Genomic DNA, 72,089 nt, shown 5'->3' with positions numbered 1-72,089 from the left:
TTTGGGAAACAATAGACGGTATTTATAGCTAGCGGTTATGTTTTTTGTAATTACCAAAGACTCAATCCCGATACCTAAATTTAAATTGAACAAATATATTAAATGAACCAGTCATGCTTAAGACAGGAATCAACAAATTAATAAAAATACTATTAATATTTAAAAAAAACCGCTGAGTTTAAACTGAGGTATTCTGGTAAGAACATTTCAATTCAAACGTCAAGTCAAACCGATCGAAATGGAATTGTAAATAAAAGCCGTCAATTGCAGACCGTTAGCGTCTAAAATTAGCAATTGTTTGAAGTTAATGGAAGTCTTCCTGCAGCGGCAGGCAATGGCTAGGTGCACCTTGGTTCTACTTTACATAGTGCCGAGCGAGTCTGTGAGAATCGCAACAATTTTCCGGCACATTTCCGAGCGGGCTAACGAACGGAAACGCAGGGGACGCGGCCAATTGGCGGATAAATGCACCTCAATTACTATATTGCGGCAACATTTTTCCTCCTAATGTCCTTTTTGGCTTTAGCGACGAAACTTTTTATTTATTTGGCGCATCCTAAATGCAGACCGGACTGGTTGGAAATTAATGTCTGGCAAATATTTATTTTTGGTTGGTTTTTGAGGACTGTGCTTTTCATGTTCTCTTGACTGACCGCTATATCTGTGCTTTTTGCATATATGTTACGTCACTATCTATGTATCTGTCCGAAAATTTGATGATGAATATTCTTCCATGTAGAATATATTACACTTAAGGTTTCTTTTCCAATACTTTATAGCTAAATTCCAAAGCATTACAGATGTCCATAAGCTTTATTGATGTAAGTAGGCACGTATTATGCGCTCGGTTTACAGCAATACTTCACTAACAGAACCGTACGTTACCTAACTCGGAACTAAATGATCGCGCCATTTCAGCAGTCCAAAGCCAGTGGAAACATCTTATTTCTCTCAGTAGCTTGACTTGAAAAATACTCGAGGAATGTGCGCGCATTAGGTTCGGTCGTTACTTAGGTCTCGAGTAGTGCGGGTTCGAGCCCGGGTCGAGCGTGCGGTGACTAATGGCTGTGGTGCGGTAAAATATGTTCTAGGTAAGTGCGACATAACATACATGTTCGCAAACAAAACACGGTCGTAGACGTCGTGTTGCTTCTCATACGCTTGTCTTTGATGTGACAACTACGAGTACATGATGGGCATTTAGAAGGGGACTTAAACTTTTAACGAATCTCACGGTTTCACATTCATGCGATAGGATTTAGTCGTCATGGCAATATAATACAATGTTGTTAAAATCTCCTGAAAATTCGAACCCCGCTTTTCGGAAGTGGACCTTTGAATTTGTCAAACAGACTTTCATAAAAAGAACAAGGAAACACTTTTTGTAAACCTGATTCATTTTGTAACTAAATAATTTATTACGTTGAGATCAATCTAGACTAAAATTAAAATATTAATTATGTCCTATTTAAATATTTGATATTTGCTTATGCTATACCAAGAAGTATAGAAACTGCTGAATACAAATTTACTCCTCATTGACGTTCCTCTTATTATTTGAAAAGTTTTCCTTTAAAGGAACAAGTTTTCAAATAATGAACGTTTAAAGTGATAAAGATTCGCACATTCCCGGGGCTCTGCGAAAACGAATCTATATTAAGAGTACTGTAACGTTATGTAATTAGAATTATAATTTTTTTACGAGTTTTATTTTGTGATGTCTTGCATTTTTTTTATCTCCCAATCAGACTTGTAGGTCTATCTGCCTCCTGCTACTTGACATTTTAACGTTCAAATTTTCTACTGTGACATTTCGATTCGATAAGTCTTCTTTATACTTAAGTGTTTTCTGGTGACGCTTACGATTGTGCAATATCGCTGGGCTTCAGGGGCAGTACTCACTAATTCGACATAAAATACTGCATCAAAAAATAAGGACTTATTAGCCTTTTTGCGTGTTTAATGAAATTCCATCACTCATGTGCACCATCAATATCGACAATTACATTACTGAGTAATAGGTTTGCAGTTAGTTAGTCCTAATAGACAAATATACTTGGTTTACGTACTCCAAAAGCAATCGCTCCGCGTAAATCCAAAAACACGCTACATCTTGAATTAAAGTACTGGTTGTGTGCCCAATATCCAGCCGCGATCCAATTCCTGTAAGCAGAATATAACTTGGCGAGCGGCCAGGGAAACGCCACGATAAAGACGATCATTATAATTTCATTATAAATGTGAACATTTGTTACGTGTCAGGTACAAATTAATCTTTACATAATGACAATTTCGTCGGTTCTCATTGTTCAATAAGCTGTGGTACCTGAGTTTTATTTATCACTTCGTAAAAAGGAAATTACTTCATAAATTGCATTTCAGTACAATGGATAATAAATAACAACTTTCGAGCGGTCATTACTAACCGTCAATAAGGATCATAATGTGAGACGGAATGACCCCGGACCGTTACGTTACCTGTGGCTTTATCCCCGTTAGGTATTCCGTTTCATTTTTGTTTCAGGAAGGAAAATAAAAAAAGTCGGAATTACGCCTAATGTCCCATTAGAATGTTCATTCGGAGACAAATAAGTTGAAATAATCTCGGCGAGAATAGGTAAGTAACACAGGTCGCGGCGCTCGCGGCCCGCGGCCGGGACTCATTATTCTCTCGCCCGCCTTCGTCTAAGTGACTTCACTGTCGTTCTCACTTCCTTCCCTCCTCAGGAAACAATTTCAATTTAAGGCTTTCATTGAAAAAATATTCATACAACTTTTCCTTTAGTCCTACGGTTCACTGCTAAATACGAATGTTTACACGTAGCGACTACAGAACTGTGCTCTGTAGGTGTTTAAAAGTTACCCATTGTGCTCTGCTACAACAATAAAGATATAAGTACAGTGAAAATGTAGAGTGGGTACATTGCAAGCAAACTTTGGTAGGAATCGGGGACGCGCGAGATATTTATGACTTCCTCTGAGCTCCCAGAGGCTCTCGGGGTTCAAAAGCTAATAAAACGATGTCACATAATGCAAAATTTTATTTAAATCTGGGACAAATTTTGAGTTTGGGATAATCCTTCTAAATTGTACGGGACTAACGGATGTAAATTGAAATATTTTATAGTACAACTTTAATCTGTCAGATATTAATAAGAAGGGGAATAAACAATTTAGGCTATTTCAGTTTTCATTTATAGAGAACAGTATACGGTTATTACGCAGCATAATACACAGCCGAGCTGGTATGTTTTGAAGCCTTCTACCAAAATGATTTCATGGCAGTGGTCCAGTACCGAACGAGTGATGTGATGGAGGTTAAATCTGCGTTCAGCGGCAGGTACACCGAAATGTTACAAGATTTATTTACAATCCCCGGAGTTTTTAAAGGCTCTTTGTTGAAGTATGAATGGTTATATTTCAATAGCTGTGCAAGGCTTCCCAAGTATAAAATGTGTATAAATTGAATGGCATTTGTTTTCGGAAGCTAACATAGAGTAAGGTCAGTAAGGTGTGTGAGGAAGCGAGCGGCGGCGGTGACGCCACCTCGTTTAGATAAACCCACCGAGTATACCACGACCATTTTCACACGACTTCAAATGTAATTTAAAATGTTACTGGTTGCGGAACAACCTTTGCGTGGGGTGTATTAATGTGAGCTCGTTCTGTTTATTTAGCCGAGTGGATTTACTGTTACTACTATTGTTGTTTCTAGACGTGCCGTGTTTTATAAACTTTTAATCAAAACCATTCATCAGGAACGTTTTATTTTTTCTCTCTTTTATTTACTGCTTTTCAATTTCAGACCTACGCGTCGTATTTTAGGGCGAGTCTACTACCCAAAGTTAATTTATTTATGGTTTTGTTAAATCAACCTATTGTTTCGTGTCGTTGAAAATGTTAGTACGTAAGTCGCACTTCCGTAAAATGCTGTTTACTTTTATCCTTGAGTATGAATATGTGTCTAGAGCAACGAGAATCAATTGGTGTGAAGAAAACCGTGTAAAAATCCAGGTAAACATAATTAAATTATAAAGCAGTCGGGTCATCTACGATAGCCGTTGGTATTGAGCTGGCTCGTGCCGACCATTATCCAGCAAAGTCAATATTGGGTTCTAGATGTGAATATTAAATTACTGACGTGTTTCCGGACCCCGGCGGTTCCACACGGAATATCAACGTTCGAAGTCCAATATCAGCGTCGTGAAGGCTCAATAACGTTTTACATTCAGCCGTGGAGAGCGGTAAGTGCGCCAATACGTAGCGGGAGATAAGAAATGTTACCGACAATCGCACCGCCTCAGAGCCCATTGTACGTAATATTCGCGGTTTGTATGAAATTCATATCGAGGATACGACCCACCGCGAGGCGACGTCGATCGCTAGAATTATTCAAGGCCAAAAAAAGCAATAATTCATGTTTTTCTCGATTGCAAAGTATTGTGGCTCTCCACCGAACGGCAGCGAAGGTATAAAGCGTAAACCGATTTGGGTTTCCGACGGGTCCACCGTGGTCGGCGTTAGAAAAGATTAACTTTGTGTTTGTGAATGAATATTTATTGCGGATAACCGAAGCCTGGAATTTCCGGGGCTCAGGATATGACCCTGGTATCGAGAGGTGTGCTCCAGTTTTCATTTACGCTCGCTGTAATAGTTTTCATCTAAAATTTGGCTTCACTCTATCAACGATATAGGATTTCACTCAAGCTCTACGGAGTTAATATAACATAATTATAATTCGTAACGTATGTAGTTTAAAAAAGATTATTCTTAAGAGTAGAATATTCACACAGGTATATAACCCGGTGTGAATTAGTAAGAGGACAGGCCACTTCGGATGCTCTAAGACGAACTTTAACCTTGCGTGTGATTAAAGGATGACTTGCGGTTTGAGTTCCCTACTTATTTTGCAAGAGAGTTCGCCTACTTACGCAACCCGTATTAAGTAACTGAGATAAAGAGAGGGTTCATTTGTTTTATTATTTTGGGTATATAGGTAGTGCGCGCAAAAAGTTTTTAGCCTTTCGTAATGAATATTACAGTTTGGGCTACTATGGAGCTCTATCTTACCAGCATATTAGCCGGAACGGCGCTTGAAAAAAACCTTTTTAAAAAGTATATTTAAAGAATTCGTAAATAGCATTTCGTATAATGGAAAGGCATCGTCGTCATAGTTGAGTAAGCTCGTGACAGTTTCATGTGAACACCTCTGAAAAGAAATGACCAAAAAGGCCTTCCTTATTGATAACACACTCAGCTGAATTTCATTTTAAGGGACATTTATTATTGACATTGCTTGTAGAACAATTTGTGAAATCTGAGTCGTTTTCTTACACAGAATGTCGCTGTTAACAGATTGAAAGGTTTAGGTCTAGCGGGCTCGAGGCGGGATACTTAATCGTCTGTCAATCGTTGTGTGGTGAACACTTGACACTCGATGAATCAACGTCGCCTACATACTTTATGACCTACGAGATGGATAGAGTACCTGAGTCCTTGTTCAATCATGACATATATTACATAACTTTTTTATACAAAACCTGTAGAATATAAACTTTTTGTATCTTATATTTGTTCTAAACGCGATGTTGCCGACTGCATAGTATGTGGTATAAAAAAATTAAAATAAAAAATCAATTTCATGTATAAATCTTAAAATATTAATAATACTCGGGCACTAGAAAAGCATTGTTAGATCAATTATATTTTTTCTAAAGCGTCAGAATGTCGTAGTATTAAAGTAAAAAAGAGTTTTGCTTTAAAGTCGTGATACTCTCTCGTTACGCTTGGCAAACAGTTACAACTTGTAGCTACAGATTAAATGTAATATGGGGACGCACCAGGAATGACCCAAATTATTTTACGACCTTGTGTGACCGTTTTATCCTCACCCGCGAGAACTGTCACGGCGTAATTGTAAACACTTGTGCATGTTGTAAATTGACAACTGTATGATTGACAGGGGTGTTGATGTGGGATCACATAAGACAGGGGTAATAAAGCCTACATAATATCAATAGACTGCCTAACGGTTACTAAGTGACGTTCTTCCAAAGTATGGGCAATCTATAAAAAGATCGAATACTTCCTTGTATATTCAACAACCAATCTATCTCTAAGACAAATACAAGCGATATGATGGTAGTCTCAGTAAAACTGAAAACTACTGACATATTCTTTTCTATCTTTCACAACAACTGATGTATGGCTGCAATCCATAAAATGTAAATATGCACTACTGCTTTGTATGTATTTGCATTCATTGTCTCTATGCATGTATGAACAGCTATGGAAACATATAAAACCTTATATCTTTCTATGTCTGCGTATTAAAAAGTTTAGGGGTTAAATGTTTCACAACTGAAGCTTAAACATTTAAGCCGAATGCAATGCGTCTGTAATTGATGGATTAAGTTTTACTTTGTTTTGTTTTCGTTTCTAAAATACAATAAAAACAGAGACGAGATACTAATCCCACCTACATTAGGCTGCGGATAAAGGGCTTTTGCGAATAGCCTACGACTTGAGAGCATTTACGAAGGAGCAAGAAAAATACATAAACTTTTGAGTTCGACAATGCGCCGCGACAAAATTGTTTTCATCTTTACAGATCCAATAAACGATGCTTGCAGACCGGCTTTTTGCAAACATTTAAACAAGCTCTGAATAGTCTCGGATACTTTAGTTTTGATATCAATGTTTTACAAAATCTACAGCTATGTAAAATAACGATCTGCAAACTCTTCTTACAGTATCATCCCATTTAGCAAGCAGTCACAAGCGCCGACATAATCAAAGTTTATAACGAATAAAGTCATTAGGGATACGGAATTATAATTACACTTTTGTGTTAAAATGAGGTTCAGATAAAATGCATTTATTCATTTCGAGTTCGTGACCTAAAACCAAAAAGTTATCGGGATTAATGATGTTCGAAACTTTGTAATTAATGATTCGCTAATCTTTACGAAGACTGACATGCGGACAAAACTTTCCATGCTCTCGGAAACCTCTTAAATTTTTGTTAAGAACTTTCAAACTCGGTATACATGTAGCTAATACACGAGAAACTGAACATCGATGTTCATTTAAACTCATCAAGTACCTTGGGACTGCGTAGACCTCTGCGTTAATGACTCGATCCTTCGTCGAACTATCTAAATTAGAAATTCGATATTTTCAGAAGATAGTGTGTTAATTTGGTAACTGTTTGTATCGGGCTGAAATGCGGTCGTAGTTTGCAATAACTATCGAAACTATGAGAATGAGCAAGTAGCCGGCGCGACGGCAAGTGGAGGCAGTTCGACGTGAGACAAGGTAGAGACAGCCGACCAACTCCAACTACAAGTAAAGCGCTTTAGCGACAGATTAACATGTACAACTTGTAGATAAAGCGGTTGGTTCGATCAGATTACGAACTTGACAAATGACATCGAGATGAGATATTATCATCTGTGCCGAAATACATACTTCTTATGTAGAGCGTTCTACTTTTATTTACGAAACATTTTTATGACAAGGGAAAAGCGAGGATAATATTTTTTGGTCAATGTACCCTCAATTATTAATACCTATCGAAGTGGTGTACAAAAAGAATAAAAGTTTTAGTAAAGCAATGAGACCTTAATTATTCATATTTTTTGCAGTCCGCTGTCGCCTCAGCGAGGCTGGTACGGCGCGGCGCTAGGCGCAAGTCTCGCGCAGTTCTCCAAGTGTTTGAGATAACAAGTGCGCGGGTGACAAGAGTCCTCGCAACTTGCGCCCGATGCTCACAACTTTTCCCACAAATGCACCGTAACTAGTATTTTCTTAGGTAAAGGGAGCAATCTGTGTGTTTACACAGTAAATTGTGACGTGGATTTCTTTTGTTTTCCGTCTTTATTTTTTTAGAAAAACGAAGGCTCTAAACGACTGTTCTTGGAATATTGTTGAAATAATAAATCCTTGAAATTAATTCTCGACCGACACGACATTTGAAAGCAATTTTGGGTGTTTGTGGTAACAAGTTATGAACATAAATTGTGTCCGATATTTAGAAATTGAAATCGTATCTATTTGTAGGTCACAATTATCAAATTTTATCGTAATTAACTGACTTTTTATTTTTATATCATGTCTGATATAAAGATAAAAGGGTTGTAATAATATTTTTGTATTCCTACTACCTAATAACATTCAAACTGCTATAGTTTGAATGGTATGCCTTTATGGAATATGAAGCGTTCTGCAAGGTTGTTTCGTATTCCTGTAAGGGGCTTCACCTTATTATAGAAACACGTCGTTACATACTGCGCGTCCATTTCCCGACACTTCTTAGAAAACTGAGAACCTTTTGCGAGGTTGTTTGCAGGAGTTGCAGTGCTGGGCAACGGAGCACGTTTACTGAAGGAGCTTAGTTTTGAAGTCTGCACGATAACAGATGCGGGGCCGCGCCCCTCAAGCCGGCTGCGACTTGAGAACTGCCCCACGCTCGCTGCTTGAGAAATGCTTACCGACTATGCCAGCCCTACTTGAATTATCTGCACTCACTATTTCTCTTCGCCGAAGAATTATGTTTTAGGGTTGACATAAATAAACATAACTCACGAGACCGGAGGTTCATTTTTAGAACAAGTTTGTGCCTGATGTGGAGAGGCTTTTCCCTACAGACTCACAAAACAAAAGTTTGGTGTCAGTTTAGCGACATTTTACTTTAATGGGTGATTCAATTAAAGTGGACGTTTGTTTAGAATTAAGAAAGAGATATAACTATTATTAAAATTAATTTTCCTAAATTGCTAGCAAATCTATTTCTAGTAAAGAGTGTTGAATATACACGATATAGTTTGTAAACATTTCGAAGTAAAATCCAACCTACACAAAAAGTGTTACAAATGTCGAATCATTGATTTTGTCTTTCATAAGGTACGGTGAGAGGTCGTAAACGTATCTAATTAATAGGTCGCGTCCTACGTAGAATAGTTTTCGTTTGAACGTATGGCAATGATAGTCTCACGGCTGCCCTTTGTGAAAATGTACAGTCGGCACCCTCGTTAGCGGTAGCACTTCAAAGCCACGCACAAAGGCCTCCCACTACCCACCACCTGTACCTTTATTGTTCTTTATCTCTATTTAGCGATAGTCCTGACGTGACTTCACTGTAGTTATTTGAAACGAATCCCCATTTAACCTCTCCTTATTGTGATACTAACAATTTGTGATAGAGCTCTTTTATTTGCTGTAGATTATGTTTCTCTTGTCGAATGTTCGTTTAAAATGCTTGCACCTTTAAACACTAGTATAAAATTGTAGTATGAAATATGCAAATAATTAAAAGATTATAAAAAAGATTAGAAGATAAAATTCTACACCCATTATTAAAGTGAGTTTATATCATATTAACTTAACTGAGTTCAGTGAAAAAGCTGATTCTAACTCTGAATCTGAGAATATGTAATTTTGGTTTTTGAGAAAAATTATAGATAATTGTAATCAGGAATAAATTAAAAGGCGTTGGTTACTAAGATTGAAGTAAAAGGTATTAATCTAAATAAAGAATTCAAAGAATCTGATAATAGTTAATTACCGTGAGTTTATTGTTTTTCAACATTTTCATTCCGAATTGTTTTTTGTTTATTTTACCGTTGTTGTTTTATTTCGCGAGCTATTAACGTTATGTTTATTTCAAGTTTCAATCTCATTCAACATAAACGGGAAAGATATTTTTAAATTTTTGTTTGGAATGAAAAGTAAATATTTCTGTGTTCGTACTAAAACGTAATTCCATGAAATAATGAATGCGTGAATACCGTGTGACCGTACAGCTGGCATAGAATTTGATACTTTGATTGCTGGCACCTTGTTTGAACTTTTCAATGCACCTTTTGATTTGTCCTTGCACACAAAGCGATTATCGTTTTTATTTGCGTTTGCCGTTGAATATTTAACGATTGCTAAGAGCGTTTTCATCGAGCAGTTGTTGGCTCTGCTGTCATAAGTATCTATTATTTCCGAAGCAATTATGTTCAGGACTCGTTTTACTTACAGATAGGTTTATGAGTACCGGTCTGTGGGAAATGGCTTGATCAAGAATTAGCTTACAATTTATTACCATAGTTTTGTTTCATTAAGTAAACTATTAGTTATTCTATTGAGATTGGTTGCAATGTGTTTTGGTTAATTTTGTTTACACTTGTATCGTCACCAAAGAGATCCGTATAAGTTGATATCGTATAATTTTTATGATCTTAAAAGAATATGAAAGATCGTAAAATAATATAGCCCCTTTTAAGAGCCATATATTTTAATTTACGGTTCCTGTATTTGAATAAAGCTGTAATTTACTAGTTTAAGTTATTTTTTAATTGGATATATAAATTCTGGCGATGATGCATAGTGACGACCTGGATTGTATTTTATTGCCGCCTTAGGGCAATTTAAAATGCAGCACGTGTGAAATTCTATTAAGTCAGTAGCAAATTGACTGAAGTGGTAGTAAACCACGTCCGGACGGACATGTCAAAATCATAATAATAATGTTATTACCAAATTATAGTGTGTACAAACTCTAAAACGGAAATATTTTACGCAGCGAGGGTCGTTTATTACAACATTTTTGTCGCGCGCTCTGCCGCAATCAAACATTTCATTTACATAGAAAAACGAAGCTTTTATTCTGAAATGCGTTACAAGAGATGACGATTCATAAATTCGTGATATTAAAACATTTAAATTTATAAAAAAAACTCTTGTATTACTCGTAAATTTTTATGGCGATATAAAAATATCTTACGTTTTCGTTCTTCTTTTCTACATTTTCTGGAATGATACAATGGATTTAATTTCGTATAATGTACATTTTATTTATCACAAGATGTGTAACTAACACTGTTTGATGTCGAGACTCTTGGAATGAGTGTATTATGAGAAAGTACGTTGGTATTTGTTAAGGAATGTAATCTAGTTCAATCCTGTTCGCTAAAACAGATACAGCTGCTACCTAAGACCAGCAGAATAAGGTGTGAGTTGAAAAGGGATAGATGTGGAGTATGGGGCATGTGTGAAAGGGACGGAAAACAGTAATCCTCACCGACACAACTCACCGTCAGACTTAGGAAATGAAAGCCAACCGAACCCAAATTCATTAATGTTATCGTGTTTGCCATTCTAACACTTGCAGAGGTATGAGAGTTGCAGATAACTAGAACAAAACTAAAATAGTTTTCGAGCCAATTCCAACTCGGCGTTACGATTTAATTTGTTCCATTATTTTTTTGTGTGCAAACACTAAATGTAAATAAATGTTACCTTTGGGGAACAATTAGAGATGTATTTTAGCGAGTGTTTAAAAAAAAGTCTGCGAATTTTCGTTTTAAAACAGTCGTGTTTTTAAATAGTGTTAAGTAGAATTTGGTTCGAGTAAGAGCTTTAAGCTGCAATAATGAACGTTTCTTATTCGTTTTTGCTGGAACAGTCGTTGTGTACACGTTCATAATTAAGTAGCGAGCTGTGGCCAATCGTGTGTAAGTTCGAGTGACCTAAATTAATTAGCCCAATAGGGGATTAAGTAGAGGGATACTGTAAGTGCTTCTTTGCAAACACAACTGCAGAAGTATGTAAATTAAGTGGTTATAATATGGCTTAAGAATATCATATATCAGATATACTTATCTCGAGTTTGATATTGTGCTGTCAGTTCTAAAACTATGTAGACAACTAGATGTCCAATTAAATATAATTAGTTGAAAATAGTTGCCGATTATAATGTTGATAGAATTAAATTTCAATAACATTTTGAAGTATGAACTGATTAGCAAACTGATCAACTTGGTTACAATGATAAATCGAAATTTTAAATAACAGAATAATAATGATATGTATATAAAGGTGGATCAAAATATTTTGTTACAGATCACGACTGGGATTGGTTGATTACGTTCTGCAATTTGTTGACACAAGTTTTGCAAGCGTTCAAGCTTGTTTAATAGCTCCTCGGTAGCGTCTAAAAAAGCATGTAATGAGTATTTATCCCCAAACTTACACACCTATTTCTGATATCAATTTATAATCCAGATCTTTTGCCGTCAGTGGTGGTATCTTAGAAAAACTAAGGAAGTGTATCTCGAAATAATTTCGTCTTTGTGAAACTTTGTGACCATTCCGTGCAGGCTGTAACAGTTGAAAACCTAATGGAATAGTCCTTTGTGAACTCTTTTTTCCTAAACGTGACCGTTTTTTAGGAAGTCTTTAAATGGGTCAATGTTCAGGAGTTGACGTTAACGTTCTGTTTAGATGGTTCGGAGCGTACGTTTAAACAATTTCTTGGTGTTAGAATGGTTTTAAAGATAAAGTAGTCCTTAGCCTTTACTTGAGTAAAATGAGATTTAATAAAGATTTAGTACGGAGATAAATGGATGGATCAAAACAAGTAAAGCTCCAAATTTCCTGATGTTAATGAACTATTATCTGTATCACAAAGGAAAATCGGAAATTTGTTTTTGACTCTATATATAGCTAAATGTTTGTTCATTACATGAAGAACCCCTGAAGAGACACAATATATTCTATTTGGGTGTTCTATTAATGATCTTTCATAGTTTTTTGTATGTGATATAATGGTTACAGACCGCCCTGCAAAATAGAATAAAATATCTAAGCGCGAGGCTCATTTTTAGGGTCCCACACCTTAGGGATAAAAATCTATCCCAGTTAGGATTTGCTGACCGTCGGTCTGTCTGTTTGTTTGTCCATCTATCACCAGGTCTTTTTTTGCAGCCGATAGAACCTCAGGCAAAATTGTCAAAAAAAGAACAAGAAATTAACCGAATTCCATTGCTTTCAAGAAATTGAAACAATAGTCAAATCTTTCATTTGAAATGATTAAATATGGCAGTTTTTTTGCCACAAGACCATCATCATCATTTAATCATTGAGTCAATATTTTTGTTGCAATTGAATCTCTCCTTTCGCTGGAGATATATTATAACATTAAATTAATAATGCAAATTTTAACCTTTTAAACGATTTTATATTTAAAATCCGCTGTAGCATAAGTAGGTTGAACTTTAACTGAACGCAAGTGGAGTGCTTTATCAACATACATTAAAAACTTCTTTGGTCTCGGAACATTGAATTCTTAATATTCTCACTGAACACGGATGTCATATTTTTATAGGATTTTACTTAAAAGACTTCAGTCTTAAGCGGGTTTACTGAGCTTTGTGACTCGAACCTTAATGTAGTTTTTACGCTCAAATGTACCTCACAGAGAATAGTTTAGATAAAAGCTAAGACATAAACGACTGCACTATACAAAGTAAAAACAAATAGTGCATAAACGCGATACCTAATAAACTAAGCTGTAGTAATTGATGACGTCAAATCAATTATGAAAATTGGTTCAATATTATGGGATTGTGGTTTCCGATTATGGATGCAGGACAGAAATAGGCTGTATACAACGGTATTATAATTTTTGGTTGATGAATTCGTAGCCTGTCGTAGCATGCGTAGCTTACGCAGGCTTCGTAGCACATTCGGAATATTTTATAAAAACTTCAAATTCAAATTATTTGTATTCATAGAATATTTTAAAATATTTTGTAAACGAATAATAGTAAAACATTTAAACATTTTTGCCCCGAGTTTAATTAATTTTCGGCCACGCGATAGTTTACATACACTATCAACTTGTAAAAACCGATAAATGACACAGACTAAAAACGATTGTTTTTAAAATACAGAATACGTTTTAAATTCTGCTGAAGTTGTTGTGCTAACTGTATTTCCGATAAATAAATGTTTTTTATTGCTGCACCTTATATCGTATTATTATTTATTCGACATTATTGTATCGCATTCAGATACAGCTTATTGTAAAAATAACTCAAATGATTATGGAGAAATTTATTTTGACATTAGCAAGGATTCACGGACGCATGAAAGTTCTTTCTTCTCGTTTACAACTTCTTAAGTTTTTATTATCGGACATACGATACCCATTTAGTATGCATGTTACCTATGTAGTCTGCCTACGAGTTCTTCAACATCATAAGTATATGAACTTACTTTAATGCATACTTAACCTAGATTATACATGGTGAAAGCCTCCCCAACGATTTTACATAAATGTTTATCCACTACTTCGAACGTTAAAAGTTCTGAAACTATATTATATTTCAAACCTCGAAACCTGATTATAAAAATTACTTAAGTTATTTAACTCACAGAATTTTCTTGAACAGTTTTCGTCATCTGATATGAGTAGAAACTTTTTTCTTTGAAGCTATTTATATTTTCTAGAAAAACGTTCAAAGCCGATATACTTATCTTTAAAATAACAAGGTAACCTAACTATTCCTGTCCATATTTAAAACCATTTCTGTAAGTTCTTATTTTATTTTTATGGCTACAATTAGTGTTATTATTTCTTTACCACAATTACTTTAAATAGTCATCCAAAATATAACAATAAATATATTAATTATTATGAATTAATAGCTATTGTTTGAGTTTTGCAGCTAAAAATACCGTTTGACTCGGTCACCTTTAACAACCAAGTGACGGGCTCGATGAGCATTTTATAAGTTCTAACAAATCTATTTATTACCTAATGTAAAAATAAGACGAAATCTTTGTCTTAGAATCGTTACACTTGCTTCTTATAACAAACCAGAGAAGATTCAAATAACACGTGCACTACATTAAAACAGAACTTTAGTGATCAGAGCTTTAACACTTTACGATATTTGTCTCTGTCTCATGCTCCTTATACTAAATTTCGAATAACAATACACGGTGATATTTTAGTCGTCTTACAAAAGAAGCCCAGTTCATGTATCCGACGTAAAATACCCCTAGGCCCGATTTTTTTTTTATCATCAACTAAGATAATAAGTACGAAGAAAAATTTAACAAGAGAAACCTGACATATACTCTTAAAAATGATAAAAACGTCACCTCACCATTATTACAAGGCTCGGACCGCGCTCGCAACAGAGCTGTGTTTCTAAAAAACTACGAATTGCATCATAATATTGATTAAAAATTGCATTTTCAATTTATTCAAATCTCATAAATACCTATTTTTTTAACATGAACGTGTTCTAGTCATTGGATACATGAACTGGGCTGCTTTTGTAAGACGACAAAAAAATCACGGTGTACATTGCTTATAAAAAAAACGATCTTTTTATATATTTGTAAGGTACAGGAGGCTCGTCTTGTCTCGACCATAGAGAAAGAAGAAGTATTCAGGCGTCAGCTCTCCAGTTTTATCCGGAAAATTCCAGCACAACCCTTTGCCATGTGTATTTTAACTGACACAAAAAAAACTTTATCTATGAATATCTTTTTACTGCATTCTTTTGATTCACCCTTTTTCATATTCACCATACTAAATATACCCATATACCTCAGTATAATTATAAGCGTGGACGCTTTCATTTTACAAAGTTCATGGAGTAAAAATTGTTGTAAGTCGACGCTTCTTGAGATGCGAGTTAGCAAGGACTGAAGAACGTCACGTGGTTTTTCTATTCATATTTTTTTTCTTGCTGCCTTTCATTCAGGATTCATCGTTTTCCGTAGACCACTTATTCATTGCAAGACTTAATTTTTGCGCTTGTTTTACTGACTACATGTTTAAAAACACGGTTTCAATACATTCACTACATAAATAAAACTCAGCTCACAATATTTATTTTACTTCTAGTTTCGATTAAACAGCAATTCCATTACAACTTCGGTCCAACTAAATAAAAGTACAGCTATGTAATTTCATCAAAACGGATCAAACTCACTGGGGATACGCAATAGCAATCACTATCGGCTCCCATATTCGCATCATTCATGACAAGGCAATGTTTTATAAAATATTTTGTAGTCATTTATTTGATCTAGTTAGAAAGTACGAGCTGTAGAGAGGAAGTTTCATCGTTTTCAATTTACTCGGCGTGCATGCACAACCCTCGACGGATATAAACTTACTTATCTGGATAATGTTGAGATAAATTCTGCACTTTTCACACTCGTTTTATGATTCTGTACAAATTGAAAAGATGGATGTGAAACACCACAGTCGTTCTAAAATGTTTTTAGCGGAGAGTTATACTGGCTTATTGCCAAAGGCTTTTGTTAAAAGACTGGCCATCCGTTGTTTAGCAGGTATACTAATTCTTTTACCCGAGAAGCGGCCGTTTTCTTGTTACAATCATTTAATCCCGTATTTTTCGAGATACTCAGACTTTTCTGGGGATTTATAACGTCAGTCTGTTTTCCAACCTTTTTTCCTCTGATACTTGATACATACCACCAGAGCTAAAATATTGTTCTGTTAACATAATGAGACAAAGAACTTATTGGGTAATAAAATAGTAAAAGAATAATGTATTTTTTTGTGTTCTACAATAACACTTTTACGGTTAATTATACGCAATACCTACCTCTTTTCTAGTAAAAATATACCTTTATTAATAAACAGATGTAATAAAAATAAACCAAAAACGGTTAATCAAAGCGTGCCTTTTGTTTAACGCAAAAATATGTAAAAGTCATTAATCGTTTTAAATTTTGTGGGCTATTAAAAGTTTTCATGTTTTATAATTAAACTTTGGGAGATTAGAATTATCTTAATTAGATCATTTAACGTCAACGTAAAACAGAAAGGATATATGAATAGATTTTGTATATTATTCAGAAACTGTATTTCAACATCTAAATAAGGGATTATTATGAAATATTTTCTGCTTTTTAATATTCTTTCTACATCTCAAAATTAAAAGATAAATATACGAACTGGTTAATTTAATATTTATGTTTTAAAAAATTAGGGAAATGTTTTATGATCTTCGATCTTCTATTTATCATTTATACTCTACCTCGACGTCAACAAATATTTCAGAACCAAAATCCAACCGTCGTATCAGTCCAGCTGTTCGCCAATTCTAGCAAAAGTAACGAACAACAACTCATTTTCATATAAATACATAGTATCTAGAAGTGCAGTACTTACCCTAGAAGTATTAAGCGACTCTACAATATTCTCGTTTATTTACCAACAAACAACTTCACTTGGCGCGGAGTCCGGCGGACTTAAATGAATGCTTTATTTTGTGGAGCAAAATAAAAGGTGGTAACGGAATCAGTACGCGGCGGCATCGCTCGACGCCTGTTCGTTTGCACCTGGTACGCCTTAATTCATTATCTCGTAGCATTTTTGAATAGTTGTCCCATTTCATAAGACGAGCGTATAATTGAAAAATATTAAACCTATTTGTATATTACTGTGTTTTGAGAGATGAAATCTGTTTACACATTCGATCGTTTATATTCAAAATTCTGAGCTCTATCTGATCGATGATCCTGTTTTATTATCTACGCTTATAATTGAAAAACTACAAAATTGCCTTCAGCAAAACACCATAACTTCCTTAATACCTAGAAATAGTCGCATAATCAAACCCTGGATAACGTTAGGTGTTTTACGGTGTATTCAGAATAGAAATAACATGCAAAAGAAACTAAGACTTGACGCTCAAAACGAAATATTAAAAATTACTTACAGAAGATATCGCAACTATTGCAATAATTTAATTAAAAAGCTCAGAAGGCAATATGATAAGCAACAACTTATTAATGCGAACAAGAACACTAAACTAATTTGGAACACTATAAATAATATTACTAGTCGTAAACCTAAGAAAACGCCTAATTTAGAATTATTAGAGTTAAAATCAACCTGTCATGAATCAGTTAATCATGTGAATAATTATTTTTCTAATATCGGTAAGACCTTGGCTGAAGAAATCCCTACTTCTAACCATTTAGAACCCCACGATGATAGTCCAGAAAATTCATATGGCACTTCGTTTGTTCTTTTTGAAACAACTGACAGAGAAGTTTATGAAGCTGTGATGAGTCTTAAATCTGAAAGCTCTCCAGGTTGGGATAACATACCAACAACATTTTTAAAACTTGCCCACGAAGTAGTCGTACCTTTAGTATCACATCTGACTAATTTATGTTTTAGGAAAGGCATATTTCCGCCGGCTTTAAAACTAGCTGTTATTACTCCCGTGCACAAGGGTGGAGACAAAGATGATGTAAACAACTACAGACCTATCTCTGTACTACCTGGCATATCAAAAATTATAGAAAAACTAATCAACTCCAGACTAATTAACTTCACTAACAAATTTAGCATAATTTCTCCATCTCAATATGGCTTTAGGCATAAATTAAGTACAGAAGATGCAGTATTAACACTGACAAATCATATTGTAAATATAGTAGATGCCGGGAAAAAATGTTTAACAGTTTTCCTAGACTTAAAAAAAGCGTTTGATACCGTTTCTGTCCCCATGCTCGTGCAGAGTCTAGAGAAGATAGGTGTAAGAGGTGTTGCTCTGGATCTGTTATCAAATTACCTTCATAACCGTACGCAGAAAGTTAAAGTAGGTAATTATATTAGTGAGACTGCAAACGTAAGTTATGGTGTTCCACAGGGCAGCGTACTAGGGCCCACTTTATTCCTAATCTATATAAACCAACTTTGTAAAATGAAACCTGAAAATGGCCGCATTCTCTCATATGCAGATGATACGGCAGTCATTTTTGAAGGAGACTCATGGCAGTCTGTATGTGAATCGGCTGAAAAAGGTCTTTCGCAAATTGCTTCTTGGCTAAACTCCCATCTCTTAACACTCAATATATCTAAAACTAAATTTATAACCTTTACGAATTACAATAGAACCCAACCTAACAATCACCTAGCCCTTAAAATTCACACATGTGGCGCATATTTCACTAATCGAAACTGTTCTTGTCAAGGAATTGAGAGAGTCGCACACATCAAATACCTGGGTGTAATGGTTGACCAACGACTGTCTTGGCATGACCATACAGATATGGTTATGACCCGAATAAGAAAGCTTATCTGGTTATTTAAGATGCTTAGACACGTTACAACAAAGCGCCTTCTAAACATGATTTACCTTTCTCTGGCTCAATCTATCTTGGTTTACTGTATACCGGTATGGGGCGGTACCATAAAAACTAAATTCATTGAATTAGAGAGAGCACAAAGGGCTCTTATAAAAGTCATGTATTCCAAACCATACAGATTCCCTACAAATGAACTTTATTCTCTTAGTGGTCTACTTACAGTGAGAAAATTATATATCCTCAACACTCTACTAAAATTTCACAAATCACTTCCGTATAACCCTACAGCCCAGGAAAAGAGAAGAAAATACTTAGTAGCACCTGTAAAATATGTTAAAACCACCTATGCAAAAAGACAATACGTCCAACAATCAACAACTCTGTACAACAAAATAAATAAATTATTAAATATATACCCTATGACATCCCGAGACTGCAAAAAATCTTTGGTTTACTGGCTGAAATCTAAAAGTTACGATGATATAGAACTGTTTCTGCAAGCAGCAAGTATATGAGCTAGCACAAACACACACACACACACACACTAACACGCACACGCACACACACACACAAAACGCACATATTGATCTCAATTTGTTTATTAATGTTTTATAAGTAAGACTTGAGTTTAATTTTGTTTTTTTAATTTGTAATGTTTAATTTTTATCTACTATTAATTTGATACACAATGTTTATGATGTAATTAGGAAGAGCGAGGCCTCCTAGCACAGGTAAATACTTACTTAAAAGGAGGTCTCCATGTAAGATTTTATGATTATGTTTACTTGTGTCAAATAAATAATATTTTTTTTTTTTTTTTTTTTTGACTTTTCCAATTTTGTGAAACAAAATTGAGCTTTTTAGTTTTAATAATAATTCAGTACCTTTATTCCTTTCTTTTATTCGGTTATTTAAATATTGGTGGGTAAGGTAGTATTTTTTCTACTTAATTAATAACACAATATAAAAACAGGGATCTCCTTTATTTTAAAGTTCTTATTTTTAAATAACAGTTACGTACATAAGGTTCGTCGAAGCGAAACATCACTATCATCTTAAAAGTACTAGATACAAGACTAATTAATTATTTACAAGTATAAAATTCACTACGTTCAACTCACGTTGTCGATAAAATAATGTTACCTGCATCATTTTCATGTAATTTTTCAATCACTAAAGTCTAACACTGATTTTAGATGAGAAAATGACAAGTTCATATTTCCTTAGTCTTCTGATCATCGGACAGTCCTGTCAAAATAAAAATAATTGTATTATTTTATCAACACAATAATAGCTTACAACTTATGATTAAAGAATTATTCGCTAAATCAAAACTGAATACAGGATGTGAGTATACCACATAATTTACTTTGCTACATATTATTATGAATATTAAATGCGATTTAACCACCCTTCATATGGATATCTATTAAATGTTCAAGCATAAACATTTTAAGCTCTTCATTCAGTTCACGTAGATAATGTTACTGTTCAAAACAATGACAACAATGGCGTTTTGCATTCATATTTCGATGTGAATATGTCCACAACGCTGACCACGATGCGACATATTCAATCCATTCTCAATTACTCCGCGCATCGACAGGGCAACGTGAACGAGATTCATATTATAAAATAAATGATTTCGAATCGTAATTTGTATTGTGAACAACATTGTAAGCTGCAAACGAATAATAGTAAAAACTGTGACTGTGACTGAAATATACGAATTCCCAATTGAAATCGGTGAGCCTGAATATTTCATTCTTTTCGTTATATACCAAATCAAAAAAATATTGCTTGTCATTTTTAGTTTTGACTCAGTCAACTTAGTTTTTTTTGGAATTTAATTTATTTATTTCGTTTAATCTGAAATTCTTAACGCTACTTTTCTCTCTAAGAATAAAAGCGTTATAGCAACAATAGTTGTACATTACAATAAACTAGTTATTTATATGTTAATTCTCACCAGTATCTGTACAACAAACAGTTGAATATCGCCAGCACTCCGATGTGCGACGTCGACCGACGCAGCCCTGTAACAAAGCAAAACGTTACGTTACTTGCTCCAAATTAACGTCATCACGACCTTTTTATAGTAATCATAAAGTTTGAATGCTGTAATACTGTGGAATTAATGTTGCTTAAATATAAAATGAGTTTTGTATAGGTGAACTAATTAAAAAAGTTAGTGATTTAAATTAAGTCGCGTTGAAGAAAAATTTACAGTATCACTCTTAATGCAATTCAAACAAATGACAAGGCGGCTTCTAGATTACGAATATTACACTAATTAGGGTTCGTAAACACTTTCACACGAGCGTAGTGCGTATTTGTTTACAAACATTTATCACGGGTATCTTTTAAGGCAACAAGAGCTTAACACAACAAAGAACTCAAACAAATGTGCTTTTGATTAATCCACAGGGGAGCATGAAGACAAGTTACGAACGCCGACGACAAGGCAAGGTGCGCTCTCACTGTTCACTTGACAGTATTACGTCCCTGTGCAATAAAGAGCGGCCTGTAGCTATTTATCTAGCACATCTGCATTTCAGGGTTAGAACAGACTTGTCACACCGAAACAATGACGTTGTAATTAAATAAACGTAGTTTCTAGTCTGTTTTATGGAATATTGTTTTTTTTATATTGCTTGGTTAATAAAATGTAAAATCATAAATTTAATTAAGTGTTATTATAAAACTTACGTAATTGTTAATTTTACAACATGTTGCAACGTTATTAATTAAAAGTATTTGTACTTCTCCGTAGTACACAAATATACGATTCGTAAAATTTCTCGATTGGAGTATTTTTTAATTTATAATTCTGTTCTGTTAAAGATTTTTATTAAAATCTTTTGCTATGAAAAATACTTATATTATTTTTGTTTCAGTGCTTTCTTTTTTTTAATAAAATTGCAATTTAATTTTAAAGATATTCATCTTGGATACAAATATAAAACATACATCGTGTTACAGCACCCGGCCTTTTCCTCATATGAGGTTATTTTTTTTATTTCTATATGACTAATCTTCTAATATATAAAATTCCTGTGTCACGATGTTAGTTACCGTACTCCTCCGAAACGGTTCGACTGATTTTTATGAAATTTTATATACATATTGGGTAGGTCTGAGAATAGAACAACATCTATTTTTCATACCCCAAAGTGATAAGGGTTGCTCACACTAAAAAAATATATTTTATTTTTTGGACGAAATAGTTTGTTTTTATTTTTTTTATAATGTGGCATTAAAAATACATACAACAAGAAAAAAAAATATTCGGCAAAACAACGTTTGCTGGGTCAGCTAGTAAATACTATAAATTGGTATGAAAACTCTGACAACCTTTTCTGAAAAAGTGTTTCTTTGCATGCTCCGATAAAAACGGGATTTCATATAACTCAGTTGTACTTTTTTTTTAAGACTCCCTCGTAATGACACTCATTACTGAATTTAATCACTGTATTGCGTGGGGTTCCTCAAACAATCAAGTCACATGCACAAAATACATCAGGATAAATAGCGATATGTCGATACGTCATGGTCAGTAGGTTTAGCATGGTCTCCAGAAAGGAATGATGCAACATACATTATACATATATGTATGTACAAAAATTACAAAGCAAATCACTGTTATCTCAAATATCTAAAAGATCGTCTTGAGTTACTGTAGTCAGGCAGTCCAGCGTATACCTACGTTATTTAGGTCACTCTGCTTGTTATTAGCCGAACAAGTGTGGCAACACTAAAAGGTCAGTCGAGGATTCCGAGAAAAGAATTACTAAGAATCAGTTATCTTTGATTTTTGGCAGAAGAAAGTTGCTGAGGACATGTTAGCGATATTAGTAATATGAAATCCGTTATTCTTCGAATTTCATCTTTATTTCTGCGCTGATTTTGTTTTTGCTTTTCACGCATTTCCCTTTTACTCTGATAAATTCTGCTCATTACGTATTAATTTTACAATGCCACGATTGTGTTATATTTTGCATATTTCAGTTCTTAATAAATTATTGTTCACTGTGAGTCTATTTTTTTTTTTAAATTTTATCTATACTAATATATAAAGCTGAAGAGTTTGTTTGTTTGTTTGAACGCGCTAATCTCAGGAACTACTGGTCCAAATTGAAAAATTCTATTTGTGTTGAATAGACCATTTTTCGAGGAAGGCTTTAGGCTATAAACCATCACGCTACGATTAATAGGAGCGAAGATACAATGGAAAATCTGAAAAAAAACAGGGCAGGTATAAATCATAACTTATATCTTCTACCCACGGGGACGAAGTCGCGGGCAACAGCTAGTTTATAAACTACAAAAAACAACACAAATCTTTCTTAACTCTGAAATATTTAATGTATTGCTTTAATATGTTGAAAACATATTGTACCGTTAAACATAAATTAAATGGACACTAAAACAGTGGCATTCCTAACACTGACAGGCGTGCGAGCAAAGACTTGTTTACAAAATGTTTAATAATTACTTCGTCTTTCCCGTTTCAAAATACCTACTACATAAAAGTTTAAATAAAAGAAATGAAATACACTCTCGTTCTTCTATTTCAATTATTTAAAGTACGTGTATAAATTCAACGCCAAAATCCCTAAGGATCGTTATAACGCATGCAATCCAATATGTCTGCCGGAACATTCAATCGGAGAACTCTCGGCGTCTTAAGTTTGTATCGAGCCCTAACATCCCGACGAAATATGACCCTATTTATAAGAAACATTGTAACTGTTCTGTGACGAATATTCTTAAGAATGCCTATGAAAACGCCAGAATAAGCAATAACCTCGGTTTTATTGCGACGGTATTACACCCATGCCCCTTAACACAAAAAATTACACTACTAAATAAAAATGTTGGTGATTCTGTGTTAGTTGTCTGACTTTCAGGGCTACTTTACTTTTGGCAGGTACCTGGACTGTAATTGATGGATTTATTCAACTCCTTATTAGTATTTGAGAGTAAGAAAAACACAGTCGGTAGCTTATCTTTCTAGTTTGAGAAGTTGGAAAAGTCAACAGAGGGAGACCGCAGTATTCGGATAACGATGACCAAGATTGGTAAACTCAATATTTGATTAAGCTCAACTTATCATAATTGCATCGTTCTAAGTAACAATTATTTTCTTTTAAATACATATTAAGGGTTGGAGATCGTCAACTACGAGGAGATGTATATTATTATTACGACAAAACAACTAACAGGTGACAGCAAGAACCAAATCCTGTGCGTTCTAGAAATAAGTATGGGCTCAGACTATGAGAGTAAAGGACCAGAGAGTGCCAAGTACTTTGGCGCTCATACTTCTGTATTATAAAATTTCCCACGCAGATAGTTCCTTGCAACATTGCCCGATGTGGTCGAAAATCGGTCAGGATATTAGTATTATAAGTATACCTATTCATGATACCATAGAACAGCGTATAGAATTCGAATTAGAATATGAATATTAAATACTATGTACCTATATTTACTACCAAAGATGTGTGTAAGCAATTTGGTTACTATTTAGTCGTTGACTACACATACAGTTTACTAGTTATTTACATAAGGAAAAGCTTCCAAATACAAATCTAGTCGAAAAGACGAGTAAGGTGGAGTTTACACCTGAGAGAAGTCAGGTTGAATTTGGCGAATACTCAAAGGTTTTAGTCGAGCTTCAAAAGTAAATAGAACACTGCAACTAAGTTCGATACGTATATGAGTTTGGTTTAACGACGCTACTGAAAGAAAAATAAAACCGTTGAACGGCTTTATTTATGCAAAAGTTTTTTTTAAACGTCTCATTGGTTCAAATATCGAAGTCGTTTAAAAAAGGATCTGGTCTTGATACATTTTGTTCTTGATCCATTAATGAGACCACTTTCTGATAAACTTTCCGAAACAAATGAATTCTGATTCTGCACCTTTTACGTCAAACATAAACAATGAACATTGCTCGGAGTGCGACACTCGACACCTCGTATTAACACGATCTTGACGAACACAAATAAACACAACCTGTGGGCTTCGACCGGTCGCTTCTAATCTAGATTTGATGCATAACAATATGGTACTAACACATACGGTACTCGTACTTCGGCAGCGATGGTCATGGAGAATACGTGAAATGAATATTCATCGGCAGGATTCCATCGATTTATCTCTTTACCACGGCTCCTCTACGCCCACTATTTAAGTTCGAGTGTAATATTTAATTTGGATTTCATTATGTTTTATTTATTGAGAATAAAGATTCTTTAAAACTTGTATAATTGAAACATTTATTTAAAATTATGTAATAATTATTTATTTATCCTTTAATTCCTGAAAAGTTACATATTAATCTCAAACAAAAGAGTATTCATTAATGAACAATTATGTTGAGTTCGTAGAAAACTTGACAAAGAATAAAATGTTCGATGTAAAACCTCATTAGATGCAACTCCTTTAGTACACTTACAACATTGCTTTATCCTGCAACGATTGGAAAAAAAAATCCAACGATTTCTTTCCAAGTTTAAATCCCTCGTTCTTGGAAACGATGACAAGTCGATAGCTACGTTTTGCTGCATCACCATTTTAAATTGTACGGGAACAAGCTGCTACATAAACTCTGGGCATCTCAAAAGCGCATACGAAATATTGAACCTCTTTACTTTTTTCAACCTTATCCATTGTGCCGCAAATGGAGAAGTATTCAACAATGCCTCAGATCGTAGACCACTAAGAGATAATTTCGAATTTTGGAAAGTTTACAGGGATAAATGACCTTGTCAAAATGTGTATTAAAATAAAATTTATTTTGGTTTGATTGTTGTAAATTACAATTCAAATGCAGACAATATTAAAGGTTCTTTGAGCGAATTGCAGAAAAACAATCAAATTGCGAAATCATCATAACATAATTTTCGTAATCTTATTGAGTTCATCTGAAATAGTCTGATTCTTTTGATGATAGCGATAGTTTCTTTCAATAGTTCACCCATTTTTCAACAGTTTTTTCCTTACTCCATTCACTGACTTATTTTAAGATATATATTACGCAATATAATGTTACCTGAGTTGGAGTCCCGGCTGCCCATAACTGGGGCTATCTGCGGCCTCTCCTCGTCGAGTATGAGCACGCCGCTGTTCGACCACACGGACAGCACGTGCGCCACACACGTCACGTTCACCCGCCCCTGTGACAAACGCCGCTAATTACAACGCGCCATTATCACCCTTCGATCGTGTTTCAACTGTTACCACGCGAATCGTGTGTGTCACCTGCCTTACTATGCATACCGTGCATTTAGCCATTTGTCCCCTACGCATATCGTGCGTATAGTCGTGTGTCCCCTGCGTTACTGTGGGTCCACTATGTTACTTGTGGCTTTTCACGTTCTTTTGGAAGCTTTACTAATGTGTATCAATTAAGCTTGATAGAAACAGTTTTTGGATATTTATTGGTGTACATAATAGTTTGTGCTGAAGATTGTATTTTCTGAGGAGATTATATTTATCTATAAATTACCAATATTATTAACAAGTATACAACAATATTCATTTCTAAATTGGTATTAATTACCACTTGAGTGTTAAGTTAAATATCTGTTCTAATTCTACTAAACGTTTTAGTCGTCATAGTTACGTGAGATTTGGAATCTAATACTCAATTAAGAAACTATGTATTATAGATACTTTGTTTCGAATATCATGGGTAGAATATATTTTTATTTCATTCGGAACGTTGAAATAATATACAGTAGAAATCACACCGAAACAAATTTAAAGAACACAAAAATATAAATAGATTTTAGTGGCGGTAATTGGAAACCGAACTAACCGTCCAATAGTAAAGGAAACATATTTGGCACAGAAAGGAAAAAAATATTAGAACAACAACGAGCGTAACTCACTTTGCGAAAGTGTACTGACTGTACTCTTATAACAAGCTGGCTGAACGACGATGATTTATTGGATTTCTCTTCCTCAGTACTAATGTTCAATTTATTTGCTATTTGCTCTAGTCTGGGTGCAAGGCGGGTGGTGCTCTCCTCCTTGTTTTTCCGATTGCTATCAGTGCGGGGAATGCCCACTTCTCCGCCGATATTGCCGGGAATGTCTATTACATTGTCGGTCACGGGTTCCTCGTACCCCGAGATTGCGTCCCACGGACTGAATATAATTCTATTTGCATCTTCGAGCGACGAGTCGGTTATCACAGGTTTTCTTCGCGCGTATGACGTGTCGTGCAGTGGGATATCCAAGCCTTTCACCTATGACGGGAAAAGTTTATATTAAAATTCTGTTTTTGATAAGTTCAGCATAGCTTACCTATGGAAAGTAAAATATATTAACGTAAATAAATTTATGGATATAAAAAATCTGGTTTGTAAGAAAATATAACTTATCAGACCGTATAAAATAAACCTTGATTGGGTGAAAAACTTCTTCAACTCCATCAGCGGCTACTTTAGAAGTCTCATAGTTCTATTTACATTTTTAATGGCGATTTCGAGTGAAGAACGGAGATTCGTCGTAAGATAAATATCCAAAACCTTAACATTAGAGGCTGATGCTTGAGTTTTGAACGGGGCTCCATGGCTAAGATTTTACAAAGTATGGGTTGATTATGATCACTAACCTCTTCAATGTCTGAGTTTTAATGGCTCTTCTTATAGGTAAGCATACTTACAAGTTATTGAGGTAGCCACTTAAGAGAGGCTCTAAATACTTGAACAGTTTATTTCTAACCCTGTATATTGTAACACATTTAGCTTACAGTTTAATTTGAGGGCTCTCTCGGTTCCCTAAATGAAACTATTGCAAATTTTTCGTGATACTGATCTTTATAAAAATGTTTTGTTGTTTACCTCCTGTCCGTTGAGTAGCCACGTGAGGTTGGCTGGTGGGTCAGCGGGCGGTGACGTGCAGTTCGCTCGCAGCATGTCACCGATAGAGTACCAGCTCTTCTGAGCCCGCACACTGGGCCCCATCTCCGGCAACTCTGCAAAAGGCCATTTATTAAGTTCCTACTCTATCATTCGAATCCTGCACTAAGGAATAAAATCCTTTCTCTCAGGGTTTTTGAAGGAAACACATAAATGTGGTTTACAGCGTGACCAGTTGACTTCCCATGCAGTCTAGTATTCTATACCTATTGTATCGCCGGTTTCTTTATAGGATCTGACTAGCAGTCAAACTACCCAAAGGAATTCTTTTTTAATCAGCCTTTTTCAGTTCTTCTGGTAAAGCGCTTACTAGGCATTTCTGGCTGACTTAAAAATGCTAAGAGGTTTATAGAAAAAAGTTACTGTTGAATGGTTATAATAAAGCTATTAGTAATATTTTATAGTTACAATTGTTGAAAATGAATTCTTGAAATAAATAATTAAACGAAAGCAGCTTAATGAAAACTCTACATTGAAAGCGATACAGAAAACAAGCTCAGCAAACAAATGTATAATACAAACACAGTTGTTAAATAAACCCAGATTTTCTCCTAATTATAAAACGGCAATTTCCGGTGTAAAAGTGAGTTGTGATATGAAAACTTTTTATTATGAAGTCGTATTGTATTTTCCGCCAGCTTTGGACAATCACTAATTCAATTTAACCGAGTCATTATTAATGCTGGTGTTGTCTTTATGCACCTCAGTACAGCGGCAGAGGCATACACAAATTCTGCCCCTGCCGGTTGTATATCCCGAGAGCGCTGCGACTGCACAAGGTGATTTACGTAGCAGCTGACTCTACAGACTAATTAAATTGCTAGTCCAACACGAAAATTGAACAGAATTATTGTTCGCTTGTTCACCGAAACTGACTTGTAAACAAAGATACTGCGCTGAGCAAAGGAATAGTAAATAGATGGCAATAAATTACATAGGTCGCGGCGGCACGCGTTTCAATGCGCGTTGACGTCGACGTTGCATATTCATCTTCCATACGCGCCGGTTCCATTTTGCCCACGAATTTCGTAGAAAGCGGTTAAACCGCCGAACAGACAAAATGGCGGCTCAAACTAAAACTCGGCGTGCTTTTGTTTGCCAGCAGCGCCCTCTATTACGACGACGCGGTGGAACTCCGCGCCGAGCAAAGTTTTAAGTGTTTACATTCCTGTTCTGTCGCTTTTTGCCAATTCTACTTAATGGCGACGCAAGGAGTTTTCCAGCACCTCGTTTAATTTGGCCGCCGTGGGTGTATTTTAGTGTTTATTTAATTCATCAAGATTTTGCTAAAAGCCGACTTACTTTGTTAAGCAAACAAATTTTGTTTTTATTCTATATTTAGTTAAAGGTGTTTATAAATGTTCGGGAAAGGTAAGATCTAATAATAAATTACTTTGTCACGTCTTATCCACGCATCAAGCAACGAATCTTCATATTAATACTAGGTATAGCAAAATGAACACGCACTAAAACATTATACGGATACTAGAATTATGAAAGAAGATCCTGACTCGAATGTTAGCCTACAATACAAATGCAAAGGATAGCAATTTCATCAACATGGCTTCAATCCAAAAATACGTCCGAGGATATTCAATAGAGCGACAGTTGACAGCATCCAACCTTACGTATATACGTACGAAAAGCTTAAAATTCCGAATACCGGAGCTGTGCCAAATATCCTGTGATTTCAGATAAACTGGGAACATGAATTAAGTAAGAACTATTGAACGTCACATTATTTTACGTATTAAGTAAATTAATGATTAAAAATAGGCCAATTTAAAAAAAAATGTTACTGATAAAAGTCTTCTCTCTACCTCTCTTGTCGACGTTTTTTTTATTTTTAGAAATGTTCCAATACTGTTCCAATTTACAAAAAAAATGTGCACTATTAGTTAAGAAGTTATTTGTGAATGATTGTATTTTATTGTTTTTCTTTTTTGGTTCATTTTTCAAGTTTCATATTATTAACGCTTAAGTTTTAATTTTCAAGATTTAGATTGTGTCTTGTTGGCAAGACAAAGAATTGTGTTACCAGTATGTATTTACGTTTTAAAAAAGTAGAACATATTTTTTTTCAAAAGCGGCTGATTAGTTCGCGAAAACGCGTAGAGCATTATTAAAACTGCAATAACGTATTAATCCTGCGTTCTATGAGCACAGCGACAGCAACACCGGGACTTACGAATGCATCGGAAATGTATCAACACGCATATTGCTTACTCACAGTTGTCAGCAGTATTGTATCCTCCGCATGGTTTATTTATGCGACCAGAGTACGACGAAATGTATTCCATACATTTGTTGTTCTCAGAATGGACCGTGGAGAGTAGTTAGCCGAATTGTGTTTCAATTTGGCCATCGGGCGATGATTGTAAAACATTTTCCATACACATCCGTGTTTATTAACGGAATGTTACTTAATGAGAGCGCAACAATGACATCATTACTGTCGAATCAATAACTTGGTGCTACTTTGTGGTAAGTTGTTCAATAATTGGCAAATTTATTGAGGCTTGGTGTTCAATTTTTTTTTGTAGCTGATGTAGTTCATATTTACTGTATCTTGATATGTAATCCTTAATTGCTTTATTTGCGTACGACGAAACTTCATAACTTATTCGTACAAAACTAAAATTCACAATATTTCCCTATTTCATAAATTCATTATCAGTCTACCGCGTTTCCGTTTTACTCTAAGAATATTACCTACGTACTTTGTAGACATTAATATTTTAAGCAAAGGGTTAAGACACAAATCTACTATGACTTTGATTGCGTAACGTTGGCCTCAAGAAGCAAGAGCGCCGGGAAACAGTTCGGCGTCAAACCGGGAGCTCGACGATAATAAATGCGGTACCCGGTGTGAAACTTCACGGGAGGTGGCCTCACAAGCACGGTAATATACTACGGGAGATACTATTATAACCATTTGACATTTAAACTAGCACAAGACTAAAATGAAGAACAAAAATTTAAACTGAATAATAAACTGCCACGAGCTCCGTTATTTTAAGCTACGTATAATGAAATACTCTTTTTTAGATTTATATCAAACCGTTCTTGATCTATTAAATGAGAGGCTCGCTTTATTTGTTTGAATAAAAGATAATGATAAGCCTTAAAGTCGGATAACTTTCAAATTTAGAATGGAAATTCTTTTGGTTCTCGTCAGTTATCATGTTTTACTCACTGGTTTTCATAGGAATTTACTTGATTCGATATAAAAAGGCTTATAATACCCAATTATGGCAGCTGTGGATTCTCGTTTAGAAAAGTCGTCCAAAAGCGCTGGTAAAATATTCAATTTTAAAAACATTTTCATTTCCAATTATTTTAATGAATACAATTCCGATCTCTTGGGTTACAAAATATTATTTAAAAAAATATAGACCAATACTTTAATTTTTAAATAACTGTTCGTTAGCTAGATTGTTTTCAAATAACGAAGAGGCAGAAAGCTAATTGAGTTTATTTTATTTAGCCCCAAGGCGTATTATTCCTGGGCGCCGAACTGGTGAAGTTTATGTTTTCCCTTTTCCAGGTCAGTAGGAAGTATCAACGAGTTTGTTTGTTGATTAAATGGTAAGGTGGTTAAGGTGAAACAAGTTCGAGGATCATATAAAGGGTTATGAGCGATGAGATCCGGACTCGAGCAGCGCTAGATTTGTAGCTGTACCTATAGAACAGGAGAACAACCAGCCTCCTCAATAACCGTAAATTAACCAAGATAAACCTTAATCAAACATCCCTTGTGTTCGATTCCTCGCATTTATTGCCTAACAATAGTTCTGATTTACGATTTTGGATTTCAACGCCGCGCCGGGATTGTTAGCATTATTTATACTATTGTTAAAACTAAGATACTGTGTGATAATTGAACAAATGATATTATGCGTCTATATTCAACTACATCATTCTACAACCTAGGATTGAAGTATAGCACTTTTTTATCTCCTTTTTATCTGACAGCTGTGCTGAACTATCTCATGTAGGTACCTAATAACACAAGGGGTGGACCGGCTCTACTTAGACCCAAAATAACTTTAAATAAAATATTTGAATCATATTGAAGATCTCATTCTACCATAACACATTTTCTTGAGACATACCTTTGCATTTATGTTATAAGCTTCTTAAATAGAAAATTTCAATTCTACGTATTACACAAAGTATAGACGTTCCATAAAATTTCATATTAGTACTGTTCACAATTTAATGTAGCTATTTAGAAATGAAAAGTCTTTAAGATGTTATTACGTGCATGTGATATGTGATTTAACGTATATAAATACTGTCTGATATACTCAATGTTGAGAGTTTATTGAACGACACAGCATAAATAACGTTTCGATCATAAAAAGATCCAGTATTTTTAATAAGTATCAACTTATGGCTTATATTCCTTGAGTCAAAATCCATAAGTTATTATATTTAGTAGTTACTTATGCCCGTAAATATGTTCATGGTATTTAGAACTGGTCTACTTACTAAATAGTAAGACATTTCGATGAGAATAATTGGAATATGTATATTGAATACAAAATACTTTGTTTCGAATGTAAATGAGACATGAACTACTGGTTAGCATTTTTACATGGAGCAATAGGTTGTTTGACTAATGACCTACTGATAAGTGAGGTCACACGAAATTTCAACTTATCTTATTAACTTTATTTTTTGTTTACGAGTTAAAAGAAGACATCCATATCCGATAATTTTTTCAGTCAAATTCCCATCCTGCATATCCCATCCAACACTTCGGTCGGCAAAAAGAGCCAAAAAATATTTTAGAGTAGAAAGATTTTATAAAATAGCTATAACAAGTTTTGTCCTATTACGTGGACAGAACTCAATCTGCAAACAGAATAAACCTTTTTTATATGTTGTGGTGCGTATTCAGTTAGTGGTGTTGGAGAGCAAGCGAGATGCGGGCGGTATAAATAAATAAAATTCAATATAGCCATTACACTGCCTGCTAACTCAATTATAAACTTTTCAAAAAGGTTCCGAATACTATCTGCTATATTGTATTTTGATATAACTGAATGTAAAACTAGAAACCGATATTACCTACAACCAGTGAGTAATTGTTTCATACAGTTTTCACGGAAAGTTATAATTTTGTACCAAAATAATCTGATCCGACAAACTATGTTTGGCTTAAAATTATAAAATATATTGCTATAAATTATTGTTTTTTTTTAATCCGCACTAAGGGACTTCTTCCTAGTGTTGTAATGGGTGACGTTGTGACCTCAATCACTGGGCGTTTTTTTAACGTTTTAAAAAATAATGTTAGTGTAGTACAAATCCCATCACTGTCTAATTTGCATACTAGGAGTATGAAAATTAGATATGGTCCGATTCTCAAACCTGCCATGTAAGCTTCATATAAAATTTCTTATGAATTAGTCGAGATGATATGGACCATAACCGTGTTGTAATAGTAACTAACATTGTCACTCGAGAATTTTATATCTCCTATACGAAATTCTAGCGTATTTTTTAAAATCGAAAGTTTCCTTAAACAATACAAAAGTTTTGTCATACTGTTGTTGCCATCATTAACTACATTCAGTGCTAACACATTATACATGTAAACGGTATTATAAATTAACATCTTGTGCCAAGAATGTACGCCAAAACTAACAGTAACCATTTATGTAATAGGCACAATTAGTACATGTATAATGTATGCAAACACGAATCTCGTACATAAACGCTCCTCGTCGACCTATTAGGCTATCATAATCGTAACCCGAGCGAAGTAAAGAAACTTAAGTGCTTGGAGGTGTAGATTAGATCGTTAGCTGAAGTCCATCGGGAGATCCAATATAAGCAATCAACACGTGCTGATTATTCTCACTTGCTACTGCGTATAAATTCATAGGGGGGTTGAGTTTATAGGCGTATCTATTTGTTAGTACATAAACATCATTTTTAAGGTACATAAGTAATATGAATTGTGTGAACAGTGTGATCAAAGAACTCTAACAAAAAAGGATTGTCGTTACTTTTTGAATTACCCATATAGTTGAATTTGGTGAACCAGCCAAAAAATTCGTTCAAGAAGGAAAATTGTAATCTTATGAAGGGTTTATTCTTCCATCTAACCATAAGCCTTTTTAATGCGAGGCGAATATTACAAAAAATAATACTTGCGACGAGTATTTATGTTTTATTTGTTTTATACGCACTTATTTCAGTCTTTAAACCAAAACCAGCTTTAGACAATAAAATTTTATGTCAAAAATCATTTATTAAAATTGGGCTACTAAATGGCACTTTCTGGAAGGTCTCGGTTCTCGGAAGGTCAGTTACATAGGAAAAAGTCCGAGTCACATACCCTTCGGGGTTTCTTTTGTAGTCTAGCCGTGGGGAAGAAAAGGCGCCACAAACTCCTCACATACTACAAGTGAGCGTAGGTTTATTAAAGGACTACTCACCCACGACTCTCATGAACGCGCTCTTGTAGACGGTGTGGAAGAAGGGCGCGTCGGCGGACACCTCGCACCGGTAGCGGCCGCTGAGTCCTCGCGACACGCCCCGCAGCACCACCTGCTGCGCGCCAGACCTCGACACCTGACCACACACATTAAAGATAAGATGAAGATAAACATGTATTTATTTGGATATACATGTACCTACATGTAAATATGGATTAAGAAAGGGATTGAAAGAAAAATCAATACAACTAAACATGTCTTGCCAGAAATTAGCATACAAATTATAATTAAAGTAATGTACTATTAATTTTAATATTCACTCTCAAAATGATGTGTTTGTGGAAGCTCTTGTTATATTTCCGTTTTGATAATTTAATAAACAATATTTTTAGGATCCTAAAAATTCTTAAAACTTTATGCGTTAAACATAATTATACCATAGGTATATTTAATTTATTTTACAACAGACAGGTATGTTATATTATCGAATGCCATTTATATAACGGAAAGAACATTTTTATAAGGTTAGAAAACAATGTACAGAAATCAATTCTCCGTTCAAGCATTATCTTTCATAAATATTGAATCAAAATGATCTACTAAAATAGGCTTTCACAGTTTTCGTACAAGACACTAGAATATGTTAAAAGTAGGTGAGCGCTCACTGATACGAATATGATGTTTTCAAATAAGCTCGCGATAAGGGCGCCGTGTCGCGGAAAATGTTTTATAAACCTGTGATACTTTCGTAACAAAGTTTGGGGACTTCGATTTCCTTATTTTGAGAAGCTTTTAACCACACACAAACTCTTCGCCTGAATTATATTAGTCCTGTTCACAAGATACCCTGACAAACTCGAAGGTAAAGTTTTAGATTGTAAACAAAGGATATTCATGAGTATATATTTTATTGTGTACAGGGCTTATCGTACGGTTCATATTTAAAGCTAAATTTTGTGACAAGGATTACAGAACGCAATTCATATCTAGACAAATCTGTTCCCTTTAGAATATAGTTTCGCGTCAAAAGGATAAGTCCATCATTGATTTCGGATCGTGGCCGAGGGAATGTGTTCATGCGTAATTTATACGTGAATCTGCGAGTAATCCCATTACAAGGAGCCGTGTGCTCTTTACCGTACGCAGCTGGTAGCAAGTCAAATTGAGCTAAAAGCTTCGATCCATCTTACGGAAAGTCGGTCCACTTTGAGAAACCGCCGAACTAAATCATGCCTGTCCCACGCTCAAGAGACGTCTGACCCGATTTTCAAGGGCTATGTCGCATTTTGAGGCGCGACTGTTGCGACTTACACCCGATGAAGCCCCGATGCAAACTTTGACTATACGTTATTCTCTGAAAGGGTTTTTAATGTATTATTTTGGCACAATGTAATAGTTCAGATATGGCGACGTGCCAGCAGCTAAAGGTTTAACGTGGCGGCCGCTCGACGAGATTCTTAAGTGATTTTTTTAACCCTCTTTACGAAGGCAGTTAACGAACTAATAAGATGTCGAGAAGCCATTGGCCTATATTTATTATAATCACAGTTATGACGTTGTTTATAGTTTAACCGCCACCAAGCTATTTGCGTAGAAAAGACATCGGATTGTCCTATTTTACTTCATTAAGCACTTGATGAAAATGAAAATGTAATAGTATGCAGTAATTTATGAATTCCACTTTAAATTGTCTTTTATTTCATTTAATGCGTTTGGGTTTGATTTGGAACTATTTTGATTTTAGTTGATCTGTTTAACTCACATCAACACTGATGCCTGTTTGTGAGAAGACTCGCGTGTTGGGCAGTTCTTTGGGTACGAAGCGGAAGAACTCCTGGGCACCGTGGTACCACTTGACGGTGTAAAGCGCCTCGCCCACGTCCAGCGCCCAGCGACAGCCGAGCGTGGCGCTGGCGCCGACGCCCACGGCCTCCGGCACACTTAGCTGGATGTCACGCAGACCTAACACGCCTTAACACAAAACATTACATTAATATTATTATACTCTACTCTACTGTATAAGATAAGTGTACATATTTAAATATTTAAAGTGAAGTGAATGTTCCATATTCGCCAACAAACTGTTATGCAATTTAGTGACATAGTTCTTATGTTAAATGTGTACAATCTTTTTGTTGAATAAATAAAAAACTTGTAGTTCAAGTTATATATTGGGAAACAATTTTTGAATAAAATAACTTACTTAGTGTTATATTCATTAGTTTCAATTAATAGAAATTTAATGATAATGAAAAATAGAGATTTGCTGCAGGGTTTTTGTGTTATAACACAGGTCTTGGGACCAGGGTTCTGATAAGAAACGGATCCTTGTATCACAAAAAAAGAAGTAAACACTGCAGTCGAGGATATACCCAGTGAATAAATCAGGGTCAAGTTGTCATAAATAATATATCTACCTTGTTTGTCGAAAGATCCAAAATACATTTAAACAACGTAGCAACTAACAACAATAATGCAATTAGTGGGCTTGATCCATTGTATGACATTATTTGAAAATCGGTTTTGTTGTCAAATTAACGTTACAATTCTAACGTTTCCATTAATTAATTTCTTGTGTTTGTGTTCGTTGTTAAGGAATCGTTTATAATTGTAGGGTGTTGAACTTTCGCAGTAAGACGTGTATCACCATAGTGACTTATGAGAGCCGATGTATCTTCACGAGACTTTTAAGTCTCTATAAATATTATCTAAACGACTGTGTCATGCACCGCTCCACTATTTTTACCTCACAAGGAGCTTATAAAGGTTGTGGCTTAACGATCAAAGCTACCGCAATTTGACGTAGGATAACGATCGCAGGTGTATTCAAGCTAGCATCAATGTTGTGTTATCAGAATATACCCAATCCCATCCTGTGGGTGTTGTAAAGTACTGAAAGGATCGGAAGAATGGTCAGAAGTATCTAGTTACGGACTTAAAAATCACGTTGCGTACGTCTATCCCAAGTTCCGTACAAAGGCCTATTCATAGCACGGGTAGGGAGGCCCACGTTTAACTACCGTTTGTATATCGATATATTGGCGTACATATTAAATAGCAAACCTTTTTCTTGAATGGAATCAAACGCACATTGTTTGGTAAAGTGGGCGTAAAATGCTGCTTTTTGTTGCAGATAATGCTCCTTATTTTTTATTTATTTTCGAACTACGGACCTACATTACTTGCAACTCATAACCAGTTGCACCCGTAACTGCTAGTGCGAGAGATTTATAATTATTTAAATCATAAAATATTTTTTGCTTTTAAAATAAAGAGATACCTTAATAATTATTGCAAAAACAATGAAGATAAAAAAAACAGTTCCAGCGGTTTAAAACAAATGGACCAACGTATACGGGGAACTTCACGTAAGCTACTTATTGGATTTATAGAAAATCATTACCACTGCGTAAATAAAACGTTTCAGTTCCAACTTACCCGTATTTTTGTATTTATTATTTTAAAAACCAGTAAACAGATTTGTATTTCATACGTAGGAGCTACATAAGTTTGAAGCACAAAAATCTACTTATTTAGCTTTTCTAGAATAACAGCTTGAAATCATTTTATATATCTTTTTGCGCATAACTTGCGGACTATCTCGAGGTAATGTAATGTACAGGTTACGATACCGTAGCACTGTGAAAACTTTATCTTACGAGCGCTGCACGCTCCCTTCCCTGCTCAGCTAGTGATGTAGCTTTATTTCTATCGATAATTATTATGGAATTGAATTTTGTACGTGCAATTTATATATAGAAATTAAGCTTTGAAAGTACACATACTGTATTTTGTACTTGTAGTTTGCTGAGAATTCAAATTTATATTTATCGGAGTGACTTGCATTGTGCATAGCCGATGTGCCGCAGATTTGATTCCCGCGTAGGACAACTTTTTCCAGAAGTTGAAGTCTGGGTGTCTTGTGAAACTGACAAACATGGTTTTATGTTAGTCAAACACGGAGGGATAAATAACCTTAGTGCGGAGGCAGTTTCAAAAAAGCTTCACCTTAAACTGCAAGTAAAATATCTTAACCATTTCATTAAAAGTAAAACCTATATTACTAACACGAAATTAAACTTTACGCAGTTCTTATCGGTCGCTACTTTAAAGAGACAAAAACAGCATAATATGTTTCAGCATTTTTACTAAACTAATGACTGTTTCTACGTCCTACCATCACGTCTAAGAGTTTTATAATAGTGCTGGAAGAGAGACACCGCGCTACGACGTATAGTGCGCTCTCTCTCTTTCACAACTGCAATATTTGCAAATATTTTTTAAATAGTTGGGTTAGGATTTCAGTTTTCCCTCATAGTTACTAATATGTACCAACATGGATTTAGTAAGTACTGACGGTGAAAGCGAGATTCTATCATCGCAACAATATTCACACAGGTGTACGTAGATCACAACAGAATCGTGAGTAGTCGTCGACTATTAAACATAGAACCTGAATAGCAGAAGACGTACAGACGGAGAGACAACAGTACCTCAGTACCTTATCGTTTGTTTACGATTGTAACATTCGCAAAAACAGCTTTGTTCAACAAGTAAAAAATTAAATCCTACTACCTGTAAATGAATCCTACTTTTTCGATATCAATAAACCACCACCGTTAAATATTTTTTTATTAATCAACAAAAGCCAAGTCTAGAAATATTTATTTTCCTACTAGTTCAATGGTAACAAATTGCATTTTGTGAGCTGTTATGTACTTGTATTTCACAAATAAACTAATTCAAAGAAGTACGTGGAAAACACTGAGGCGCTAGGCGGCGGGGAGAAGTCTGAAGCGGGCCTTATTTCACCCTTCTCGACGTCATTAATTGCAGCACGAAAAGAACCATTTATTTGTGAAACGTGCACCTTAAAGCAATTTTATTTCTACGGTCCCTACTTCTTATAAGTAGGTAACTTCGCGGTCGATCCGTTAGAGGTTCACCGAGCAGAATTTCAGCTCGACGTAAGTAATCAAATCTTGGCCTTCAGCTATACTAAAGGTGGTCGGAATACATAAATCAAGTGAACGGTACGTGATCGAATTCAAGATCAAGCCAATACACAATTCCCGTCGACATGAACTCATTACAATGTAACCAAATTCATTTTACGGTTCCAGCCACATCATAATATTTCATCTCAACGCGAGTTAATATTTATATGAGATGAATTCATTTCAGCGTCGTCCTATGTTTAAATAAGAATAAAAGTATATTTAGGTGTTTGGCACCCGTATGTATGTTTTTGCGATAAACAAGAGTTTAATATTCGATTTACTGGAGTGTATAAAACTGTACTTGGTGGGTTCGCAAATCTAAAATATTTGCACGAATGACGAACGTTTTTATGAATACTAATTTAAATGTTTTATACTAAGAAATGTATTCGAAAAGCTCTCTGGTATTTTAATAACACTCTACCATTTGTCGCAGAATTTTTATAAATGTTTTTGTTAGGGGAATACGTCGGTTTATCCATGCTTTGTACGTTGTATATAAATGTTCTTTTTTAACTACCTAAAGTACATGGAAAGCCTTAATGCAATATAAGTAGGTACACGGTAAATATAAGCATACACCTACACTTCAGAGTTCCGTTGATGTTATGCTTCGCAAGGGACTTGTTTTCTTTTGTAAACTTGTGTGTATATAAATTGAAAAAAATATCGATATATAATCGAAGCAAATCAGGAAAATATGTGACAAATACATCAGTCTGGTGCACTAGACAGATTTCCAAAAAGAAATTGGGTACGTATTTTTTATTTAAAAAATGAATCTGTGTGTACAGTGAAATAAAGTTTTGTATGTCGTGACTTGCCAATACGCTTTTTATCAGTCCAAATTACCATAAATTAAGTATAAATCCTTATAAACTTCTTCACTTTTAATGATATGATAAAATTAAAAATACGTATTCAATATGTTTTCGGAAACTTCTCTGACGACTATTTCGATTTTTTTAGTAAAATATTCGACAAAGGTACATTACTTAAAGAAGAACGAAAAGAAGAAGAAAAACTAAAAATATTATTTATCCATTTTATGCTATTACCATAAAACTAAATCACCCAATCTTAAGATTAATGCAAATAAGAATAACTTCGTCAAGTCTACTTTTATTTTTCCGGATCGATTGATTTCAACTTCCCTAGCGTTTTTATCTACTAAACGGTAATTCTGATGCGTATGGCGGACTCATACATATTGTAATTTTTATAGCTGAATAGAGAAACACAGCCAAGTTAACGATTCATTGTGATAATCGCTCAAATAGAATTAAGATTCGAATTCTAAAATGGACATTATTTCCTTTTTTGTTTCTGAAGTCCTATTATTTCTTCATTTCCTACCCTTTGGTCTTTCCGCAAGGCTGTCCGTTTCAACAATATTAGGGTAATCTTTTGGAAGGAGCCCAACTCATTCCGTTATCTCCGCTAAGGTCTGTGCATTGCTTCTCATCATGAGACACCCACTCTGTTCTAAGTTTGAATGAAGAGTAATTTGCATTTTACTCATATTCCAAATGACCAGTTTGTTTGGGATCATATTGTTCCAAGAACGGAAATTACTCAATTTCGTCTTTTCTGTTTCTTACATTTGTAGTATTTAGGCACGCACGTTTTGTTTCATGGATTGACCGTTTATGGTAAAGTATACATACATTGTATAAAATTGAACAATTGCATTTTTTCAAGCCTAAGGCACTTGCGCGATTGAATTAATAAAAATATTATGTCGCTTATTTTTAAGAATTATAGCATTATGCGCATAAAAATAAGTTACCATACAAATAAAATATACAAGATATAAATCGACATCAGTTCTAGACACATGTAAATGTTACTACATTAGCCTCCTTTTAAAAATAACGGGTAATTTCTAGCACAGTTTGTGTTTAATCTTAGAAGTTAATCAAGTAGCAGAAGTGAAACTGAATTCAAGGGTTTTATAATATTTTTATTCAAAATTTACATGAATAACTAACTTTATTGTAATGATAATAAAGTGTCGGCGATGAAGGTATAAAGTTCCAACCCCAACCCTCTCTACATAAATTTAATCCAAAAAAATAGGTTTATGGAGCGGAACTTCCCGTCTCATCAACAATACCGATGTCGTAATCTGGTTACTTAATTTTCAAATACATTTCTCTTAGTTAGCCATAAATGTCAAGGAGCCGAATAATTTACGGGAACTTTCGCGAAGTTAGTTAAGGTAGTACGCAGGGATGTGCTGGCGCCGCGCCGGGCCTCGTGCGTCCCACCCGCTCGACTTACGCTCTATAATAAATGAATCCTGCTTGTTCCGAGCCAATAATTTTACCCATCTTCTATACCGAGAGAGATTGGCACTTTACAGATTTTTTCCAGGATCACCCGGTCTTTGGAGGATCCCGATAATCAGCTTTACTTAAGGGATTGGATTCGAAACTCGATTGTATCACGAGTGATTTTAATAATTCATCACTCCGTACAGTTATTCCATGTTAGAATATGAAAGATCTTATTCAATACGAATATTTTCTTTGATGAATGCGGAAATCCCACGGTATCGGATAATTTACATCATCTCATATATTCAATGTGTCCGTAATTTTACCAACAGTAAAAATGGATGTGGAAATAAAATTGGAATTTTAATTAAATGACTACTCCAGTTAAGGATGAAAGAAGAATGGAAAAATTCAGGAGGAAAAAGTATTGGCAATAGCAATAATACAAACGACGAGGAAATTCATAAGTCTAAAGAATGGCTTAGAGTAATAAAACCGGCGCTAAAATAAAAGTGGGTATTACCAAGGTCAATCGTTCACCGTGACAAAGGCTTACAGGCCGATTACAATGGGCGGGCGACATAAAAGAAATATTTACAAAATTAAATGCTGCTTCTCATTTATTTATGAACTGAGATTCAGATATTATAAAACTCTCAGAAATTTGTATATTTAAAAGGTTTTATGAGCAATCTGGTTGTTTATATTCGTTAAGAAAACATGAAAAATAAGTGTGTTTGAAGACTTGTTCTTAGTATCTAATGATGAATACTAATGAGAGTTTAAAACAAATCTTGGTTTAACGGTCTTGAAGAAAAGTCTGGACAAAAATATTATAACACAACATTTTTTGTTCTTACATTTTAGAAGCGAGGTTACTTAAAGCAGCTTATTGTGAAGAAAGGGTCGGAGACAAATTAAAAATAACATTCATGGAATAAGTGTATACAAAATTGGTTCTTGTCTATTCAAGAAAAAAAAATTCTCAAGTTACGCGGTTTTCCACATTTATAGTTTTTTATATTAACAGCTCTGGTTAATACAAAACTAAAATTAAACAAAAGCAACACATGGAAACACGCGTACGACGTCAACCGAGTTCGAACTTGTTATTCAATTTCTATTACGCCTGACAGTGTATACGCGAAGTGACACGACGCGAAACCCACGTCCTCGACCCATTGCACAAGTTTATAATACAAGGATAAATATAAACAATGACGTTTGTTCCCGAAAAAATATATGCAGCGTTGCACATTATATTATTTGTTCCATATTTTGAAAGTGTTTTCAGTAACGAAATTTCTGACCGTTACCTTAATGACATTAAGGTTGCTAATTAGCAGCTAAAAATAGAGGAAAAGGTTTTTGATACTTTTCTCCCGTGTAGTCAGTGACTGTTTATAAGAACTTTTATAAGAATAATAATTTTGATATAATTCAGTTTTGGTTTCGTTAGGTAGTGTGTTTGTCGTCAAAGCTAAGTTAATACTCACTTCCTCCGAGCCACAGTATGATTGCTGCCAGCTGAGAAGCCATGTTGGTGCGAGCGTTGTGTCGGCCACACGTCATGTCACGACCGCCTCCTGACGGCTCTTGCGCGCCTTCCCTATGCTCTCCTTCATTTTTAAACAGACTGCTCAAATATTGTGCTCCTCTCTTTGTCACAGCTAAATTAACTTACCACCAAAAGTGGTTTTCTTCTAAAGTCTTCCCATAATTTGAAGAGACCATAACACATTCTGGAACAAAGTAAAACTTATGAGACATTTTAAACTAGGTACAGAATGCATTTGAAAATAATAGAGTGAGGAAAAGCGTACGTTCTGTATTGAGTATGAGATTTGACCCATTCGTCACTCAGTGGGGCAATATTTTCCCATTATCTGCTCTATATTTTCTTTGGAACTCGAACGACGGACAGAACTACAAATCAAACGACGTGTTTGAAGCAAAGTTTTGCAGTTGCAGCGCTTCGGAATCGGCACTCTTGCAGACGCTATTATGTACGTTTATATATTTCTTTGAGAAACGAACAAAGTCTCGTTCGATAGTAATAAAACAGGGCGATAGCAGAAAGATCTTTTCATTAAACGTATCGTAGACGTCGGTGATTTATCGCCTCGCGAGACACTCTATTCACGGTATGCGTTTTGTTGTCTGAAGATCGATTGGCTCCGAATAAAATACATTCGCCAATTGAATAGCGCGCCCCGGCGCAATGTTTCAGCGAAAGCGACACTTTTTCAGGCGTGTAGAGGACTAATGGCTTCACGCGCTGGCCTCCGACTTTCAATAAATGGTCGGGCCGCGTGCACCCGTCGCCGCGTCGACGGCGCAAGCCAGGCCCGCCCGCCATTCGCCCGCATCGCTCGCGCGTACCAACTGCCTAATCTATTTGACTCATAATTTTCTTTTTCCTTTTCGACTTCACATTTAATTTAATTCTAAAGCTAAATTTAAAACGACTCTGCCTTACTCACCATTACAATTTATTAGTTGTTTGTTTTTCATTGTTAGGACCTGTAATGCTAGCTGAGTACCTACCATGAAAGAAGTACATCAAACTAATGTATTTTATAAATCCTGCTAAGGTTTAATGTATGTTTTATCTTAACTTTAGCGACCTTGATTATGATTACTCGAATTAAGTATAATATCAAGTGGGGTTATAGGTTTTACATTGCCATAAAAGTGAAAATGAACGAAGGATAAAATGTTTTTGATGAGAGACGATAACAATTGGCGTAAAAATCAAGCATACTGTTGATTATTAGAAACAAAAGTAGGACTAAATACTTAAATTCTATCAATTTTACAACTTTTTATACATTATGCTATTGTATTTTTATTCATTAATTAGATTTATAAGGAAATTGGAATATATTTGAGAGGTTTGCTTGATAACAGTTTGCGAGAGAAATACTGTGGTGTTGATTCAGTCCCTTGGTTGTGTAATTACACTAATAAACTCTATACATCACCCTCGGGAGAAGCATGACCCACTCTTTGCTGTAACTACAAAGCACACAAGACCGTACTTAATGAGATGACCTTACTCATTGATACAAGGAGTATTAAGTAATCAATGTACACCATATTAGTGGTGAACTTTCGCTCGTAATAAACTATACATGTAGTTTAGTGGCACGAACCAATTATGCTTCATATATTAATTAACCTCATGCGTTGGCATCACTTACTCATATGAATCCCTATATATGGCAATATACGTAAACCCACTAATTAGGAGGCCTTATAAATATACATTTCTCACAAATAATCTGCTTATAGTCCCTAGGCGAGATAAAAAAGGTCACAACGGGACGGCAAAAAAGTGAGATGAATAGTTGGTTTGCGCTCAAGAAGGGAGAACCTGTCTATAAATCACATTAAATAGAGGTGAAGTTATAAACGGATGCAATTCGAGTCACCTAGATTCATAGGTTGCGGGGAGCGTGTGAGATGCAGGCAAACATCCAAGCGGCAGCCGGCAAGCCCGGGCTTGTTTGGCAAGCTGTCTAACTAATTGCCACGTTACCGGCGCTCCACTCCGCTCCGTTGTTTATGGGATCCAGGTTGGTAACGTTTGAAACTTGTGTAAAGTGTGTAAAGTAGTTAAATATATCTCGGGGAACTGTGTATTTTACTCGTATGAGATTCATGTTGAGAGGTCTTATATTTCTTATTACAGCTTTTGAACTATCGTAAAATATGATGGAGTTTATGGCTAGCCAGTAAAGGCGTATTTAGAGCCATATTCTGTATTATATTGAGCGGAAATGTTACTTGTTTTTGTTAGAGCTACTTCAATTTTGTATGCTAGTAGTTTTATGGTTTAGTTTTTTCGTTCTTTAGGACTTCTTAATGTGAAATTTTACATTATTGAACGATATTCCAGCATCACCCCTATAACCATTACTTATGAATCAGATCCTGCTCAATATGTAGATATTCGTGGCCATAGTTTATTTTATCTCGGAGTTTAACTCATTCCGTGGAGGAAGTTTTAAATAAAACTCAGGCTTCTGTTGTATTTTATTGTTGCTCTTACTGGGTCGGAATTCCGATTAAACTGTTGGTTTCGTTTTAAAATTAAGTTAGTTTAATAATTAAATTGTCCCACCGCTTTCAAAGCCGGGCGAGTTTCCATTAACGTTTTGTTATAACTTTTATTGTTTAGTTTATTTCATGGTTAATTAATGGATTGACCCAATATTTTATTAAATGGACCAGAATGAATTTGCATCGTCGTAATTCAATTGTTTTTTTACTGATTCACATTTGTTCTGAATTCGCAGAAATTTAATAGAGTGAAAATATGCATTTTTCGAACGAATAGCAACAAATCTATGAATGGTAAATATACCGGATACCGAGATAAACTGACAAACATATCCAACCGAAAAACATCCAAAAAATATGCTGACGAAAGGCTCTTCGTGCAGAATTTCACAAAGTACTTATCAACGGCATGAACTAGTGCCTAATATTAATGGTTTCTTTTTGCTTGGTACGGCAATAGTACGAGTGTCAATGTTAGAGAAATATCCTGAGAGGGCGACCCCTCGCTCGGCGCCGATACGTCAGCGCGCGACACCGTGCCGACACCGCGCCTTTCCTTTGACACTTCATTTTATTGGTCCATTCACGCTTCACCGAATAGATGATTGTCTTGGAAATCGACGACTACTTCACAATATTGTAGGTCGCCCAGAATGTACTAGAAGCTATCGACGAAATACACAACACTTTTATCAGGCAGCGAATTTTTTTTTTATTACTCGTTGTCGTGTGTAAGCATGTGGCTTTTAGAAATATTGCTTTGTATTTTATTAGGTTTACTTCAGAAATAATAAAAATAGATGAGTTTTGGCAAATTGTATATTTTACGCTTTATTTACTTTACATTACCTTTCAAATATTTTCTTGGAAGCATTTTATGCAAAGAAACCATACACTGTTTTACCAACATCTAAGCATTTAATTGGCGATATCAATACGAACTAGCCTAATCTCCGCGCTATCTACTGAAGTCGGGATAAGACGAATTCGGAAACTTTTAAGCAGGCCTTATTCGATCTTGAGCGAACGACCGGGAAAACAAAGATAAAATAAATTGTGAAGTTAGTGTTAGTTAGAGGGAACTTTTGAAAGGATTACGTCGTAGTATTAGGTCGGTTCTTGACAAACTGGGCCATTTACAAGTAAAAAGCTAGTCATCAGTGGCTCATAAGGTGGAGTCGTCGCGGAATGTGGAGGCAGTAAACGACTCCGCCGCGCGCTATCCACGTCAGCGGTTAACTTTATTTTATTACGAGTTCACGCAACTTTCGCGTATCTTGACTTTCTTGACACGTTTCCTTTGGAACTTTCAAACATGTTGGACATGTTTCCACAAATACATTCGATGTGGCTGTCAACAAAGTAAAATGGTTACTGAATAAAACCTGCGCTTGAGGCCCTGCCATTTACCAGCAAGCATTTATATCACGCAGTGTGACGATTGAAGGCATATGTTCAATTAATATTCTAAAATCAATATGTATCAGGTTCACATGGAACCCACCTTTTGCAGTAACAGTTTCCAATCCCGCTATGATAGTGTAAACCAAACGCTATTTTCGAACAGTTTCAAAGCAATTTCAATCGAGAACAGTGCAGGATACACTTTGACCGACATATGAATTTGATTTTACCGAAAACAAGCACTATAGTTTTCTGGCCAGTTTAGAAAAGAAAAATAAATTAAGCCTAGTAACTCTAAGTAACTTGCTTTGAATTAACGTATTAATTCTTGTTTATTTAAAAAAAAAAAAAAGCTAAAATTATACAAACACGATTCCAAATACTAGAACGCAATACTGAGATAAACTCTGAAATTTGATCGGGCCCAATTGAAATTATCGGGTTCAATCATTCCAATCGTACGCAAACATTTGCTTATGGCGGACTGAATGCCGTTCCATTACAATTTTGTTTAGTAGTTCAATATTTTTTTTATTATCTTAATCATATTTTTGTAGATTGATGTAAAATTGTTATTGAATTTTGTATTAATTGCTTTTTCAACTCCTTTTTATCGTGTTTCCTGAATTTTCAACAAATTGATTGATACAAATCTAGTGAGAAGAGTAGTTCTAAGGATAACCATTGCCGTCCTCTAATTATGCTTTTGACACCAAATAAATAAATAAATGAAGTAGGTATTGGTATCACATAAAATGACATTACTGTCCAGGTCCGCCTAAAAAGATTTCTAAAGCATTCATCCTTAGAAGTCTCTACCAACGTTTCATAATGGTAAAAACTTCTAAGGACGCCCGTCAGAACACAAAGTGCTATTAATCTATTTTCACTTTATAGGAAACTGTTACGTCGCCAAATTGGCAAATGCAGTTGTAAATTTTTTTTTTCATGGGCAGCAACTAAAATCTACGGTTCTTATAAAAATTGATCAGTGTTGTGTCGTGTATCAACTTTTTCTAACTGGTATTTTGACTTAAAAAAAACTAAGTCCAAAAGTTCTTCAAACGTATTTCTTTTAAGTGAATATGGTAATGTAATATTAATCTCGTGAGACCTCACTTTATCCTTACACATTTTACGGACAATTGATGTAAATATTCTCTTCAATAAGTTTCATCATTTTTGATGCATTTTATCTTCGCAGAGTTTAATGATTTAAGAAAATCAATAATTAAAAACGTATCCAATATTTTTAGAAGCCCGACTTCCTAAATTTTGTTTAAAATAAATATACTTCTTAGAGCTTTAACTGATGACTTGTCTCATGTTTACCGCATTGCAGCCTGTATAAAACAAATGCAACCTTTATTTTTCTCAATTCTAAAACGCAGGTCAGATACACAAGAAGGCAATTAAAACTCGATTTTCTACAAATACCAACTCGCTCGTCTATCTGAGAGAAGTCTTACCAGAATAGTACTAATTAGCTATTTCACATTAGAACCGTTTTTCTCTGGAGTATATGTACAAGTACTTGCATATAAGTAGTATAAAACCAACTTCTACATCTTCAAAGACACAATATCTAATTAGAAAACCTTTTTCAAATTAATTCTGTCCGGGCTTCCAACATGTCTTTTTCATTACTCTGCTTAACAAGCTGTTTTGATTCGACCTTCTTTTTGTGAAAATAAAGTAATATTTCATACAACGCCATCTAGTCTCAAACTAAGCGAAGTTTGCGTTATGAGCCCAGTGCAACTGATTTATATATTTTGAATACATAATAATATAGATAAATTACGTCAAGACAGAACAATTAATGATCGTGCTGCTCATACAAACATTTGTCCTGGGTCTGGATCTAACCAACAACCTTTGGTATAGAAGTCAGGGTCTCTAGCCACTAGACCAACAGGCCAGTCGAATGCACACTATGACCTCTTAAAACAGGATTCTGGTCATGACATTTGGGAAGTGATACGGCACAGCGCGCACAGTATTTGCTTCCACAATAGCACCAGTAAAGAGCTTATAGATATTCTAGCACGCAATGGTCGTGCTAGAATATCCCCGGATACGATTAAAATACTTTATGTCATATTGAAAAGCGTTAACGCTTGCTTATACAGTATTAAATATTATAAATAACATTTTTCTTTATAGTTTCTATAACTAACTAAATCATAAATTTATTTAAACGCGTAATTGTTTACCACATATTTATTATAACGTGTAATTACATAATCGATTCTTTCATTTGTTTTGGTGTCGTGTGTACGAACACAACTGTGGGCTTCGTCTTTAAGTTATGTGCATAATCTGTCATTATGGAACGGAATGAAATTAACGCCAACACGCCTGCCGTTATTTGTCCCATTTTAATTTGCGTCTAATTATGCCAATGCTAATTTCTTTGATTAGTTTCCCGTAACTTTGATTGAAGTTTATAATACAGACATATCAGTTCTTTTTGTTGATTTGTCAGGTGTTTTTGACGTAACGATTTTTGTTATAAATTGAAACAAAACAACGATTTTGAGTGATTGTATTGGTTACTAAGATATTGCCCATGCTAAGATGGAAATTAGAATTCTATCAGTGTTTGATAATTAAATAATTAATCTTACGTTTTTCAATATCAGAATGAAAGTATTTATTTCATGTATTTAATTAACAATCACATCCAATAGATATGTAAAAAAAATTCTTATAAAGACAAAAAAGTAAATTCTAACCAAAAGCAAATAGAGCTTCAAATCCTATAAAGACTACTTGAACGTCAAAACTATTGTCGTTGGGTGAGTGTCCTTGAGACTACTGTAAACGAAGCCTAGTTGTACTTGGTCATAGACATAAATCGTATTACTGAATCCCAAGTACGAAGTCTGAAATATATACTCGCATGGTCAGGACAGGACACCGATAGCGTTGAGAAAAGGCCCTAAGACGTCCCGGACTTTTTCTTTAAGTAAAGAATAAACCTTTCAAGTCTAAGGCTTAGTTCGCAACACTGAGTGAGATGAGCATACAAAGCTGACTATAAGTTTTTTGCTTTAAAATCAAGATGACATTTGGTTTCGGTATGACGTCTTGGTGTATTTCATACTGATTGAAACCCAGCAATAAAATTATGATGTACTCGTAAGTCATCAAATTGACATTTAAATAACCCATACTGCATAAATTCTTATGTATTTTATTCCAGGTCTTTAGGTTCATTTTCCCCGTATGTCTGTGTCATAATAATTCATGATAGCAATCTGCACGGTATTAATGGCAGGAGGTCATGACACATTTCTGTCAATCGCTCCGTAATGGCAGACCTATACTTGTTCAATTGGACATATTGAAAGCTCTAGCAGTGTAATTCGAATAGTCACTGGCTGGGGTTACGTAAAGCGTGGCATATTGGTATTAAAGATTGCAACGTCAGTGGCCCCATTTCGGTCAGTTGACTCCTACTAGTGGTGCGGGGGAATAAACGGATTACATATTAGGTACCTACTCTTTTTCGGTCGTATTTCCTTGAATAATATTCACCGATCCTTTTTTTGCTTTTTTCTACCTGTAGATTACCTCCATACATCAAATTCCATCTACGTAGACTATTTTTATAGGTCAATAGCCGAACTGCAAATAACGTCAAACCGATGCGGTTGCGTTTGTAATTCATGTAACGAATTATACAATTTAATTCATATAACGATAACATTGCACACAAACATTTCCTAAATTTGTTGTTTATCCATTGACTGATTTACATTGGTCAATTTGCAGTAAATTTGTAAAAGTCAGCAATAGATGCACTATGTGGATTATTAATGATAACTAATAGCATAATTGACTCTGACTATACTGGCTTAGTTAATCAAAAAGTCTGTGCTAGCCTCGAATAAATTATTTTATTCACAGGTTAATAGAAGAGGAGTTAATAAAATCATTTTAAGTTTAGTCTAAGTACCACCAATTTCTCATATGAAGCCAACTTTTGAATGAGAAGGCGAAATACGGTTCGAGAGCGGTATCTCCCTTTCACTATGGCAGAGCATGTAGTATCTAAGCTTAGCAGTTGAGTACAATGCAACTCAGTTTATTTAAATTTTAAATAGCATTTTTTCCCGATGAGCGAACACATTGGTACTTAGCTAGGATAATGATGATTAGTGAACATAATTAACCAGACACGAAAATGTCAACAAAATACAGAGTGCAACAAACTAGTGACGGTATATTCTTCGTCGCAGATATCCTTCAGCTAATCCTAGAGCCAAAAGAAGCTCTATCTAGAAATTAAACTACTGTACTGCAACTAAAGAGATTTTATTCCGTTTTCATTGAGAAGCGGATTTAAATTCTATCTTATTTAATTTACATTTATCAAACAAAAAATATGGCTAAAAAAATAGAAAAGCAGGTAGTCGTGTCTGAGATATATAGGTATATGCAACCTTTGGATACGCAATGATCAACGATTCAATATTATTCATATCTCGTGATAGATTCGTGACGTCATAAAACCGCCGAACACCATAGAATATCGATTCGATAAAAGTAACATGAAGCCCATACCCATCATTGAGCTTATTTAAGCCTCAAAATACAAGAAAACATGTTTGAAGCCAAGTTTCAAAGATGAAAATTAGTAATCTTTATTCAGCAGATACTAAAACCGACAAATAGTTTAGTTGGACTAACAATTACAAATTAGGATTTAACAATAAGGTAAGTAAAACATTCAAAGTTGGTGGGAATCCAGCACCAGTACGAAACTCCTCGAATGCGTGGTAAGTCCACTTAGTCACTGGTGCGCGATAGTTAGACGGCAAGTGTTACACAAGTTTACAAAATAAGCTTGCATCTGAAGCCATTTAATGTTCATTAGAAATTACATACGTAGAATAGAGTTACGGGTAAAAGATCTACTACACAAGTTGAACTCGATTTCTTACAAAGCTTCTAGTTTTACAAATAGTAGTCCATGTAGGTACTAATGCTCGATGATTCATACGAACTTTTAAAGTTTAAACAGATGTGAACAAGATCCTATCAATTTTATTCTTCATTGTCTCGTTTTCAGAAAAGTTTTTGTAAGGTTTTATTCAAATTGCAGAAAGTTCAACATTATTTAGTGAATAATTTTAAAATCCGCTGCAACTTATTTAAAAAGAAGGTTTTACTAAACTGTAAACAACTGCTGACATAGATATAAAACAACATCGATATTTTCCAGTAATTTTCCTTTCAATCATACATTACCATCGAGAAACCGTAAATATAAAAGTAAGGATAATTACTATGAATTCAACTCACGGAAAGGCGGATGGCCTCGCAGGATCTTCACCTGACGTCGTCGAACACTCGGTCATTCACTTCGCTGTGACCTGAGGCGGTTCGTGATGAAGCATGATTCTACAAAGGACTCAACGACCATTATAATGGAACAAGCAACAATAATTTCGCTTTTATAATAGCTCGCAATAAATGTTATTTGCAAGAACAATAGCCGCGTAATGATGCGTCCTTCCCTAACATGATGCAGAGAGATTGCCCGGACTAATATTTTAATTATTCTGTACAGTGATATTCTGTTCTGCGTTAATATATTGTTTATTTTGTAGCTATGCAGGCGTTGTCGGCGTTGGTTCAAAAGCGTATTTTTACTGACTTTATAATTTTAAATTTCCAACATCTCATACAATTTAATTTTGTTTCACATGACTGTATAAAATCTTTTGTTTGAGATGCTCAGGGAATAAATTACTATCGTATAACTTTTAACACACCTTTCTAGAAAAGAGCAGTGCTCTCGATATGCATTTTCCCTACAATATTCATTGACCATCTATTCATCATCAGTGCAAGATAACTTCAATAAACTGTCACTTCATCAATATTACTTCACCCATCGTTCTCATGAACAATTATTTTTTTAGAAGACCCACGTTTTCTGAACTCGAGTTATATTCTTAATGAGCTGGTCATTCTTGGCCTGCATAATCCTTTTCCTCTATCAGTTGCATCATAATATCGTGCTCGATAGTAAACAGATTGTTGCCATGGATACTTATATATTCAAAAGTGCACAATGTAAAGTCATTATGCTCTCATGAATACACGCACAATGGCTATACAATGGCAATACAATTACGTCACCAGTAGGTAATATCGTCTTAGGACCTAATCCGTGGTCGCATGGACCTAAGATTGAAGCGAAGATAATAATGTCATTAAAGACCAGTCTATCTACTTAGGGAGGAATTAAAATAGGTGTATTACTTATACGAGAATATTTTTGTAAAGTATTGGGTATTGGAAAGCAAAGAATTCGTCATCATTCGTCAATGCGAGTCGGTAAACTAAAGAAAGACAAAACATCGTAATCGTTTTAACCGTTGTTTAGCCATCTGTAAACATATTTATTTTTATATCGTCCATCGGAATTTCAACTGTTCAGCTTTTACGGTTCATCACCTAAATTCACCTAACAGGCTGGCGACAGACCTAAACAGCTAATAACGAAGTCTCCTTTTTACCTATTTAGGTACGGAACTCTAACCAACCAGTAACAGGACCTTTAGTTTCTCGACTAAATTAGTTTAATCACGTTCTACATTAATCTGTAGATATAGTGTGGGCAGTTTCGGCATAAAGGGAAATGACGAATAGGTTGGGCAGTTAAGGTCGTACAAGAGTTTCAGCAGTTTACTCACAACTAATCGAAGATGCCTAACCCTATGCCTAACTAGTTTGTAACTCGTCCGACAGCTGAAATACTTAGTTTACGATATCGAGAGATCACCGAAATTCACTAACATCGCAAAATTCTAGCAAACAAATTGCTATCGCAAGCTATATTTCTCTAATCCTCTGCCAGACCCTTTATAAGATCAAACCGCTCTGCGATACTTACATTACGTCCATACATTAGAGCATCAACATAAACAAAATCTCTATCACACTTACTATTTGCTTCAGATCTCTTGTAAGCCGTATATCGGATATTCAACGTTATCAGATTCCACATAGAACAATTTCTTGGAACCTCTCAACCCTATCACTCGGAAATATCAATATCCATCCAATAAGACAGATATACGTATTTATGTTATGGATATACATGGTGTAGTTTTCATATTTAAAAAGGCGTTCTGGACGGTCTTGATTAAAAATTTCCTCAAAGCAAGCTCATAAATTCAAAATAAGTTTCGATATTTTTTTAGTCTCATCTTATTACGACGTAGTAGCCTTGCAGTTTAATGTACGGATTTGTATGCATGATGCAGCTCCATCCTAACGCAGGTAAGGTATTAATGTGGCTATTTAAAGTATTATGTATTTTCTTAATTATTCTAAAACCACACTGGCAGACGGTAAGGAAAATATTGAACGGGAAGCAGGATATAAAAAAAAAAATTGTCGCCAGCTTTCAATGAGCTAGCGTGTTGATCAGTGCTCAAGTCTTACCCTATTTATATTGCATTACAAATATTATTCTTTGTATACAACTTTTACCAAGTTTCCTTATGGTTTGAAGAGCGGGGCCTCCTAACACAGGTATATGCTTACTTAAAAGGAGGTCTCTATGTAAGACTGAATGTAAATGGTTTTGTTAAAGAATAAACAATTTTTTATTTATTTTTATTTTGATATGACAAGTCGTCTTTCCTCAGCAGTGGGATAGGATTGTGTCATTATCCTAGCTCTTATTGTTTGATGCATAGAGATTAATTCACAATATCAATAATTACAGAATGCATAAACTCATTTATCAATACAAAATCAATCATATCTTCAGTGGTGAGTTATGTGTGTCCTTGTTAGCTATGTATTATCTAATGATCCACTATTAGCATTAATGAATGATGAATTTACATATGTCAGATATCGCGGCATCAGATAATTCGTAGGTATGTTCAATCACTGCCGTTATAGGTGTCATACATAATCGAATTATAATTAAATACGTTAGCGGTAGGCCGATCACTGCTAATTCTCATTTATCCTGTTTGAGAAAGGGTATTCCGGGGCAAAAAGAAAATTCAAGCTAGCGTGCCCATATTGCCCACCCCTCATAAGTTGTAATTTGGTTGATCCAATTGATGAAACATGTCTAAGAACCGATGCCACGTTATGCCGTGAAATAAAACAAAACGCAAAAAGCAGTCAAACTTATAGAAAATTTATTTTTGCGTCTAGATACAAAACAAATCTCACTACTTAACATTTAGTGTAAAGGTATCTTGTATAAGCTAAAATAGTTCTTTACTCCATATCATTACTCCTCATTAAAAATATTGAACTCGATAAAATTACCCACACCTACAACTTTGTCCAAAACTTCGAGAGGAATATTTTTGTGAAACATAAATAAGTAAAAATAGAAGAACTAATCGTTAGTCAATGTCTAAAAGGTATGCCAGCTAATCGCATGAGCCAGTGAACCGGACGTATTAAGGTTGCCATCCACTGAAGGTTCCTCTGAGAAGGTAAGGTGCATGACAACAGAATTTGGGGTAATTCAACGCCGGTAGAATAGCCATGATATCTTTGTTGATATCTTTGATTTACACTCTGAAAGGTAGGGTACCTTTTCTTGTCTACTGAGTCAGTATTAAGTATCAGACTAATTTATGAAATGTATATTTACGTACACAATAATATATGTACATCATTGATCCTATGAAATATCGTTCTGGCCTTATAGATGGATGGGCTAATTTTTATGCAAGTTGCTAATTGAAATACAAGAAAGAATAGAGCTAGAATCAGGACCCACTAGCAAGCGAATGTCAATGATAATTTTCTCTACTTGAGAAAAGGGTTCAGCAATCTTCTTCTTCGTCAATTACATGTTTTTAGAGCAGCCCCCTCTAGGAAACCGATATTTTTCGATCGTCGCCGTCTTAAGAAAGCACTCGATTTTATTAACGTGATAGTTGGAAGTCACGTGACCACTAGACACGAAAAGTCATTTAAATACAATTGCATTGTTTATTGAAGCTAAGGATTGTGGAAATGAAAAAAGGCTAAAATGGCAGTACTCAGCTATTTTTGTGGGTTTTTACAGGTTCTTGTGTGTCTAAGTGACAGGCGGGTTGCAGTCTATTTATAGACATCGGCCTTGATAAAATGTTGCCGGGTGGCAGTGATTCGGTGGCAGGATGTAGAAGGGTGACGACGAGGTGGTCTTTTTGAAGTATCGTCACGTAGTATCTAGATTGTACTTCTTTTACAGAACTAAGCCGCGTTGCAAGCAATGGGTCGTAAAAAGAATCACTTCGATGTCTCTAGGTTTTACAATTGAGAACTACAAAGAAGACCGAAGTATTTTTTTTAAAATTTGGTAGGTCTGAGAATCAACTACTATCAATTTTCTATACCCCTAAGTGGTTAAATTTTTAATCGCAGAACAACCATAAACCCTCTAGAAATAATTTAAACAGCAAGAAACCGTTTGCTGGGTCCTCTAGTAACCTACATATATTAAAGAAATACTTGCTAACTTTATCAGTACAATACAAAAGATCCGTTTATATTGAGCCATGGTTCAAATATTGAAACTTTACAGAACGCTCAAATGTTTTAAATTAATTTCATCTCAAACACAAATAGGATATGTTAAACAAATCGAATTAATGTTTCACTAACAAAATAGTTACTGAAGTATTAAACGATTATGTGTTTACTGATACCGCAAGGTTACTTTCGTTAAACAAATTTCATTAAATATATAGGGAACCCACAATAAACATTCATGACATCGTAATATCATGTAACTTGTAATTAAAAATGAATGTAAATCGGTCGCGTAATAGTTATTTCTCTCGTTCCGGTTGCATTTTGAAACTATGTACACAAAAATCATTTGACTCAATGTGTTATCGGTTTTCTATTTGAGTTTAATTTAAATATTATTGTAATTAATTCAATATACACATACCATAACAGTTATGTGGATTTTGGTTGTATTTAACCGCTCGGTCAAACAAACATGGAATAATTATGTTTATGAAAACACGTGTTGTGTATTATTTTTACAGTTCTAGGTACAGGCTCGGCGGCTACGTAGTGTTTCATTTTTGATGCGGTGAACTACTAACCTCCGGGACATTCTGCTATAACTATTGAAGGTTAAAAAAAAACAATAATATTTGTTATGTAAAGTAAAGCATACGCTTACGAAATTGAGTTAATACCCATTAACAACAAATTATGTTGGTAGTTGTAAAATTTTATCATCGTCAAATTTTAAACCATCATATTATTGCAATGGGATTAACGTTCAGTAGAAAGTAACGTTTTCAGTTTTATTATAATAACTGTCGTCAGAATCCATTAATTCAAATTTATTATAAATAGCTAGCAGTTTTCGTACTGGATTATTTGCCTGCTATGTGAAATACCGTAATTAAATATTAAGAAATGTGACGAAAACAGTTTTTATTTCATAGCTACTTAATCCCACTCGTGAATATCAAAATCAAAATCAAAATCAAAAGTCATTTATTCAAATTAGGCTACTAAGTAGCACTTTTTGAAGGTCAAATTACATTGACAGCACCCAGTTTTGCCCACCCGTCACCGCTTCCTAAGTGCTTTTGCTGTGAGAGAAGAAACGGCGCAACAAACTCCCCAGCAGCACGCTGTCTTTCCATTTACAATATAATTATTAAAAAATATATCAAAATAAGTGTGTAGGTGCCGTGCCAAATAAACAAAAATTTGAGGTCATGGTACCTAAGCCACTATGAACTTAAACTGTCAACTACTCGGCCAAGGTCAGCAGACCGACCAGCCACCGCAAGCAGCACCCGTTCACGAGTATGACGCAAGGGTCAGCCATCACCTCCCTCGCCATATTTGAGGGAAGGAGGTGACCCGACCCAAGACGCCACCGCAGGCAGTGACGACTAAGGGAGCATGACGTATCTGCTGCCGGCTAATAAAATAAAACTCAAAGAAAGAAATACCCCAAACGTTGATTTACCTGGCACAGCCCCGAACACGGAGGCGGCATAAATTGCTACGTCATTCAATCTTATAATTAATAAAATTATACATGTCAAAATTTCTAATAAAGAACATATACGTTTATGCGTATAATCATACTAAAAATAAAACAAAATAGGTAACACAATGTTACATACATAAAGTATGCCTATCAAATAACATAATAATCGTAATAACACGTCATACATTAATCCACACTAAAACCGTCCTGTGTTAATCACGGCGACCAACTATTTTTATCATTCAAGTAATCATTTATTGTATAGTAAGCCTTCTTGCATAGTTTATCTTTAACCGTTGATTTAAACGAGTTGAATGGCAATTCCAATAAACTAGGAGGTAGTTTATTGTAGAGGCGAACACTAAGCCCTACAAATGAGTTGTGTACCCTATGTAAACGGTGCGATGTACCAATTAGCTTATGTTTGTTCCGTGTATTTATACTATGTATATCACTCTTTTTATGGTATAAGTGAAGATTTTGTCGTATCCATAGTATATTATCTAAAATAAATTGGGATGCTACAGTTAAAATGCCTATCTCTTTAAACCGCTCCCTAAGAGAAACTCTAGAGCCTAGCTGATAAATGGATCTGACAGCTCGCTTTTGTAAGACGAATATCGCTTCGATATCAGCCGCCTTACCCCACAGAAGTATGCTATAGGACATAACGCTGTGGAAGTAGCTGAAATAAACAAGACGAGCTGTGACCACGTCAGTAATCTGCCTAACTTTTCTAACTGCGTAAGCGGCAGAGCTGAGTTTATTCGCTAGGTATGCAATATGCGCCGACCACTTTAGTTTTGCATCAACCGTAACACCGAGAAAAACCGTTGATTCTACAGTCTCTAGCACTTCATTATTTATAACAATATTCGGCCCAAGATTCTTAACATTAGGCGTCGCGAATTTAATACATTTGGTTTTCTTGGCATTTAATACTAAATTGTTAATTGAAAACCAATGTGTGACGCGAGTGAGTGTATTATTTATTTCATTAAAATCATTTCTATTTCTGTTGACTTTAAATATTAAAGAAGTGTCGTCTGCAAACAGCACAACGTCACACATGCCTTTTAAAAAGAATGGTAAGTCATTAATATAAACTAGAAACAAAAATGGGCCGAGTATTGAACCCTGGGGTACCCCTAGTTTCACAGGTAGTCCGGTGGACTTGCTACCATTGACATCTACACATTGGACCCTATCACTCAAATAGGAATTAATTAAATCCAGTGATTTATTTTTGACACCGTAATGTTTGAGTTTGCATAACAGTGTGTCATGCCGGACGCAATCGAACGCCTTTGAGAGGTCACAGAAAACGCCAATAGCATTCTGAGAGCTTTCCCAAGCGTCGTAGATGTGTTTCAGTAAAGCTACACCCGCGTCGGTAGTTGAACGTCCCTTTGTAAAACCGTATTGCTCGCTATGTAAGAGGGTCTTGTGATTAAAATAATGCAGAAGTTGTTTTAAAATCAATTTTTCAAAAATCTTGCTAAACGCAGGTAAAATTGATATCGGTCTAAAATTACCAACGTCACTTCTACTACCTGCCTTAAATAACGGTATGACTTTACTGTGCTTCATCAAGTCCGGAAAGACACCTACGTCTACGCATTTATTAAAGATGACAGCTAAAGAGGGTGCTACAATGTTTATTATATTACTTAGGAGTTTTACAGAAAAGCCCCAAAGATCTTCTGTTTTTTTTTGACTGAGTGATTTGAAAGCATTGTTTATATCTAATGGAGTCACATATTCGAAACTGAAAGTAGAATCACAACTGGGCACGCAATTACGTAATAAGTTTTCTGCATCAAGTGATGATGATTTTAAGGAACTCGTTGTAGTTAATGGTATATCTGCGAAAAAGTTATTAAAAATAGAGGCAATTTTATTAGCTTCAGTGACTAATTCATTGTTGTATAAAATATCGAAGTTGTTGTCGCGTTTCGTAGCCTTACCAGTTTCTTGATTAATAATATTCCACGTGGCTTTTACTTTATTTAAAGAGTTTTTTATTTTTTCGCTGATATACTTAGACTTGGCCGAGTTACAAACCTTCTTAAAAATTTTTGAATAATTTCTAACATAATGTATAAAATCTGTGTCAAATTTATATTTTTTCATGCCATATAACTCATATAACCTGCTTCGACTTTTGTATATGCCAGTAGTGGCCCATTGGTTAAACGAGGCAGCAGAACTGCTCTTGACTTGTCTAGTTTTACACTTAAAAGTTGTTTCGAACTCGCTTTTAACTACATTAAAAACCGATTCATAAGCCTCATTAGGGTTAGTCGAGTCCAAAAGCGATGGCCGTAATTTTGACTTGATGTTGATTTTAAAACGAGAGCAACGATGCGCTGTGTAAGGCCTACTGACTACCTTAATGGTTTTATTAGATAGTAATTGAGAAAAACTAGCAAGTTGGCCACAATGGTCAGAAGTAATATTAGTTAAAAGTAATGTTTTATTTGCTTCACAACTACTAAATATATTATCTATGCAAGTTGCAGAAGAGGCCGTAAACCTAGTTGGTTCGCAAAAAAGGTTATTTAAATTAAACGACTTGAACAAATTCAGCAGTCGGATAGAAATTGGAGCTAATTCTAAAATATTTACATTGAAATCCCCACAAACTATAACTTGCTTATTATTACATTTAACTTTCGCTAATGAATCTTCCATAACAGATTCAAATAAATTAAAATCGCTTGAAGGGGGTCTGTACACACAAATTATAATGTATTGCTCTAGTTCCACACAGGACAGTTCAATAGTGCGCTCGATAGAAAGGTTAGCAATATCAGGACGTTCTTTACATTTAATTTCGTTTGAAACAATAATAAGTGACCCTCCGCGAATAGCACTCTTTCTTACAAACGCACTCTGTATGGAATAATGGACGCTATTAAATACCGCCACCTCAAAGTCTCTTAACCAGTGTTCAGTTAAACATAACACCTGAACATCGTGATTTTCAATAAATAAACTTAATTCTAATTCTTTGCCGGAGAGGCCTTGCATATTTTGATGAACAACATTCAATCCATGCAGCCTCCCCGTTGTCCCGCCTTGCTGTTTAAACAGCTAGATGTATATAAATTGTTAGTACAATTACTAACATTATCAAAACCCTTGGGTACATTAGTACCTGAATCTGGTATATTATATGCTAATAATTTAGCAATTCGTCGCTTACATGCACTTGACAAATACATACTGTATTGTGTCAGTTTAAATGACCTAGAAAATTTATTTATATCAAAGTACATAATTGAATTTTTGTTATAACAAGTAATATTATAGATTAATAAGTTTAAATTGTATATATGCATATTCTGCTCATAAGTTAATGAATTAGAGTAGGGCAGAGCACAGAAAATGAATTTACATTTCTTTTTTTCACAAAGTTGTAACATTAGATCAATACAATCAATAATATCTGCTCTACTGACAGCCAGACCATCCCCAAATAATAAAATACCTGTGGAACCTGCATTAAACTCAGACAAAGCAATTTGTCTTGAAACTTTGTAAAAGCTGGCACCGGGTAAACAAGTATTTAATACACTCTGCCGGTGTAAAAGTGCCGGGTATGTTGGAATCGTGATCTTTTGATTTGCATGCATAAAGCAATTTGACTCTGTATGAATAGAAGCGTCTGCAAGGCGGTAAAAATGGTAGACGGATTATCTATACTAATATATAAAGCTGAAGAGTTTGTTTGTTTGTTTGTTCGTTTGAACGCGCTAATCTCAAGAACTACTGGTTCAAATTGAAAAATTATTTTTGTGTTCAATAGATCATTCATCCAGGAAGGTTTTAGGCTATAATAATACATCACACTGCGACTAATAGGAGCGAAGATGCAAGGGAAAATGTGGATAAAACAGGGTAGATATAAATCATAACTTATATCTTCTAACCACGCGGACGTAGTCGCGGGCAACAGCTAGTTTGAAATAATTTAGACACAACATAATTTGACAGAATCAACAAAAAATAAAAACGAAGTATAGTCTAGAATTGTGTACATACACGATACGTATTATTGATATTTACATCACGTACCAACTTAGAATAACAATAATCCAGTTGATTCAATATTTCTTTCCAGTAATCGTACATAAAGCACCCTAATTCGTATGTAACATACAGTAAAGATAATTCCATATATAAAGAGTCGCCCTCCATAAACAGAAGAGCACACAACACCCCACTTCATATTCATTCGTTTATATTACAAATTTATGATATAACAAACCCCATTAATATTATAAATGGCTCAAAGTTTCTCCCACACATTGTAATAAAGAAACATTTTGCCGAGAACCTTCAATCTTGGTTCAACAATTTGAGCTTAATTAAGCCTCGTAATTGGTATTCCATCAAGTTAGTTGATTTTAAGTACCTTCTTTTAATTTACTTATATGGGTAAACTTTTTTTTAAGGTAGTCATTATTTTTAGGACAGTAATTTAGTTAATAATTAATAATAATACGTAAACTCTGAATGAAAAGTTAAAATAATATAATTATTGCTTACTTACCTCTGGTATAAATAATCCAATTAACTTTAGTTTACGTAAACACAATTTTAATAACACATCTAGTTGTACACGCTATAGTCGAAACACTTTTTCGATAAGATGCTAGTTCAATGAACACTTGTATGGTTCGTAGCCGGGCGCTCGCTACGGCGTAGCCGTCGTAGACGTGTAGACGAGCAAGCGTGGTGAGATCCCGCGAACAACTGAGCGCGGACGCTGCATTGCTCGGTCTAGCGCCCGGATGCAAACGTGCTACGATATCTTTTTTGATTCTTAATAAGTAGCTTGACCGTTTCTACTCGGTTTTTTTAGCCTTCAGTGATAGGTGGTCAATGAAATTTGGAAAGCGGAGTTGGATACGAGTCTCTTGACTTAATTAGTGATTTTTATTTGAGTTTCAGTTATTTTTTTCCTCTAGATTGAAAATGTTTTTTTTTTTAAATTTAATCTATATTTCTTATATACATTTTAGGTTATAAATTAAAGACGAAAAACAATTGCAGAGCAATCAGATTAACGAATGTTAACAAATCCGATTCCCGCGCGGCTTATGCACAAATTTTACGATTCGCCCATTTACTATTTAAGTCAACAGATTCCGCTTTTTCAGTAAAAGCCGAATCGATTCCCCGTAGAGTTTGAACGCTGTCACAATGTTTACACAAGAGTGATAGGCAATTATGAAGGGATGTAAAGGTAATAACTTCGAACAAATGGAAATATGACTATGTTCATCTTCGTCGTGAGGTTGAACCGCAAGACAAATGAAATTCCATTACGATATTAAAGAAAATCCCCAAAGCCGTCGGTGGCTTTATGAAAGAATTTAATAATAAGGAGCAGAATATTATTCAATTTTTCCCTGAAAACAAAGATGGAGCAGGAAGAAAGTCTGTTCCCACCTGGGGCTCGGGCTAGTCGAATTTATTAGCATTCAAATGATTTATAACTAGCGAGCGGCAGCTGAATATTTTCTGATTCGTCTTAAATTAAATTCTTTCTTTCCTTTGGCTGGATTTCATTAAGGGTAACGAAATGCTGTGGAGATGAAAAAGATAATCTGTCCGTCGCTAGATGAGGCGGGCGCGCCACCACGCAGCCCGCACCGCGCCTAGCGCCCGAGCTCGTATCGCGGCTCTAGTGGCCACGACGCCGATATATTACGTTAGTCTGCTTACACAGCCAGTGTAAATTCTATATTCCCCTAACCAAACCACAGTGCGAAACCCCTGATTAATTAAATTCTAAATATAAATTCATCTTTTTGTATACCAATAGGCGTCACATAATGGAAGATGAGTGTGAGGTGGGACCGTCAACGGGACGAAAGGGAAGAATCTCCGCGCAATGCGTGACGTGTCAAGTATCACATTATACATATATCAGGCCCTTGACCCAGCCGCCTAACGAGTACTATTATTATTGTGAGTGAGTGTAAATGTGTATTTTGATAGCCACTCGTGACATACAAAAGTTATTTATATTCAATCATGCCTGCAGGGTATACCTACATGCCTGTTCAGGGCATGGCTCAGGGAACCCTTAGTTTTATCCTTAAAGCACTTTCCATGGTTGTCCTGGCGCTCGCGAGTTTAATTCGTTGTTCAAGTTGATTATAGTTTGTTTTTATGCAGTTTCGACCATTTTTTGTATAACACACTAGAAGCGGACGTTTATCCTACAAAATAAAAAGTTTCCTCACCCTACCGATGGAACTCAGATTTCAGTTTCCGCAGAACCGATCTCCTAAAACAAAGTACATTTTGGAATAAGAAATTTGTGCCTTTATTGATTACTAAATTAGAAGGGAGAGGGAGGGATAAAATTAGGGATAAGAGCACCCTCAACCCAAAGTAATCAGTAACAGTGCAACGGGAGAATACAAACCGCGATCAGTACTGAATTCCTAAACATTATCCGTCGGTCTTGCCACTACTGCGAAGCTGTAGAGATTTATTTATTCCATTATTCATTGCAATGTAAATCAGCATTAAATACATTTTAAAATAATTATTATTTTCAGTGTATTTATGCCACACATGAATTATCAAGCAACGCAGCCTACAGTGGTTACGGAAGAGAGCGCTCGCATCCGCGTGGCGTTTTAAAGCTAAAATATTTAACGAGCGCAGTGCAAAGAACAAAGCCAGCCCTGTGTTTAGCTGCACATGTCTGCCGTACCCCAAAGCCTCCATCATTAAATTCAACGCCCCTTTATGCGTCTCTGACTAAGTTAACTATAGAAAAGCTTGCAACACAGTGTGCCACCGGTGCAGCACCAACGCTGCTGTTGCATTAAAATTTAATCATTTTAAGAACTTAATGCGTGTAGACTACTATCTCTTTGTTTGAATATCAGTAAACATGTTTACCCTGTCTGATTAGAGATATACAAAAAGCAAGACTTCTATTTTTTTTTCGTAATCAGATACTTTCTCCTAATATTTTAGTAAGGACAACATAGTGCTGGTAGCTAACAACCGCGTATTAAGCACGAATAAATAAACTAAAAATCTGCATGACGACACGTAAGCAAATATTCACTCTTAAGCCATCGTTTGCGCACTTTCAAAGTAGAACATTTGAAAAGAAGTGAGCTCTAATTACGTAGGCGTAACACGTCAAAGTATTTGAGAAGCACGCGACGCATCAGGGGTTGATATTGTGAGGCGACGAGAAACGCCTAATAATCCCCAACTCGGTCCTTCAGCTGCAACCTCGCCCCGCGCCTAAGAAGACTCGTGGATGTTTGCTATTTGAGTTATGAAAACAAAGATTTATCTTAAACTAACTAAGCGTAGGAAGGTGTTAGCAGAATATTCGTGAAAGATATTTATAGAACTGTAAACTATGATTAGATTATCTTAAACTAATAATTTGTTGCTAAGAGAAGTTATGTAATTTGTTACACGATTTCGCTGAATTGAATACCTAAGATAAGTTAGGAGTGAAAATTAAAGACAAGAAGGAAATGTGTTATGTATAGCGAACCTACTAATATATTTCAGTTATATTTTAAAAACAAAAAGTTAAATCAAAAGTAATTCGGCTTCATCTAAAATAACGCTTAAGATAAATCTTAAGTGATTCGTCCAAAATACCGCATAGCGTGGTTTTTATTTGTTGCAATCACATGGTGGATTTCACCTTTTCGCCTATTTATTTTTATAAAGTACAAAGGTCGCAATTTCACGGTTTAGTTGTTGTCATTATTGTGCCAACGTCAAATGTTCTTGGATCTGGGGCCGCGGTCTGTGTAATGAGCCATGGCTGGAGGACGAGTGTCGATCTGCAGCGCTCGTGGTGGAGCACGACCACATAACGATCCCACCTCACGCTCGCCGCAGCGGGATATATGTGACGTGCACACAACTTACATGTTACGCCATATGTTTAGAACTGTATTAGATTACCCTAATTTATATTAACACGGTATACTTCTCGCAGCTCTCATTTAATGCATACATTTTGTTTCGAAATTAAAAGGAGATAATAAATATTGTGTAGTAAAAAAAGTAAAAACGAATAAATATTATTTTAAACTGGTAAGATTTGTCACATTTTATGATAGTATCGGTGAACTATAAAAACAATTTTATTTTGCTGCAGTAATAAACTCCACCAAAACTTTTACTTTGGCATTAATACTGAAACTTTATTTAGTCCTGTCGTTAATGCTAATGAAAAGTTTACCGAAAATGAATTCTTTGTCTTAGTCAAAATACTTAGATATTGAACTTAGATTTTATGTCCTGTGATTAATTTTATGTGATGGAAGAGGATGGTCCTACGGCTTCAAAAATTAATTACTAATATATTGTACATTGTTATACATGCGATGATTAATTTCATGAGAGAATTGCAATTTAATAAAGCGTTAATCATCACTTAAAATCAGTAATGACTGACGCAGGAACATAAATAATAAACGACCGAAAAATAATTGAAATTAACACAATTTAAGCGATATCATCTACTTTCACAAAATCACTATTTAATCTAGGTCTATAAAAACAGATCGTAATATCGATACTGGATGTAGCATAATTAGTGCACAGCAATTTGGCCGAAACGAAATTTTCATAGTTGATAACAGGCTGCCATTAAGCAAGCCCTAATTTAATTACATTCATTTTACCCATTCAGCCGTAAGTACTGTCTCGAAATGAAAAACCAGATGAGCGTTCAAATCATAATATTCGAAAATAAAGTTTTTAATGAGCATCAAATTCAATAAAAGCATGAACAATGGCGTGTGTGAGCTCGTATTGTGACTCTTTTGTTTTACGCCCAACGACGTCATTATAAATTTTTCACCGCAACTGTCTAATGAGAAATGCTATGTAAATGTATATGTTGAAGTACCCGTGCATAAACCGTGAATGCGACCTATTAAAATTAAAATATATTTTTCATTTTAGGCAAAATTTGAATCATAAAATTCAGTCGGGAAATAAGAAGTAATGATATAAAAAGCCTTTTTATGGTTGTACTTAAAACATTATGAAACATATATTTTATGATATAAAATTAAAAGATTTGGTATATAGTACAATTAAATTACTTAACACACATCTACAAAATATTTTTTCTATATACATATATATATATCAATTAACAATAACTTACAATAAATATAGATAATATGTACCTACATTTGTATACATTTATACACAATCTATACGTACAGCACAACGAAAACTTTATTAATAGCTAGTCTCAGAAAATTTACCTACATACTATATTAGTCAGCTACCAATACCAGATAGGTGGTATAGAGACCCCTAATATTTGAGGTTCTGCGTCTAAATTTATATAGCCAGCAGCTATAACAGAGGCCTGGTTATAATGGTTATTTTGTAGGTGAATTTCGGCAGGTCAGCGAAGCAGCGGGAGCCGACGGAGGAGGCATCGCATGCCACCGGAAATAATGACTGCCGCTCTGTAATTGGAACGGCTCGCAGCATTTTAGAGAGACTCGTCACTACCTCAACTTCTCTTTAAATTTTAGGACAAATATATTTTTAAGATAAGTTTTTATCCACCATTTTTTAAATTTTGCAGTGATGGTATATAAAATCTTCAGAAAAGTTAAAATAATTACGTAACACTCCGAATATAAACGTATGAAGAGTATAATGGATTATTCAATTTAAAATGCTTTTACCGTTTCGTGTTCCACACGCGTCTTTTAAATATAATTAATGCCAGAACCAATTCTTTAAATGTAGGTGTTGTTTCAGAAACTGTTGAATGTACTTTTACATTACTTTTATATTTTATTTTATAGCACGTAAGCTAATTTTCATAATTTTACTCAACTTCCACCTGAGCTTGGCATCGTTTAAGAACCACAATTTAGAGTATTTGTAATTTGAATTTGGCATCTAAAATATTTCGAAGGTGGGAATGTTAGAGGGTAGAAAATAGGTGCATGTTTGCGAGTGTTGTCTGGCGGGCAGAGGCCGGTGCGGGACTCAGCATGTGCAGGAAATAATGACGTCCGGCGACGCGCCTCCGCCACTGAAACACCGCGACCCGCCGCGCCGCGCCGAGCACAACTAAATTACTGCACGGAAACCGATTACGTACACCGGAAATTTTCCTAAATTCTTATTTCACGAGTAATCTTTTGACTTCTAAAGGACAGAGAGGGTTCGCATATAAATATTACTCCGTATTATTAATTGTGCGCTCCCAAACTTTGTCAGGTTATTCTCAAAGGAAAATTGTACTTTGTTACTTCAATGCAATTTGTCAGTTGGAAAATAAACTGATTTTGTTGCAAACTGAAATTGAGAAAATGCTCGTATACAGCGCCACTGAAGTTTCTAGAAGCAGTGTAAGAGAAATAAAATAGTTTTTTGAACGTGAAGTTGTATAACTATTTTAAAATGTTGTAGTTTTGTATTGAGTTGTTACGATAATAAGCAACTTAATTAAAAACTGTATTACCTACTCTCATGTTTCATAAGTTATTTCACCTTATTATTTATTTATAGACGCAAATATGGCAAAGGTTTTTAAATAAAATGATTATAATAATCATTTTATTTAAAAACCTTTGCCAAATAAATAACCCAAACTATGAACGGGAAATCAAAATCGCATAACCTAGACTAGTCGACTACAGCGTAAGCTTAATAATTAATACATCAACTAATTACAATTTACTAACACCAATACAATCAATGACGCGTGCAATAGATAAATCGTTGTTTAGGAAACGTTCGTACTTAAGTTTTATAGTACTACTTATTGAAAGGATTGTGTGACAGGAGCTGTTCTGCGAACAATAGTTCCAACATACTGCGGGGTGAAGCGGGAAGTCCGTGTACGTAGGAGTCAATAAAATTCATTCAAATCGTCATAAAACGAGTCGCTCTTTCAATTGATAGCTATCAAAACTAGCGAGTGGTACTTTTTAGCATTCAATAAAATACTTTGATGGCTTTCAATTTATTGACTTGCTAGTAAAGTTTTTCGTTTTTAAATGTATCACGTCGTTGTGCGCTATAAATTACCTGGACTTGTTTGTTGGATTTTTATTATTGACTTTCACACCTTTCGTACGTACCTACTTAACTTTTAATCGTGGAATTTTATGGTGTAGAAATGAGATTTTGATTTAAAAATATTGATGTTACCTATTTGTAGAAAGATTTCAGGAGGATAAAGATACTGATCGATATTAAGTCAAGACAACACAAAAATAAACTTGAAAGAGATTGCGGATTCACAAAACAAAAAAATTAAAAGCTTGGATATCGGATAGTTTAAAAAGCGAAGCAATAAAGAGTGTTAATCGTGACAGTGGGAGCCTCGGTAGGATCAACGCTGGGCTCTAAGGAGCACCTGATCCCGCCTCGAGCGGCGCTTCGTAAACTTCTACAAACGAATTAGACGGAGTGCCTAGAAAACGGGATTATCCACTAACTGTTTTACCTTACGAAAATAGGTTTACGCCGTCTCTGTTTGTAACTTAAGATATGGCTACACAAATACATCGTTAATGAACCATAATGATGTCACCGGAGTTGTTAGTATAATGTTGCAGGTGAAATGACTTGGCAATTATTTGCAAGATTTAATTTGAGATGCAAAGAAGAGGAGTAAGTTGACGCGTTTTTAATTTTTATTTGTAGTTGTAGTATGATAATGCAATAAGACAATTGAGTTAAGAGGTAAATAAGTTTTATAAACAAGGCCTTCGGAAACTAACGAGTACTAACTAAGACTATCTACGTAATGCCAATTTAGAAAAAAAGTACGTACCTTGCATTTAATCAAATAAATAAGGAAATATAAGAAGATAAACGCCAGAAAAAAAAAACATTTTTTTTTCAGTAAAATAATATAATATTATAATAAAATAATTTAAAGTAATATAAATGACTGTAACATCTTCGTGCACTTACAAGTACAACTCTTTTTCCTTAAGAAAGAAAAGGTCTCAAGCAACGTAAACCATATAAACACCACCATTAATATCTCAAACATTCGTAGAGTGACACTCGAAAAGCATATATCATTCAGTGAATTTAATACAACAATACCTCAGGCGTCATTGGAGCTTACTCCTTCCGAAGTGTATCAGAAATTTTTGCTGATGCACCCTCAAACTGTTACATTGTATCCGTGAAGGTGGTTTAAGGATATCAGAGAGGGAAAACCGTTGTATATTATATTCAGTTTATGCGCTCGTATTTATTACTATTTATACTAAAGCTCTCTATAAATAACTCAGTCATAATCCTGTTTTTCAATATGAACGCTTGTCTTTGAAAGATTGAATACCTCTCTGGACTATTTAATAATCCTGACAGAGTTTATTTATGAGTAAATATTTTCTTAATTTAAAAATAATAACATGATAGCTAAAGCTATTTTATTTTGCTTTAAAGTGCTTTGAACTGAACATAATGTGAATCGCTCACCCATTTCCTAAGAGCAAAATCGTTAGATTAATTTGTTGAGAACTTTGTTACACTTTTTACAAGAGTTGGTATATGAAAACATATATGGATATAAAACAATATATATTAATTTATAAATAAAGAAAATAAAAATCACTAATTTTCTCTACTGTCTCGTAGAAAAAGAGCATTATCAAACTAAAAATAGCCAAACATCTGAAAAATTACTATTATCCAATTATTGCCCCTGACTTCAAAGGAATCTTCCTAAAAGGATAGGTAAAGAATTATCCTCCATTCCAACATACAACTCAATAAATTTACAAATGTGTTACAACCTTAACACCACGTAATAAGATTAAATTAATTTGATCTAAGTATTTAAGTTTAAAACTTAATTGAATCTTCGAGAGAACCGTTACGGCACGTTTATTAAATTAATTAAACGCTACCTTCAAACATCACTGAAATCTCATTTTGTTTCTACAAACAAAAAGAGACGTTTTAATGCCTTTTTAAAATGGGAAAGTGAAACGAAGACTTATAAATTGTATTACGTCTAATTATTACTGTATACTGGGCGAAATTGAGCGGTTTTCCGTCTTTCGTCTGCAACGCGCCGAGCTGTTGAAACTGCGATGAAATTAAATTATTTTTAATGTTTCGACATTCATTGCTGTCATTGCTTTGACAACAGAAAATATTTAAATATATATAATAAGCTATTTCTGTAGGTGAAAGCTAAAAGACCTTAAGTCAATTTTTTGACATTTTTATGTTTTAAATTATTTTTATTCAGGAAACCAGCATTTATCAAATGGTAAAAGACATTAAGTCCAACAGCCGCTTATTTCGCAGATGTAAAATTTTAAATAACATTATGTCCCTAGACATGAATTTGGGTATGAACATCTTTAATGAGCTCTACTGAATACTTCATAAAATGTGTCTTAAGGTTCTTCACTTTTCACCTACAGATTTGTTGACCAGTATCTGTAAGGCTGTTTGTGAGAATCGCATTTTTTTATTCCTTGAGAAACTTATGGTATTTTTTTTAAGTTTTAGTTAGGTTCAATAAGAAAAGTATGAGAGAGTTCAAAATATTTTAAATAAATCACTGAATTAATCAGAATCACATCAAAATGTTTAAAATGTAGAGTATTTACTTGGAATGTCGTTTCAGAGAAGCTCGTGGGTAATCTATTACTGCAGAAGTTCATCGATCACAGATTAAGCTACGGTTGACACGGTCCTTCCCTGGGTGGGTGACCAACAATGCCATAACTAGGTTCTCCGAGTTTAGGAAGGCACGATAAATTGTGCCCCCAGTTTTGACATGCTATGCTGATGATCAGTTGTAATGTCCTTTCAAATCCAGGCAGGATATTACATAAACCTAGTCTAAATAAAGATAAAATCCTAAAACTAGCTGGTAATTTAATCATTTATGGCGTACTCAAGAAGTTTTACGACTTTTATTTTTAACATAAGTTTTTCCCTAATTCGTGTATATTTTCTTAAGACCTCCTCAATGTAAATTTATA

The 72,089-nt window shown here is 34.9% G+C and overlaps 1 protein-coding gene across 1 annotated transcript; it reads right to left on the bottom strand.

The window, feature by feature from the left end:
* Positions 1–19,899: 19,899 nt before the first annotated feature.
* Positions 19,900–63,058, bottom strand: LOC113502414. The gene is made up of 9 exons (XM_026883978.1): positions 62,630–63,058; positions 43,085–43,330; positions 36,072–36,280; positions 34,310–34,445; positions 27,780–27,913; positions 26,823–27,182; positions 25,982–26,105; positions 20,891–20,957; positions 19,900–20,169 (listed from the first exon to the last, which is right to left on the bottom strand). The coding sequence occupies exons 2-9, from the start codon at positions 43,158–43,160 to the stop codon at positions 20,157–20,159; spliced, it is 1,119 nt and encodes a 372-aa protein (XP_026739779.1). The 5' UTR covers positions 43,161–43,330; positions 62,630–63,058; the 3' UTR covers positions 19,900–20,156.
* Positions 63,059–72,089: the final 9,031 nt, after the last annotated feature.

The sequence above is a fragment of the Trichoplusia ni genome, chromosome 17 (genome assembly GCF_003590095.1).
Source record: "Trichoplusia ni isolate ovarian cell line Hi5 chromosome 17, tn1, whole genome shotgun sequence".
Classification (NCBI taxonomy): Eukaryota; Metazoa; Arthropoda; class Insecta; order Lepidoptera; family Noctuidae; genus Trichoplusia; species Trichoplusia ni.
Note: the sequence above shows the minus strand (reverse complement) of the source record. Positions and strands in the feature narration are given on the sequence as shown.

What these genes read in the sequence shown, in the direction of transcription:
- LOC113502414 (XM_026883978.1), bottom strand. Translation starts at nt 43,160, where the DNA reads ATGACGTGTGGCCGACACAACGCTCGCACCAACATGGCTTCTCAGCTG. An exon ending in GGCTACTCAACGGACAGGAG is followed by an intron (nt 27,183 to 27,779) that starts GTAAACAACAAA and finishes TTCCCGTCATAG; the next exon opens with GTGAAAGGCTTGGATATCCC. An exon ending in AGTCAGTACACTTTCGCAAA is followed by an intron (nt 26,106 to 26,822) that starts GTGAGTTACGCT and finishes CGTTTGTCACAG; the next exon opens with GGGCGGGTGAACGTGACGTG.